Source organism: Triticum aestivum, chromosome 3B (assembly GCF_018294505.1).
Source record: "Triticum aestivum cultivar Chinese Spring chromosome 3B, IWGSC CS RefSeq v2.1, whole genome shotgun sequence".
Classification (NCBI taxonomy): Eukaryota; Viridiplantae; Streptophyta; class Magnoliopsida; order Poales; family Poaceae; genus Triticum; species Triticum aestivum.
In genome coordinates, this window is record NC_057801.1 from 139401141 (window position 1) to 139473229 (window position 72089).

Genomic DNA, 72089 nt, shown 5'->3' on the forward strand with positions numbered 1-72089 from the left:
GCTGAAAAGTGAACAATTATTTGGGCCTCTAATGCAATTTTGACGCACATTTTTTCCTAATTCAAATAAAATTGCAATAAAACTCCAAATAAAATACCTATTTGATTTTAACATTTTTCCTCCAATATTTCTTTTATTTTGGAGAAGTCATTTTATCTCCTCTCTTTTATTTTAACATAGGAAATATTCAGAGATAAACATGATTAAAACCAAATGATCCTCTTTTCAAAATTTGAGAAAACTCAATTATGAAAATAACGAAATCCCCAACTCTCTCCGTGGGTCCTTGAGTTGCTTAGAATTTCTAGGATCCAACCAATGTGCAATAAAATATGATATGCATATGATGATCTATGTATAACATTCCAAATTGAAAATTTGGGATGTTACAAACCTACCCCCCTTAAGACGAATCTCGCCCTCGAGATTCGGGTTGGCTAGAAAATAGGTGCGGGTCCTCCTTTCGTAGGTCTTCCTCTCGTTCCCAGGTGGCTTCCTCCTTGGTATGGTGGCTCCACTGAACTTTGCAAAAATTGATAACTCTGCTGCGTGTGACTAGGCTGGCAAACTTGAGAATCTTCACTAGTTTCTCCTTATAGGTCAAATCACTATCCAACTGTATTGCTTCTAGTTGCACGGTATCTCTCAAAGGAGTATCGGCCATCTCTGTGTGGTACTTCTTTAATTGGGAAACGTGAAACACATCGTGAACTCCTGACAATCCTACAGGCAATTCCAGCTTGTAAGCAACTTCTCCCATATGTTCCAAAACTTTGTATGGTCCCACAAAACCTGGTGCTAACTTTCCCTTAACTCTGAAATTCTTAACTCCTCGAAGTGGGGACAAACAAAGATATACTCTGTCTCCGACTTCGTAAACAGTCTCCTTGCATTTAGAATCTGCATAACTCTTCTCCCTGGACTGGGCTACTTTGAGTCTGTCACGAATCAGTTTAACCTTCTCTTCCAAATCCTTAATCAAACCTGGTCCAAACAATTGACGGTCTCCAACTTCGTCCCACAATAATGGTGTCCCGCATCTCCTTCTGTACAAGGCTTCGAAAGGGGCCATCTTCAAACTCGCTTGATAACTGTTGTTTTAAGAGAATTCTGCATATGGCAAATTGTTGTCCCAACTAGATCCATAATCTAGCGCACAAGTTCTCAACATGTCCTCTAGAATAGTCTCTTAGTCTGTCCATCTATCCGTGGATTAAAGGTTGTACTGAACTCTAGCCTAGTACCCAAAGTTTCATGCAACTGATTCCAGAACTTTGAGGTAAACTGGGTTCCTCTATCTGATACAATGGTCCTCAGAACTCCATGCAGACATACGATCCTGGTCATGTATATCTTTGCCAACTTCGCACTTGTATAGGTGGTCTTCACTGGGATGAAATGGGCTACCTTCGTCAAGCGATCGACTACAACCCATATCGAGTCATAGCCTGAACGAGTCCTGGGAAATCCTGTGATAAAATCCATGCCAAGCTTGTCCCACTTCCATTCGGGTATCGGCAATGGCTGTAGCAATCCTGCTGGCTTCTGATGCTCTGCCTTCACTCTCTGACATACATCACATACTGCTACATACTCCGCAATATCCTTCTTCATTCTAGTCCACTAGAAACTTTCCTTCAAATCTAGATACATCTTGGTGTTTCCTGGGTGAATCGAATACGGTGAATCATGGGCCTCCTATAGAATCAACTTCCTGATCTTGGGGTCATTAGGCACGTATACGCGATCCTCAAACCATAAAGTATCATGCTCATCCTCACAAAAACCTTTGGCCTTTCCATTGCTCATCCTTTCCTTTATCTCGGCAATCTCCTTGTCAGTCTTATGAGCTTCTCTGATCTTATCCATCAGAGTGGATTGAATTTCCAATGCTGCTACATAACCTATCAGAACTATTTCCAAACATAGCTCACAAAGATCCTCTGCTAACTCCTTGGGTAAATCTTCGATTATGAGCGTGTTGACATAACTCTTGCGACTCAACGCATCGGCTACTACGTTAGCCTTTCTAGGATGATAATGCGACTTCATATCATAATCCTTAATAAGATCCAACCATCTCCTCTGCCTGAGATTCAACTCCTCTTGTGTGAAGATATACTTCAAACTCTTGTGATCCGTGTACACCTCACAATGGTTTCCGATTAGAAAATGTCTCCCTGTCTTCCACGCATGCACTACGGCTGCTAACTCCAAATCGTGTGTAGCGTAATTTTGCTCATGAGGTTTAATTTGTCGGGAGGCATATGAAACAACTCTTCCCTCCTGCATAAGCACTACTCCAAGTCCTCGACGTGAAGTGTCGCAATACACTTGATAATCCTTATGTTGGTCTGGAAGAATCAGCACTGGAGCTGTAACCAAATGCTTCTTCAACTCCTGACAACTAGCCTCACACTCCTCACTCCATTTGAACTTGGTGTCCTTCTTCAACAACTCTGTCATGGGTTTTGCATTCTTGGAGACATTCTCTATGAACCTCCAGTAATATCCAACGAGTCCAAGAAAACTCCTGATCTCTCCAACTGATGTGGGTGCTACCCATTTGGTCACATAAACGACCTTGGTGGGGTCTACTGCTATTCCTTCTCCGGATATAACATGTCCGAGGAATCCAACTTCTTTCAACCAAAACTCACACTTGCTGAACTTGGCATACAACTGATGTTCCCTAAGCTTCTCGAGAACCAAAGGAAAATGCTCCTTATGCTCCTCTTCATTCTTTGAGTGGACCAATATATCGTCAATGAACACCACAACGAACTTTTCCAAAAACTCCATAAACACTTTGTTCATCATGTTCATGAAATAGGTAGGCGCATTTGTTAGACAAAATGACATAACGGTATACTCATATTGCCCGTACCTTGTGGTAAAAGCTGGCTTAGGTATATCCTACTCTCGAATCTTCAGCTGATGGTATCCTGATCGTAAATCGGTCTTGGAAAACACTTTAGCTCTTTGCAACTTGTCAAACAAATCATTGATCATCGACAGCGGGTACTTATTTTCTTGATCATCACTTCATTCAATGCACGATAATCAACAACCATCCTTAACGATCCATCTTTCTTCTCCACTAGAAGTACTGGACATCCCCAAGGTGATGAACTTGGTTGAATGAAACCTTTATCAAGTAACTCCTTAATCAGCTTCTTAATCTCCCCCAAATCCTGCGCGAGCATCTGATAAGGTCTCTTTGATATTGGCCCGGTGCCTGGCAAAAGCTAAATAAAAAACTCAATGTCTCTATCCGGTGGCATGCCTGGCAACTCCTCTGGAAATACGTCTGGGAAATCCTTCACAAGTGGTACTTCATCCTGGACAACTCCTAATAAGGAATTCACTTGAGTCCTCTTCGGCACATGCCGGGATACATACTTAATCCTTCTTCCTTCTGGGGTGGTGAGCATAATCAACTTACTGGCGTAGTCAATGTTCCCTCCATACTTCGATAACCAATCCATGCCTAATATTACATACAGTCCTTGTGACTCCAATATTATTAGGTCTGAGGGGAACACATAGTTACCAATCCTTAAGCATAACCGATCACACCATAGGCTGGCCATATACTCTACTCCTGGAGAGGTAACTAACATGGGTGACCTAAGGGCTTGGGTTGGCAACTTATACTTATCCACAAATCCCCTTGATATGTATGAACGCAATGCACCAGTATCAAAAAGAATGATTGTAGTAAATGACTTAACCAAAAACTTACCTATAACTGCATCTGGCTGCGCTTCAACCTCCTCCACGCTAATGTGGTTCACTTGTCCCCTGTTTAAAGGGTTGGGCTTCTTCCCAAAGCTTCCATTGCCATTTCCATTCTTTGCTCCAGAACACTCGGTGGCGTAGTGTCCATTCTTCTCGCACTTGAAACAAGTAATGTGACTTAGATCCTTCTTGGCGGGCGTTGCTGGGATGAAACGGTTCTGGCCGTTGCTTCCTCCATTCCCATTCCCATTCTTGGTGCCACTATGGTTATGTGTACTTCCTCCATTGGAATTATGACCACCATGATTATGGTGAATGTGTCCTCCCGAGTTTGGGGTAAAACGAGGTCTCTGCTGAGCTCCAGAATTGTACTTCCCTTGTCCATACTTCCTCTTGCGGCTGTCTATCTGTTGTTGCTTCCCTTCAATCATAAGAGCTCTATCTACCAACTCCTGGTAGTTATTGAAGGCTGCCACCATGAACTGCATGCTCAGCTCATCATTCAATCCTTCCAGAAACTTCTCCTGCTTAGCAGCATCTGTAGCAACGTTGTCAGGGGCATAATGGGCTAACTTACTAAAATCATCCACATACTGGCCCACTGTGCATCCTCCTTGACGCAAGTTGTGAAACTCGTGCTTCTTCATGTTCATAGCACATGCTGAAACATGGGCAGTGCGGAAAGCCTGCTGAAACTGGTCCCATGTAACATTGCCAATGGGGTAAGTGGCTGTGAAATTCTCCCACCATGATGATGCGGGTCCATCAAGCTGGTGTGCGGGAAAATGCACTCTCTCCACATCTATGCATCCTGCAGTGGTCAGCTCCCTTCCAATCTTGCGGAGACAATCATCTGCAACAATCAGCTTGGTGCTACTAGAGAACACGGCGGATTCAGCCCTAGGAAACGGGCTAAGTGATCAACAGGTAGTGGTGGTGGTGGGTTGTTGTTGTTGGCTTGGTTCTGATTCTAAACTAAAAGCTACATCAAGGTATTCTGGTGCTAGATCAACTGAGTGAGCTCCGGTGGGAAGGCAAATCCATTGTCACGTCTCGAAGGCATCTGATAGGTTTAGAAAAGGTGAGAAAACAGAATAGAATGAGATCTAGGGGGAAAACTCTACCCATATACACATGAGACAAACACAATCATATCACTTCAATCAATTCAAACAAGGGCATACAATCGGTCTAACTATCATTACAAAAGTGATTGGACTATACTATATACATGGGGAATACTACTACTGATATGGTGGTCAACTAGAAAGTTTGATCAGTGGAAGACTCCATGATATCTGCTCCAGCTTCATCAACATAGTCATCATTGCTATTGTCGGGGTCTGAGTCAGTGTCGTCGATGATGATGTAGTCCTTGGAATTGTCGCCATCTCCTCCTGGCGCGGGGTCTCCCATGAACGCTCCTAGCTTCCTTGTCAGGTCATCATTCTTCTCCACTAGTATCGTCATTTCCTCCTTGTTGGTGTCAAAACCGGCGGATCTCGGGTAGGCGGTCCCGAACTGTGCGTCTAGGCGGATGGTAACAGGAGACAAGGGACACGATGTTTTTACCCAGGTTCGAGCCCTCTCGGTGGAGGTAAAACCCTACTCCTGCTTGATTAATATTGATGATATGGGTAGTACAAGAGTTGATCTACCACGAGATCAGAGAGTCTAAACCCTAGAAGCTAGCCTATGGTATGATTGTTGTTCTTCCTACGGACTAAAACTCTCCGGTTTATATAGACACTGGAGAGGGCTAGGGTTACACAGAGTCGGTTACAATGGGAGGAGATCTTCATATCGTATCGCCAAGCTTGCCTTCCACGCCAAGGAAAGTCCCATCCGGACACGGGACGGAGTCTTGAATCTTGTATCTTCCTAGTCCGGGAGTCCGGCCAAAGGTCATAGTCCGGCCATCCGGACACCCCCTAATCCAGGACTCCCTCAGTAGCCCCTGAACCAGGCTTCAATGACGACGAGTCCGGCGCGCAAATTGTCTTCGGCATTGCAAGGCGGGTTCCTCCTCCGAATACTTCATAGAAGATGTTGAACACAAGGATAGTGTCCGGCTCTGCAAAAATAAGTTCCACATACCACCGTAGAGAGAATAATATCCGCACAAATCTAATCTGCTGACGTATTCCGCAGCGTGACATCACGCCACGGCCAAGCCTTTATTCGAATCATTTTACTGTTCCACCTCAGCGCGTTTAGTGAGGCGGTTTCCTTGGCACGTCTTGTCAAAGCAGAGATCGTGTCCCCTTATTCCGGGATTCTCATCAATACGGGCGTGGGTAACCCAACCGCGCCATTAACCGCGGCGCTTGGGAGATAAGCGAGTTTTATTAGGCCGGTGGGGGCTCGTAGTTTCGGCCGCCCATATAAGGGGATAAGAATCTACCCTTTCCATTTACGCCTTCTTCCTCCTTTGCTTATTCGTCCCTGCGCACTCGAGCTCCAACGCCCAAGCCAGCACTTCCCACCTCAACCTTCTCCAATCATGTCCGGAGCGGGAGGTAGATGGATGGCCTCCTCCGTCACGGAGGGGCAAATCAAAAAGCTGAGGAAGGCCGGATACCTGTCTGACGACATCGCGCACCGGCTTCCAGATGTGGGGCAACTCATCCCCACCCCCAGGCCCCATGAGAGGGTTGTTTTTCTTCCCCATTTCCTCCGCGGACTAGGTTTTCCTCTTCACCCGTTCTTCCAGGGGCTCATGTTCTACTATGGCCTGAACTTCCACGATCTGGCCCCGAACTTCATCCTCAACATCTCGGCGTTTATCATCGTGTGCGAGGCCTTCCTCTGCATCCAGCCCCACTTCGGCTTATGGCTGAAGACTTTTAATGTCAAGCCGAAAGTAGTGGGCGGCCGCCAAGCGGAGTGCGGAGGTGCCATGGTGGGCCGGATGGCCAACGTCCTATGGCTCGAGAGCTCCTTTGTGGAGACAATAAAAGGGTGGCAATCGGGGTGGTTCTACATCACCGAGCCGCGCGACCCCAAATGGGAAGCGGCCCCCGAATTCCGATCTGCCTTTCCCACACGGCTCACCTCCTGGAAAGTGACGGGCCTAACGTGGGGAGATTCGGAAGAGCTGACCGTACTCCAAACCTGCGTCAAAAAGCTGGTGAACAAGAATCTCAAGCTTGTCAACGTAGTCCAGGTCATGCTTATCCGCCGGGTCCTCCCATGCCAACAACGGGCCTTCAAATTGTGGGAGTTTGATCCGGCACAGCACCAAACCTTGAGTGGGCTCTTCGACACCACGTACGAAGATGCCTGGAAGGTGCTGTTCAAGGGCGCCGAGGCCCCCAAATCCGCTACCGAAGATCACAGATTCAGCTCGCGGCGCCAGGCCAACGAGGTAAGCTATTCTACCCTTTACGGGACTCTTGTCTTTCATAGTCTGACTCTATGCGGGACTAAACTCCCCTACCTTTGACAGGACTGGTTGAAGAAGTCCGGGCAGGTTATCTGTCCGGCTCCCCTACCAGAAGACCCAGCGGACGCCCGATTGATGGGGCTGCTGGTTCCGGCACCTCACATGGTGCCGGAGAAGAAGGCCAAGAAGAAGGCCACAAAGACTCGAAAGAGCTCCCGGTGCCTGGTGGTGTCGGATTCATCGCCCGACAACCCCGAAGCACCCTCCGCCTCTGAAGACGAGGAGGAGGAGGAGGAAGAAGAAGCCTCTCCCCCTCCAACGGGGGGAGGAAAGAAAAGAAAGGCCGCCCCAACTGGGGAGGCCGGAGGGTCCAAGAAGGGGAAGACCCTTCTGCCGGACTACGCCTCCGATGCCGAAGACGGCAGGGAGGAATGGCCATCCAGAGTCAAGCCCCTAGCAAAACTGTAAGTGTCCGGTTACCCGAATGACTTATGGCGCTCCTCTATTATTCGGTAGCTTCTGACACCGAATTTAATTATGCAGTCCGCCCAGAGCTCAGCTCGGCGATTCGTCGAGTAGCTCCTTGAATTCGTCGGATGTGAACATCGCTTCACTTCCGACGGCCTCCTCCCCTCTCCCTACGGACGACGCCGAGGTGGAGTCCCAAAAGGGACTGAACCAGGAGGAGGTGGTCCTGGAGGCGCCTCAAGGCGACCTCCCGGACTCCAGGCCCAAAGGGGGTAAAGCCCCCGAGGGATCTAAGTCCGGCCCCGGGCCGGACACTGCTCCGGAACCATCAACGGTTCCAGAGTCCGATAGGCGGCGCCTTCATAAGAAGGGCAAGCCTACGACGCCGGCGACCTCCATCCATCCGGAGGCGCCGGACAATTTGCTGGAGGTGCTTAACGGCGCCTCCATCGACGAGGAACACCGCACTGTTATGAGTGTGGTGATTCAGAAGGTTCAGTCCGCCAAGAGTGGGCTGACAGAAGCCTGTACAAGTCTGTTAACCGGCTTTGAGGTATGTGTTCAAAAACATATAAAAATGTTACCGCATAGACAGTAGCCCCTGATGCTCAGTTCAGTGTTCGGAAAGAAAAGCCGAGCTGAGAATCTAAAAAGATATATGCAGGAGTCTAACAAAAATATGTCAATATGGGAATGCAGGCTGCGCTGCTGACCTCTGCCGCACTGACTGCGGAGGTCAATGCATTGAAGGAGAGCCTTGAGCGGTCCGAGAGCGAGCTTGGCCGTGCCAAAAAGCAGCTCGAGGACAAGGAGGGTATGTAGTACCACATGTAAATGTATATAGAAATACTTGGTTGCAAATAATGACAGGACCAACGTAAATGTTGCAGGGGCCACGGCCGAGGTGGCGACCCTGAAGGAGGTGGTCTCCAAGGCCGAAAACAGTGTGGCCTTGGAGCACACCGAGCGAGAGAAGCAGGAGGCGCGTGTGGTGGAGGTGCGGCAAGAGCTCCAGGCTCTCGTGGAAAAACACGAGAGTTTGGAACGTGACTCGAAGACTCAAGAGTCCGAGCTCGCCTTGGCTCTTGAGAGTGACAAGACCGCTAAGGCTGAAGCCCAGAAGACCCTCCAGGAGATCGAGGCGATGAAGAAGATAGCGGCGGGTAAGGCATTCTTTATGCAAAGCAAGAATATAAAAGTAAATTATCTGTTACTTACCCGAATCCGGAGCTCTCCAGGAGCGTTCGCCGATTTGCCCCGTAGTGTGTCTGATGCTGCCGCATTCTACCGAGTCGAGGAGGGGAGTTCGACAGAAAAGGTGTTCTGGTCTCAGTATGCTGAGGCCGAACATCCGGTGCCCCTAAGCGACCAGCTGAAGCAGCTGGTCGAGCTCCACAAGGTGGCCGAACAGGCCATGAAGGGCCTCATAGTTCGGCTGTGGCCTAGGGAAGCCATGCCTGGGAGCTACTTCGGTCTGGTGCGATGGCTGGTGGACGCGTGTCCGTGGATTGAGGTCATCAAGCACTCCGTCTGTATTGAAGGTGCCCGTCGGGCCCTCGCTCGTGCTAAAGTGCACTGGGGCAAGCTGGACGTGGAGAAGCTTTTGACGGACGCGCCACCGCCGGGCAAGGAGTATCGCACGCCCGAGATGTATTATAAGGGCGTCCTGAAGGGTGCCCGCCTTATAGCGGGTGAATGCTCCAAAGATGTAATTTTTTAGTAGACTCACATCTGTTATCCTGTATGCTGAAAACTTTGTTCATATGCGTTAAGCAACGCTTTGTTAATTTAAAATATTACCTTCTGTGCGGCCGTTTATCAAATCTGAGAGATGCAAGTCGTCGGCTTCTACCCCCATGCCACGAGTGCTGGGGTGTTCGGGATAAACCTGAGCGCTCTTGTTCCCATTCTTGGGTCCATCTAGGGAGGCGCTCAGCACAACGAACCAGGCCATCGGACTTATAATGCTTTATCACTCTCACTTAGCCATAGAATTCTATAATTTTAAATTTCGGCGAAGCCCCTAGTATTCGGAAGACCGAGTTCGGGGCGCTATCCACGCCTAGGCCGGATAAGTCCGGCTCCTCGCTCTAAGCGGCATAAGTCTTTAAGGACTCGAAAAACCTCGCGAACAGCGACCGGTCTCTCGCACTATCATGACGGTCAGTTTTAGCTTTCTCTACTGAGGTGTTAACCCAGCTCAACTGGGACACAATCGCAGTAGTTCTCCCAGCGCTACCTTAGCCAACATTGCGGAACGTAAGGTACCAAAACATGGGAGCCGGGCAAACCCAACTATTGACCCAAGACATGATTCGGAGCCGATGCATATAGTGCTATAAGTTCGGGGTGCCGCACTCGTGAGAGTGTTCGGTCTTCTCACACCATGTTATGGGGTGCTTAAGCCCCTGGTGTATTGGCCGTACCAAAGTGTACGGTTGCATAATGTCATGACTGAACATATTTGTATAAAAAATAGATGAGTACAATAATAGATAAGAGCTATGTATTGTTTATTAAAAAAGGGCTGCTATGAAAGCAGAACGATACAAATAGTGCGATAAGCAAGAGATGGGATTATTTGACATGTCCCCCTCCAGGGGCAAGCTGCGGGACTTTAAGTAAAACAGGTATTAAGCTCGTTATAGAGACCACCTGGACATTTGACGCGGCTTGTTCTCTCCCTGGCTGTTGCATCGTGTGTTCGGCGAGTGTATTGCCGGACAGGCCTTCCGAATAGTTGGGTCCTGAAAGTATATAAAAAAGAAACGGCGGAATAGGGAGCCCCTTAGTGCGGTTGAGCCGCATTCTGGGCGTGCCGTAGTTGTGCCCCTCCCCTTATGCCCATGGTATTTCTAAAGCGTAATTATGTACGCGTGGTACCGATATCACCATCTGGCGAGGGCTGGGGTTGGGGCCGCACTGCTATGCTTGCTCGGAACGTGCCAGCCGGCTTTGTTGTAGGTTACTTCGGGCTCGCTTGACGTTGTCCGGACGTTTAACACCTGGATTGGAGAATTGCCTTGAGAGGCTACTCTGTACTTCCGCCGCCAGGGCCGCCGTGTGCTCCTCCGTTCGGAGAGAGCGTTCGGTGTTTCCATTTACCGTGATGACTCCGCGAGGGCCTGGCATCTTGAGCTTGAGATATGCGTAGTGCGGCACCGCATTGAATTTTGCAAATGCGGTTCGTCCGAGCAGGGCGTGATAGCCACTGCGGAATGGGACTATGTCGAAGATTAACTCTTCGCTTCGGAAATTATCCGGGGATCCGAAGACCACTTCGAGTGTAACCGAGCCTGTACAGCTGGCTTCTACACCTGGTATGACGCCTTTAAAGGTTGTCTTTGTGGGTTTAATCCTTGAGGGATCGATACCCATTTTTCGCACTGTATCCTGATAAAGCAGGTTCAGGCTGCTGCCGCCGTCCATGAGGACTCTGGTGAGGTGAAATCCGTCGATAATTGGGTCTAGGACCAATGCGGCGAATCCGCCGTGACGGATGCTAGTGGGGTGGTCCCTTCGATCAAAAGTGATCGGGCAGGAGGACCATGGGCTGAACTTTGGGGCGACTGGCTCCAACGCATAGACGTCCTTGAGAGCACGCTTCCGCTCCCTTTTGGGGATGTGTGTTGCGTATATCATGTTCACCGTCCGCACTTGCGGGGGGAATCCCTTCTGTCCTCTGTTGTTCGGCGGCCGGGGCTCCTCCTCGTCATCGCTACGCAGCCCCTTGTCTCTGGTTTCGGCACTTAACTTGCCTGCCTGCTTGAACACCCAACAGTCCCTGTTGGTGTGGTTGGCTGGTTGTTCAGGGGTGCCGTGTATCTGGCACGAGCGATCGAGTATCCGGTCTAAGCTGGATGGGCCCGGAGGGTTTCTTTTGAATGACCGGGTTTAGAGCCTCTGAATCCGGCATTGACTGCTGTATCCTCAGTATTGTCGCCGTTAATGCGGCGCTTGTGCTTGTTGCGACGTGACCTGCCATTGTTGTCCTTGGTATCCGAATTGCCAGGGCTCTTGGTTATGTTATTGCTACGAGCTAGCCAGCTGTCTTCGCCCGCGCAAAAGCGGGTCATGAGTGTCGTGAGGGCTGCCATAGATTTCGGCTTTTCCTGTCCTAGGTGCCGGGCAAGCCATTCGTCTCGGATGTTGTGCCTGAAGGCTGCAAGGGCCTCGGCGTCCGGACAGTCGACTATTTGATTTTTCTTGGTTAGGAACCGTGTCCAGAATTGTCTGGCCGATTCCTCTGGCTGCTGGATTATGTGGCTTAGGTCATCGGCGTCTGGTGGTCGCACATAAGTGCCCTGGAAGTTGTCAAGGAATGCGGATTCCAGGTCCTCCCAGCAACTAATTGACTCTGCTGGCAGGCTGTTAAGCCAATGTCGAGCTGGTCCTTTAAGCTTGAGCGGGAGGTATTTGATGGCGTGTAGATCATCACCACGGGCCATGTGGATATGAAGGAGATAATCCTCGATCCATACCGCGGGATCAGTTGTGCCATCGTATGATTCGATGTTTACGGGTTTAAAACCCTCGGGGATTTGATGATCCATTACTTCGTCTGTGAAGCATAGTGGGTGTGCGGCGCCCCTGTACTGGGCTATATCGCGACGCAGCTCGGATGAGCTTGGTCTGTTGTATTCGGCCTGGCCGTATTTATCATATCCGGTGTGACGGTTATCGTCACGTGATGTGGGGCGCCCACGCGATCCGTAGATCGATCTTGTTTGCCTTGCCTTATCCTCCAATATGTCTCGCAGGTCTGTTGCGTTTCCCCGTGCTCTGGTATTCTTAGAGCGGCGCCGGGGTGCGGCTTGGATTGAGGGCCGAAGGGCCTCTCTGTCGCGGCCACGGGGTGGCCGATCGGGCGCATCGTACGCTGGTGATGTAGGTTTAGTTGCTTCCTCCTCTAGTTGGGGTAGCAGCCTGCGCTTTGGGTAACTCTTGGAGGGGCGTTCGAGTTTATACTCTTCGGCCGCCAGGACTTCAGTCCATCTGTCGGCTAGCAGGTCTTGGTCAGCTCTAAGCTGCTGCTGTTTTTTCTTGAGGCTGCTTGCCGTGGCCATAAGCCTGCGTTTGAAACGCTCTTGTTCGACGGGATCCTCTGGCACGACGAATTTGTCGTCGTCGAGGCTTGCCTCGTCTTCGGAGGGAGGCATATAATTGTCGTCCTCGACCTCTCTGTCGGCCGCTCTCTCATGAGGGCTGGCTCCTTCGTCCTCCTGCGCTGAATCCTGCTGGAGGGGGATGTCTTCGGCACTGTCCGGGGTGTTGACGTCTCCGGTGCCGGATTCGCCGTTCTTGCTTTGGCGGGATTTAGAGCGGCGCCGCTGACGTCGGCGCTTGGGTTGCTTCTTGGAGGGGTCGTCCTCCGCTTTTTCATCGCCATCCCCTGCTTTGGGGGTGTCCACCATGTATATGTCATATGACGAGGTGGCCTTCCAGTGCCCTATAGGTGTTGGTTCTTGGTCGTCTCCTTCATCGGCGTCCATACCATCGATGTCTTCGGAGTCGAAGTCGAGCATGTCGGTTAGATCGTCGACAGTGGCTACAAAGTGGGTGGTGGGTGGGTTTTGAATTTCTTCGTCGTCCGCATCCCAACCCTGCTGACCATAGTCCGGCCAGGGCTCTCCTGACAAAGAGAGAGACTTTAGGGAGTTCAGGATATCGCCAAAGGGCGAGTGCTGAAAGACGTCCGCGGCGGTGAACTCCATGATCGGAGCCCAATCGGGTTCGATCGGAAGGGGTGCAGAAGATTCGGAGTCCGGAACAGAGTCCGGCACCTTGGAGTCACGGGCCTTGCAAAGGACTAGGCTGGTATTCGGCTCTATCACCATAGAGATTGCGGCTCCTGGGGCGGCGTCCAACCGTCCATCCCCGACTAGCGCAGTCAGCTCCGAGCTAATGGTCGGAGCGGACACCTAAGCGGCACTCTGGGCACTATCCGGCGGCAGAGTTAGATCATGCCCATCGGGACAGTGCGGCACGCTCGGCCGTGGCTCGAATCCGTCGAAGATCAAGTCCCCGCGGATGTCGGCCGTGTAGTTTAAACTTCCAAACCTGACCTGATGGCCAGGGGCGTAGCTTTCGATCTGCTCCAGATGGCCAAGCGAGTTGGCCCGCAGTGCGAAGCCGCCGAATACGAAGATCTGTCCGGGGAGAAAAGTCTCACCCTGGACCGCGTCGTGGTTGACGATCGAAGAAGCCATCGGGCCTAAAGGTGACGACACAGAGGAACTCTCAATGAAAGCACCAATGTCGGTGTCAAAACCGGCGGATCTCGGGTAGGGGGTCCCGAACTGTGCGTCTAGGCGGATGGTAACAGGAGACAAGGGACACGATGTTTTTACCCAGGTTCGGGCCCTCTCGATGGAGGTAAAACCCTACTCCTGCTTGATTAATATTGATGATATGGGTAGTACAAGAGTTGATCTACCACGAGATCAGAGAGGCTAAACCCTAGAAGCTAGCCTATGGTATGATTGTTGTTCGTCCTACGGACTAAAACTCTCCGGTTTATATAGACACCGGAGAGGGCTAGGGTTACACAGAGTCGGTTACAATGGGAGGAGATTTTCATATCGTATCGCCAAGCTTGCCTTCCATGCCAAGGAAAGTCACATCCAGACACGGGACGGAGTCTTCAATCTTGTATCTTCATAGTCCGGGAGTCCGGCCAAAGGTCATAGTCCGGCCATCCGGACACCCCCTAATCCAGGACTCCCTCACTTCCCATATCTGTCGCGTGTAGACTTGAGTTCCTCTTCTAGCTCTGAAATCTTGATCATTGCTTTCTTCAGATCTATCATGCATGCAAACATCTGGTTCTCCTGGTGGCGAATATGTTGGTTTAACTCCTGGATGAAAGCTGCAATGGACATATCCCTCCTGGTGTTGATCATCTCCCATTGCTCATCTCGGCGCCCACATATCTGGTAGATAGTGTCCTTAAGATCGTTATGATAAACTTCACCAATGCATCCCATGACGATGTGGGCTGCCATGCTCTTTCCTAGACTCCAGGTTGGTGCATTGAAGGAAAACTCTATGGGCTTAGTGACTGGCATGAATGTCCTTCCTGGAACTTGAACTTGAATCATCCAACGCTCATCTTCTAGTAAATTGGCGATGTAGGTCCCGGTGAAGCTTGGTATTCCAATGTTCAGGTACCTAGTGACTTCCTTCAAGTGTCGTCAAAAAGGTGTATCTTCATCCAGTTGTGCACACTTGTTCCTTGAATCCTCCATCCTATAGAGTAGAAAAGGGAGAGGGGTCAGAAATGAGTAGAGAAGAGTGGCCTATGGTTTATATTAGTGGTCGTGTCCTAGAGTCAGCGTGTGCTCTAATACCATCTTGTAGCGACGAGACCTCAAACAGTCCAGTCTCTCTACATCAGTGTCATCCCTAGATCGATAATGCTAACACACACAATACTTGAGGATTTATAACAGAGTGGAAATCACACACTTATTACATCAAATGTCTCGAAAGAGAACTTATTACAATAATATGGCTTAAGGCCATCTAAAAACGATAACAGCGGAAGGCTTGGAAGGTAAAGTGAGTCCATCAACTCCAACAGCATAGCTGAGTGAACGACAATGACCTATGGCACCTTAAACGTCGTCTGAAAAGTCTGCAACATGATATGTTGCAGCCCGAAACGGGTCAGCACATGGAATATGCTGGCAATGTAACACAAAGGAGTAATGAACAGAATAAATGCTATCACTACATGCATATATGGCTGGTGGAAAGCTCTATGGTTACAGTTTTCCATAAAGCCAATTTTCCCTACAACAAAGGAATAAATTTTATTTAACAATCATGGTGGTTGTTAAACATTGAGAAGGTTCCTCCAACTCAATCCCAATTAAGCATCATGAATTACCCAACAAAATTAATTTAGAGTGATGAGATCAACATGATAATCCAAGAACCAGATACTCAAGATGTCCATAACCAGGGACACGGCTAACCATGATTAGTTTGTACACTCTGTAGAGGTTTGCACACTTTTCCCCACAAGACTCGATCTCCTCCGTTGAATTTCTCGCACTACGTGGTGTTTGAGAAATGGATGACCGAGACACAGTCTTTCAGAAGCATTAACTCTTTACTCTGGGTAGACAGTACCACCTACATCCCCTACATCGGCTACTCTACCACTGAAAGAGGTTAAACAACATACTCAATTATGCTAGAGCCCATAATAGATTGTGGCTGCACACAAAAGTTTCAGGCATGAATAATCTTATGATCCCTTTGAGCCTGGGTGGCGAACCGTAGGATGATCACACGGGTACTCCGGGGTATCCTAGGACAACACTGGTTTCTCCAGGTGCCCGCAACTAATCCACCTAGATGTGTATTGAAGTAGCCACCTTAAGTTAACCACTAATTAACAATACTCACATCTGTCATGGATACACTCACCCAAACCACGTCTACGAGCATAGCATAACAATCCTAAGAATAACGTAGAAGTAACTCCCAAATGTTTTGATAATAAACAAGGCAATAGGTTCTACCTCATCATCTACTTCCCAAAACCACATGTTAATCAGATCCTAACCATGCAATGATTGAGGGTTGAAACTAATGCATAAAAACTGGGTAATAAAGGGGTATGATCAAAGTGTTACTTGCCTTGCCGATGATCTGCAAAACCTAGAGACTCGTAGTAGCACACTTCACACTCCGAGAATTCTATCACAAACAAACAATAACGTACATAAGCACTCAACTAAAATCACAGGTAAAACTCAAATAAGAAGATCTAACCAAAAATTTCAACTGAAGAACTCCGGCTTGCAAAAAGAATCACATCGAACGGAGAAACAAAACTCAAACTACGAAAGAAACAAGATTCGATAATTAATCTGGACTAAAGTCAATATTTACAGTACCAAAATCTTGTTCAAGTTGGTTAAACAGAAAGAGGGCTTCAAAAAGAAGATCTAGGCGCTTGTTTCATCTAATTGGGATAAACGAGCAAAAAGTTATACTAGATTGAATATTAGGGCAAAAATCGGGTTCGAAAATAATCGCGGAAAAACCCTGGAAAAACAAAACGAGACGAACAGGCTAACGATTGAACGTTTGCTGTCTATGCTTAACTGACGAACAACGTTCATTAAAACAAACGTACGGTCAAACGTCCGCTAATTAACTAAACTAAAAAAACCGAACCGATCTGAAAAAACCCCAGATCTAGGGTTCTGAAAAAAACCGATCAGTTTTTCTAGGAAAACTGACGGCGGCGGCGGTTACCTCAGCAGCGCGGAGATCGGCGGCGGCGGGGTGGTCGGCGGTGGCGGGGGCGACGGCAGGCGGCGGCGCGGGCGGCGGCGAGACGGGGCGGCGGCGGCTAGGGTTTGCGGGGGCGAGCGGCTGGGCTGGCGGGGCGGGGTGGCTTATAAGGGCCGACCGGGCTAAGTGTCCGGGTCGGACACGGCCCAGTAGGTCGGTTGACTTTTTTTTAAAATAATCCTAACGCGGAAAACCAAATAAAAGAAATACTAAACGGAGTCTGAAATCCTGAAATAAATTTTCACGGTCCTCTAATAATATTGTGGACAAAGTGAACATTTATTTGGGCCTCTAATGCAATTTTGAAAAACACATTTTTTTCCTAATTCAAATAAAATAGCAATAAAAGTCCAAATAAAATACTTATTTGATTTTAACATTTTTACTCCAATATTTCTTTTATTTTGGAGAAGTCATTTAATCTCCTCTCTTTTATTTTAACGTAGGAAATATTCGGAGAGAAAAATGATTAGAACCAAGTGATCCTCTTTTCAAAATTTGAGAAAACTCAAATATGAAAATAACGAAATCCCCAACTCTCTCCGTGGGTCCTTGAGTTGCCTAGAATTTCTAGGATCCAACCAAAGTGCAATAAAATATGATATGCATATGATGATCTATGTATAACATTCCTAATTGAAAATTTGGGATGTTACATGATTTATCGGCCATTTGCAGAGATTTCAGTAGGTGTTAACTTATTCAAATCAAGTCTACAATACAAAGAGAAAGGCATAACACTAACACCAGCTCCAAGATCACATAAAGCAGTTTTAACATAGTTTCTTTAAATGGAGCATGGTATAGTTGGTACTCCTGGATCTTTAAGTTTCTTTGGTATTCCACCCTTAAAGGTGTAATTAGCAAGCATGGTGGAAATTTCAGCTTCCGGTATCTTTCTTTTATTTGTAACAATATATTTCATATACTTAGCATAAGGATTCATTTTAAGCATATCAGTCAAACGCATACGCAAAAAGATAGGTCTAATCATTTCAGCAAAGCGCTCAAAATCCTCATCATCCTTTTTCTTGGATGGCTTTGGAGGAAATAGCATGGGTTTCTAAACCCATGGTTCTCTTTCTTTACCGTGTTTCCTAGCAACAAAGTCTCTCTTATCATAACATTGATTCTTTGATTGTGGGTTATCAAGATCAACAGCAGGTTCAATCTCTACATCATTGTTATTACTAGGTTGAGCATCAACATGAACATCATCATTAACATTATCACTAGGTTCATGTTCATTACCAGATTGTGTTTCAGCATCATAAATAGAAATATCATTGGCATTCTCAAGTGTGTCTATAACAGGTTCACTAGAAGCACGCAAAGTCCTATCATTTTTCTTTTTCTTTTTATTAGAAGGACTAGGTGTATCAGTATTAGTTTTATGAGAATCTTGCTCCACTCTCTTAGGATGGACCTCAGGATACAAAGGTTCCTGGGTCATTTTACCACCTCTAGTTATAACTCTAACAACATAGTAATTGTTCTTATTATTTAATTCATTGAGCAAATCATCTTGTAACTTGAGCACTTGTTCTACTTGAGTGGTAACCATGGATGCATGTTTACTAATAAGCTTAAGATCACCTTTAACTCTAGACATATAATCACTCAAGTGTTCAACCATATAAGCATTACATTTCAATTGTCTACCAACATAAGCATTGAAGTCTTCTTGTTTAACCATAAAATTAGCAAACTCATGCAAGCACTAACTAGAAAACTTAGTAGATGGGATTTCACCCTTATCAAATCTATAGAGAGAATTTACCTTTACTACCTATGTCGGGTTATCAAGACCATGTATCTCTTTAATAGGTGGTAAATTCTTAACATCTTCAGCTTTAATACCTTTTTCTTTCATAGATTTCTTTGCCTCTTACATGTCTTCAGGACTGAGAAATAGAATACCCCTTTTCTTCGGAGTTGGCTCAGGAAGTATCCAATCATTATCATTACTCAATATATTATTCAATAGCAATTCAGCTTGCCCAACAGTTCTTTCCCTAAAAACACAACCAACACAACTATCTAGGTGGTCTCTGGAAGCATCAGTTTAGTCCAATATAAAAGATATCAAGTGTTTCATTTTTCTTGAGAGGATGATCAGGAAAAGCATTAAGTAATCAAAGAAGCCTCCCCCAATCTTGTGGGAGACTCTCTTCTTCAATTTGCACAAAATTAAATATTTCCCTTAAGGCAGCTTGTTTCTTATGAGCGGGGAAATATTTGTAGAGAAGTAATAAATCATATCCTGGGGACTACGCACACAACCAGGAGCAAGAGAATTAAACCATATCTTAGCATCACCCTTTAATGAGAAAGGAAACAATTTAAGAATATAGTAATAGCAATTTTTTTCCTCATGAGTGAACATGGTGGCTATATTATTCAATTTAGTGAGATGTGCCACAACAGTTTCAGATTCATAGCCATAGAAAGGATCAGATTCATCTAAAGTAATTTACTCAGGATCGACAGAGAATTCATAATCCTTATCAGTAACACATATAGGTGAAATAGAAAAGGCAGTGTCATATTGCATTCTAGCATTCGAAGACTTTTCTTTCAGCTTAGCTATCAATTTCTTAAGATCATATCTATCATTGCAAGCAAGAAAGTCTCTAGCAGTTTCTTCATCCATAACATAACCCTCAGGAACAACAGGCAATTCATATCTAGGGGGAGAATCTTCATCATCACTTTCATTAATATCATCAGTTTCAATAATTTCATTCTCTCTAACCCTAGCAAGTTGTTCATCAAGAAATTCACCTAATGGCACATTATTATCAAGCAGAGAAGTAGTATCATCATAGCATCATGCATAGCAGAAGTGGCATCATCAATAACATGGAACATATCAGAATCAATAGCAAGTGTAGTTGCCGCAAGTTTACTCAAAACAGAAGGCAAATCAAGTGCAGAGCTAGATGGCAGTTCCTTACCTCTCCTCGTAGTTGAGAAAAAAAATCTTGGTTCTTTCATCTTTCAAATTCCTCAGAGTGATCAACAGATATAAATCCCAAATGACTCAAAGAATAGAGCTATGCTCCCCGGCAATAGCGCCCGAAAAAGGTCTTGATAACCCACAAGTATAGGGAACGCAATAGTTTTAAAGGGTAGAGTATTCAACCCAAATTTATTGATTCGACACAAGTGGGGCCAAAGAATATTCTCAAGTATTAGCAGCTGAGTTGTCAATTCAACCACACCTGAATGACTTAATATCTGCAGCAAAGTATTTAATAGCAAAGTAGTGTGGAAGTAACAGTAACAGTGGCAAAGGTAACAGTAGCAGTTTTGTAGCAATCGTAACAGTGGCAACGGAGAAGTAACTAAGAAAGGATCAATATGTGAAAAGCTCGTAGGAAATGTATCAATGATGGATAATTATGTCTGATGTAATTCATCATGCAACAGTTATAACATAAGGTGACACAGAACTAGCTCCAGTTCATCAATGTAATGTAGGCATGTATTCCGAATATAGTCATACCTGCTTATGGAAAAGAACTTGCATGACATCTTTTGTCCCACCCTCCCGTGGCAGCGGGGTCCTATTGCAAACTAAGGGATATTAAGGCATCCTTTTAATAGAGTACCGAACCAAAGCATTAGCACTTAGTGAATACATGAACTCCTCAAACTACGGTCATCAACGGGAAGTGTCCCAACTATTGTCACTCCGGGGTTTGCCGGATCATAACACTTAGTAGGTGACTATAACTTGCAAGATAGGATCAAGAACTCACATATATTCATGAAAACATAATAGGTTCAGATCTGAAATCATGGCACTCGGGCCCTAGTGACAAGCATTAAGCATGGAAAAGTCATAGCAACATCAATCTTAGAACATAATGGATACTAGGGATCAAACCCTAACAAAACTAACTCGATTACATGGGATTACTCACGCACAGCGGTGAGCATCATGAAATTGGTGATGGAGGATGGTTGATGACAATGATGGCGACGGATTCCCCTCCCGGGAGCCCCGAACGGACTCCAGATCAGCCCTCCCGAGGAAGAATAGGGCTTGGCAGCGGCTCCATATCGTAAAACGTGATGAATCCTTCTCTCTGATTTTTTTCTCCCCGAACGTGAATATATAGAGAGGGAGTTGAGGTCGCTGGAGGTCCTGGGGACCCATGAGGCAGGGGGCACGCCACAGGGGGGTGGCCGCGCCCTGCACCCTCACGGAAAGGGTGTGGGTCGCCCTCTGTTGATTCTTTCGCCAATATTTTTCATTAATTCCAAAACATGACTCCGGGGAGTTTCAGGTTATTTCGAGAACTTCTATTTTTGCCCAAAAATAACACCATGGCAAATCTACTGAAAACAACATCAGTCCGGGTTAGTTCCATTCAAATCATGCAAGTTAGAGTCCAAAACAAGCGCAAAATTGTTTGGAAAAGTAGATACGTTGGAGACGTATCAAGCCTCATTTAAAATTATCAATGCTTAGCTAAAAGGCTTTAAAGAAAAGCGCTTGTTGGGAGAAAACCCATTATTTTTCATTTCTGTTTTTATGAGTTTATGAAATTATACTTCTGTTATAATTGATTTTTAGTGTTTTAATTAGTGTTTGAGCCAAGTAAGACCTTTGGGATGATCTATGGTGATAGTTGATTTGATTTTGCTGAAAAACAGAAACTTTTGCGCCCAGTTCTGGAATTTTGAAAATTCACAGAAACATGCTTTTGATCTTAACCTTTGCACAAGATTGATGTACAAATTGCCTATGTTGTCCTAATTTGTCAGAATTCTTGGGGTGACAGAAGTTTGGCTAAACTCCATATTACTACAGACTATTCTGTTTTTGACGGATTCTGTTTTCATTATGTTGTTTGCTTAATTTGATGAATCTATGGGTAGTATTGAGGGGTATGAACCATGTATAAGTTAGAATATAGTAGATATGATACAAATATAAAATTGGAATGAGCTTACAACAATACCTAAAAGTGGTTATTTGCTTTGTTTCACTAATGGATCTCACGAGTTTTCTGTTGAGTTTTGTGTTGTGAAGTTTTCAAGTTTTGGATGAAGTTTTTTTGGACTACAGAATAAAGAGTGGCAAGAGCCTAAGATTGGTGATTCCTGAGGCACCCCAAGGTAATATTCAAGGACAACCAAGCATCTAAGCTTGGGGATGCCTCGGATGGCATCCTCTCTTTCGTCTTGAATCCATCGGTAAATTACTTGAGGCTATATTTTTATTCCCGCATGATATGTGTTTTGCTTGGCACCTCTTGTATTATATGAGTCTTTTCTTTTTAGTTTACCATAATCATCCTTGCTGTACACACCTTTTGAGAGGGACACACATTAATCGTGAATTTATTAGAATACTCTATGTGCTTCACTTATATCTTTTGAGCTAGGCAGTTGCTCTAGTGCTTCACTTATTTATTTTTAGAGCACGGCGGTGGTTATATTTTGAAGAAATTGATGAACTCTCATGCTTCACTTATACTATTTTGAGGGTCTTAATAATAGTATGGCAATTTGCTTATGTTATGAATTTAGTCCTAATATGGTGGGTATTCAAGTGGGATACAATAAAAACTTTCATGAAGATCATTGAATATATGAGAAGTTTGATTCGTTGAGATATAAAGATGGTAATATTAGAGTCATGCTAGTGAGTAATTGTGGATTGGTAAGAATATTTGTGTTAAAGTTTATGATTCCCGAAGCATGCACGTATGGTCTCTCGTTATGCGATGAAGTTGGAGCATGATTTATTTTTTATTGTCATCCTTTGTGTGGAGGTCGGGAGCATGCGATGGTTAACTCCTACCAACCTCTCCCTAGGGGCATGTATATTAGAACTTTTCTTCCAGGGCCAATAAACTTTTTCAATAAGTATGTGACTTCTTTATGACTAATGTTGAGTCCATGAATTATACACACTCTCACCATTGCATCATGGCTAGCCTCTTCGGTACCGTGCATTGCCCTTTCTCATCTTGAGAGTTGGCGCAAACTTCGCTGGTGCATCCAAACCCCGTGATATGATACACTCATTCACACATAAGCCACCTTATATCTTCCTCAAAACAGCCACCATACCTACCTATTATGGCATTTCCGTAGCCATTTCGAGATATATTGCCATGCAACTTCCACTCTTCTGTTTTATTATGACACACACCATAATTGTCATAATTCTTTGCATGATCCTATAGTTGACATAGTATTTGTGGCTTGGCCACCGTTCATATTTTTCATACATGTCATGCTAGATCATTTCACATCCCGGTAACCGACGAAGGCATTCATATAGATTCATATCTTTGTTCTAGTATCGAGTTGTAAGTAAATAAAAGTGTGATGATCATCATTATTAGAGCATTGTCCCATGTGAGGAAAGGATGATGGAGACTATGATTCCCCCACAAGTCGGGATGAGACTCTATACTTAAATAAAAAAAGGCCAAAGATCCCAAAATAAAAAAAAGAGAAAAAAGAAAAGAAAAGAAAAATGAGAGAAAAAGAGAGAAGGGACAATGTTACTATCCTTTTCCACACTTGTGCTTCAAAGTAGCACCATGTTCTTCATGATAGAGAGTCTCCTATTTTGTCACTTTCATATATTACTAGTGGGAATTTTTCATTATAGAACTTGACTTGTATACTCCAGTGATGAGCTTCCTCAAATTGCCCTAGGTCTTCGTGAGCAAGCGAGTTGGATGCACACCCACTTAGTTTTCTTTTGAGCTTTCATACACTTATAGATCTAGTGCATTTGTTGCATGGCAATCCCTACTCCTTGCATTGACATCAATTGATGGGCATCTCCATAGCCTATTGATTAGCCTCGTCAATGTGAGACTTTCTCCTTTTTTGTCTTCTCCACACAACCTCCACCATCATATTCTATTCCACCTATAGTGCTATATCCATGGCTCACACTCATGTATTGCATGGGAGTTCAAAAAGGCTGAGAACATTAAAAGTATGAACCAATTGCTTAGATTGTCGTCGGGGTTGTGCATGATAAAAACTTTTTGTGATGAAGATATAACATGACAAGATTATATTATTTTGTAAGGATAACTTTCTTTAGCCATAATATTTTGAAAAGACATGATTGCTTTATTAGTATGCTTGAAGTATTATTGTTTTTATGTCAATATTAAACTTTTCTTTTGAATCTTACGGATCTGAATATCCATGCCACATAAAGAAAGATTACATGATAAACATGTTAGGTAGGATTCCACATCAAAAATTTTGTTTTTATCATTTACCTACTCGAGGACGAGCAAGAATTAAGCTTGGGGATGCTTGATACTTCTCCAATGGATCTACAATTTTTGATTGTTCCCTGCTATTATATTATCCATCTTGGATGCTTTATATGCATTACTATGCTATTTTGTATCATTTTCTGGGACTAACCTATTAACCTAGTGCCCAATGTTAGTTGTTGTTTTTCCTTGTTTTTGTCTTTTATAGAAAATCAATACCAAACAGAGACCAAACAAAACGAAACTTTTTGATGATTTTTCTTGGAACAGAGGACACCTAGGAAGCTTCGGGAGGAGGCCATAAGGCCCATGAGTGAGCCACAAGCTCACTAGGCATGCCCTAAGGGGGTGCCCTATGAGCTTGTGGACCCCCCGTGGCTCTTCTAACCCTAATCTCAGCTCTATAAATACCAAAATATTCCTTGTATACCAGAGGGCACACCAAAAATACCTTTTCACCACTGCAAGCTTCTATCCTCGTGAGATGCCATCCTGAGACCTTTTCCGGTACTCTGCCAGAGGGGGATTCGATAATGGAGGGCTTCTACATCAACCTTGCTGCCCTCTTGATGATGTGTCGGTCGTTTTCCACGGACCTACGGGTCTATAGCTAGTAGCTAGATGGCTTCTTCTCTCTCTTTGGTCTTCAATATAATGTTCTCCTCGGTGTTCTTGGAGATCTATTCAATGTAATTTCCTTTTGTGGTGCTTTTGTTGTGATCCGATGAATTGTTGATTTATGATTGGATTATCTATGAATAGTATTTGAGTCTTCTCTAAACTCTTTGATGCATGATTAAGATAGCTTTGTATTTCTTCTGATCTATTGATTTGGTTTGGCCAACTAGATTAATTTTTCTTGCAATGGGAGAGGTGCTTTGTTTTGGGTTCAATCTTACGGCATCCTCACCTAGTGACAGAATGGGTAGCGAGGCACGTATTTGTATTGTTGCCATTAAGGATAAAAAGATGGGGTTTATACCATATTGATTGGGTCTATCCCTCTACATCATGTCATCTTGCTTAAGGCGTTACTCCATTCTTGTTAACTTAATACACTAGATGCATGCTGGATAGCGGTTGATGTGTGGAGTAATAGTAGTAGATGCATGCAGGAGTCGGTCTACTTGTCATAGACGTGATGCCTATATTCATGATCACTACCTTAGATATCGTGATAACTGTTGGAAATATGCCTTAGAGGTAATAATAAGGTGGCTATTATTCTAATAAAGGTCTATTATTCATGCTATAATTGTATTGATCGGAAACTTAAATACATGTGTGAATACATAAGAAAATACCAAGTCCGTAGTAAGCCTCTAATAGACTAGATCGTTGATTAAAAGATGGTTAAGGTTTCCTGACCATAGACATGAGTTGTTACTTGATAACGAGATCACATCATTAGGAGAATGATGTGATGGACAAGACCCATCCGTTAGCTTAGCATATGATCATTCAGTTTATTGCTACTGCTTTCTTAATGTCGAATACATATTCCTTCGACCATGAGATCATGCAATTCCCAGATGCCGGGGGAATACCTTGTGTCCTATCAAATGCCACTTCGTAACTGGGTGATCATAAAGGTGCTCTATAGGGATCTCTGGAGGTATCTGTTGAGTTGGCGTGAATCAAGATTGGGATTTATCACTTCATATGATGGAGAGGTATCTCTGGGCCCTCTCGGTAATACATCCTCACAAGAAGCTTGCAAGCAAGGTGACTAAGGAGTTGGATACAAGATGACGTATTATGGAACGAGTGAATAGACTTGCCGGTAATGAGATTGAACTAGGTATGGAGATACCGACGATCGAATCTTGGGAAAGTAACGTACCATCAGATAAAGGGAACTACGTATGTTTTCATAAAGGTTTGACCGATAAAGATCTTCGTAGAATATGTAGGAACCAATATGGGCATCCAGGTCCCGCTATTGGTTATTGACCGGAGAAGCGTCTTGATCATGTCTATGTTATTCTCGAACCCGTTGGGTCCGCACGCTTAACGTTTGTTGACGATAGTATTATATGAGTTATGTATGTTGGTGGCCAAATGTTTTTCGGAGTCCGGGATGTGATCACGGACATGAGGAGGAGCTCCGGAATGGTCCGGAGGTAAACACTGATATATAGGCTGATAGTACTTGGTCTCTAGAAAGGTTTCGGAACACACCAGATATTTATCGAATCACCAGAAGGGGTTCCGGAAGGCCACGGGAAGTTATTGGGCCTAACGGGCCAAGAGAAGGGGGGCACACCAGCCCACACGAGGCTGGCGCGCCCCATCCCGACCGCCGGCCCTATAAAGGAAAGAGAAGGGGATGTCCCTTTCTGCCTTTCTCCACGCAAGGGAGAAAGGGAGGGGGAGGTGCCCTAGGGCAGTCGGCTCCCCTTTCCTTCCACCCCACGTGCCTAAGAAGGAAGGGGGGCTAGGGCAGGCACTGACCCCCTTGGGGCACGCCCTAGGCAGCCTCCCCTCCACCCTCCACTTATATATATGAGAGGAGGGGAGGAGGAAACACACACCTTGAATCCCCAAGCCATGTGTGGCGCCCCCTCTCCCTCTAGATCATCCTCCGAACAAAAACCGTCGTGCTTGGAGAAGCCCTGCGGAATAGTTTCACCACCACTGTCATCATGCCGTCATGCTGATGGAATTCATCTACTACTTCGCCTCTCTTGCTGGATCAAGAAGGCGAGGACATCATCGAGCTGAATGTGTGCTGAACGCGGAGGTGTCGTGTGTTCGGTGCTTGATCTGAATGGATCGTGAAGGTGTACGACCACATCAACCACGTTGATAAACGCTTTCACTTAATGCGGTCTACGAGGGTATGTAGACACACTCTCCCCTCTTGTAGCTATGCATCTCCATGGATAGACCTTGCGTGTGCATAGATTTTTTGTTTTCCATGCAATGTTCCCAAACAATAAATTTGCACTTTTCTATCAATTGCTCAACAGTAATTTGTCTACCCACCATATGCGTTCTTTCAAGAGAGAAAACTCTAGTGAAAACTATGCCCCCCAGGTCTATTCTCATCATATTATTTTCATACCTATAAAACAAAAAAAATCCAAAAATACCTTGCTGCAATTTATTTACCTTTACTTTATTTTGCACTTTTATTTATCTTTTATACCTATCTCTATCAGATCGCATCCTTGCAAGTAACCATGAAGGGATTGACAACCCCTTTATCGCGTTGGGTGCAAGTATTTGTTTGTTTGTGTAGGTGCTATCATTGGAGACTTGTGTGTTCCTCCTACTGGATTGATACCTTGGTTCTTAACCGAGAGAAATAATTATCTCTACTTTGCTGCATCACCCTTTCCCCTTTAGGGAAAAAACTAACGCAAGCTTGATACGTCTCCAACGCATCTATAATTTATGAAGTATCCATACTGTTATATTATCATTCTTAGATGTTTTACAATCATTTTAAAGCAACTTTATATCATTTTTGGGACTAATCTATTGACATAGTGCCCAGTGCCAGTTGTTGTTTTTGCTTATTTTTTACTTCGTAGGAAATCAATATCAAACGGAGCCCAATGCAGCAAAACTTTTTGGAGAATTTGTATGGACCAGAAGACCCGGGATGGGCCAAAGAAGTACCAGAGGGGAGGCCCAAGGTGGGCACAACCCACCTTGGCGCACCCAGGGGGTTGTGCCCCCCTCGGTGACCTTCTGCACTGCCTCTTCGCCCTATAAATTGCCAAATATTCCAAAACCCCTAGAGGAGTCGATAGATCGGAACTTCCATTGCCGCAAGCCTCTGTGTCCATGAAAAACCAATCTAGACCTGTTTCGGCACCCTGCCGGAGGATGAAATCATCATCGGTGGCCATCTTCATCATCCCAGCAGCCACCATGATGAGGAGGGAGTAGTCCACCCTCGGGGCTGATGGTTTGTACTAGTTTCCATGTGTTTAATATCTCTCTCCCTTTCTCTCGTGTTCTTGAGATGTCATGATCTTGATGTATCACGAGCTTTGTTAATATAGTCGAATCATATGGTGTTTTCCCCTCTCTATCTTGTTGTGATGAATTGAATTTTCCCTTTGAGATTTCTTATCAGATTGAATACCTTTATGGATTTGAGAACACTTGATGTATGTCTTGCTATGAATACCCGTGGTGACAATGGGGTATCATATTGATTCACTTGATGTGCATTTTGGCACTCAATTCGCGGATTCCTAAGGTGACATTGGGGTAATCTATGCATAGGGGTGGATGCAGGTTCTTGTCTTTGTTTCTCTGGTAGAAATCTTGGGGTACTCTTGGAGGTTCTTTGTGTTGGATATAGTATTATGAATCTGAACTTGTTTTAGTGTTATGATTAGTACAAACTCTTGATAGATTGATTGGAAAGGACAACATGGTGTTATTTTAGTACAAACTCTTGAATAGATCGATCGGAAAAATAGCTTTGAGGTGGTTTTGTACCCTACAAACAATTTCTTCTTATGTTCTCTTCTAGATAAGAACTTTGGAATGATTCTTTATCGCATGTTGAGGGATTGCCATATGATCTAACTATGTTAGCATTGTTGAGAGATTGCACTAGTGAAAGTATGAACCCTAGGCCTTGTTTTCAAGCATTGCAATACCGTTTTGCTCCATTTTATCACTTGCTACCTTGCTGTTTTTATTTATTTAGATTATTAAAATATATTTCGACCATCATTATTACACTTTTATCACCATCTCTTCGCTGAACTAGTGCACCTATACAATTTGCCATTGTATTGGGTGTGTTGGGGACACAAGAGATTCTTTGTTACTTGGTTGCAGGGTTATTTGACAGAGACCATCTTCATCCTATGCCTCCCACGGATTGATAAACCTTAGGTCATCCACTTGAGGGAAATTTTCTACTGTCCTACAAAACTCTGCACTTGGTGGCCCAACACGAGTCTACAATAAAAAGTTGTGTAGTAGACATCAAGCTTTTTTCTGGCGTCGTTAACGGGGAGGTGAGTGCTTAAATATATATTTTTAGAACTTGCAATCGAATATTTTAGTTTCTTGTTTTATCACTAGTTTGGCTTATAAAAAGAAAACAATAAAAAAAGGAGTTGATGTGGTCTCATATTGTTCATCTTTATAATGTCTTTCTTGAAAATGATGCATCAAAAAATTGTGCTCAATTGATAGAAGAAGAATTCAATAAAATGTTTGGCATAAATGATGAGCATGATTGCAATGTTGCTAGTATGAATTCTTTGAATATCCATGATGCTAGTGATATGCAAAGCCATAAGCTTGGGGATGCTACGTTTGATGAAGATGATATTTTTAGTCCCCCAAGTTTTGATGAGAAAAATTATTATAACGATAGCATGCCTCCTATTTATGATGATAATAATTATGAAAATGTATTTGGAGAGGTCATGATTTTATTTAGTGATGAATCCACTATTTTGGAAGAGGTTTCAATTGATGATGAGAACAAAGTTACTATCTATGATGATTATTGTGATGACATGTATGCTACAAAGAATAATGATAACCATGAAACTTGTCGTCATGATTTTTATTTGGATTATACCAATCAAGTATCACACGATAGTTATTTTGTTGAGTTTACTTGACAGATTCTATTTTCAATGCATAGTTTCCTTGTTTCCTAGCTTCTTTGGCTTATATTCCTCAATATAAATTGTGGAAATGATAAGGTATAATAGGCATTGTGTGAGAACAATTATGAATCTTGTCTTTGATAGTACTAAAGTGGATGATTTGTCTTTATCATACTAACCTATCTCATGAAGTTCTGTTAAGTTTTGTGTGATTGCAATTTTCATGTATTGGGTGAGACATCGATACCAGGAGAATAAGGAGTGACAATACCCTAAGCTTGGGGATGCCCAAGGAACCCCAAGGTAATATTAAAGGAAGATCCAAGCAACTAAGCTTGGGGATGCTCGCGAAGGCATCCCCTCTTTCGTCTCCAACATTATTGGTAACATCACTAGGAGATATATTTTCATTCATCACATGATATGGATTTTGATTGGAGAGTCATTTTATTTTGTTAGGATTTGCTTTCTGTTAATGGTAATAATGTTTTGCATCTTTATTTTCAATAAAAATGTCAAGTATAGCCTTTGCCATGCTTATTTTGCAAGTCTAAATGTTGTTGTTTAAAAATAGAAAGTTTATCGCTGTTGCAAAAATTCCCGAGAAAAGTCAGAATGTGATAAAATGTTGAAATTTTTTGCACAATAAGCTATAATAAATTTTCTACAGTTCAGTAATGTTTCATATTTTTGGGGGTCAGAGAAGTATGGATCTTCTAGCATTCTTTATAGACTGTCCTGTTTAGACAGATTGCTGTTATATTTGCATTGTTTGCATATGTTTGCTTGTTTAATGATTCTATTTGAGGATAGGAGTATTAAATGTGTAGAGGCATTTAGTATGCAATGTTAAATTATAATTTTTAGTGATTTGTTGAAGTAGAGAATGATAAGGCTTTACATTTATTTATACTAACTTATATAACGAGTTCTTGTTGAGTTTTGTGTGGATGAATTTTTGAGATTTAGGGAAACCGGGATATGAGAGGAATTTTTTTGCGGGTGCCCCGTATACGAGAGGAATTAAGGAGGCACAAAAGCTCAAGCTTGGATATGCCCGAGGCATCCCAAGATAATATTTCAAGAAGTCTCAAGCATCTAAGCTTGGGGATGCCTCGGTAGGCATCCCACCTTTCTTCACCAATAATTATCGGTTAGTCTCGGTTGAGCCTAAGTTTTTGCTTCTTCACAGATTGTCCGCTATCCTTGGTGTGACCTTTTATCTTGTTTTGCTTGCTGTTTTAATAAAATACTTAGATCTGAAAATTTTCAAATGATAAAGAGTCCTCAAATAGCTACCCATATACTAAACTACTCATTTGATCTCCACTTATACCTTTTGGAGTAGTTTGTCATTTACTCTTGTGCTTCACTTATATCCTATGAGTAAATTATTAAATAAATTGAATATAATGAAGTTGAAATTATATGTTCATATAATGCCTAGTAGTAGCTTCACATTGGGTTTAGAAAATGAAATATTTTGAAGCTTGACAATCACAATATTAATTGGTCATACAAGCAATTCATGAATAATATAAGGAAGAGAACTTTCACGTGCGAATATATTATCTTGGAAATCTTCTATGATTGTGAATACCCATTAATTATTTTCAAACTTGAGCAAATTAGTTGAAGTTGGACAAGGAAGACAATGTAATGAGTTGTGGTTGTGTATATTTGTATAGAAGTTATATTGTCATGGATCCTCCAACATGTGGTGTTTGCCTAGGATCTTTTGCTAGCCAATAATTCGTACTGAGTAGAGATACTACTTGTGCATCCAAAAACACTTAAACCTAGTTTCTTGTCATGAGTGTCCACCATACCTACTTATGGATTGAGTAAGATCCTTCAAGTAAATTGTCATCGGTGCAATAAAGCAATAAAAATTGCTCCTAAATATATTTGATCTTTTATTGTAAGGGAAAATTGAGCATCGTCCGAACTTTTGATGGCAAAGTAATAAATGCGACGGACTTCATAATAAAGGTTGCTATCATAAGTGGCAATATAACATGACGTTCCTTTGCATTAAGAGTTTGTGCATCCAAAAACAAAAAGCGCATGACAACCTCTGCTCCCCTCTGCGAGGGGCCTATCTTATACTTTTCAGTATTTACTTTTATGCAAAGAGTCAATAGTATGAATTCTAATTTCAACCTCAACTATTCCCTAGTTGGCAAGCATCATGTGTTGGGGAAAGATCTAGGCACATATGACCAGTCAAATATATTTCATCATGAATTATTATTGTTGACAATTATCTCTATGATAAATGAGTTGGGAGGCAAAATGTTAGGCCCCTGTCTTTCTTTGTGTTCGATGGATACCATTTGTTCTAAGAATATGCTTTGAGTACTAGAAATCATAGAAGACTATATGATGATTGAGTATGTGGAGCTCTTACTTAGACTTTGTTGAATAAGTTGAATTGCAATTGTTTTGTGACTGAGAATATAGGTTGCTGAGTTTCAAGAGAATTCATTGTTCGAACCATAACATGTGAATTGGTAGCTACTTTAAGATGATGAATTCTATGAGAAAGAGCTGATGTTATGATGCTAGGAAAAGTGACTGAAATTATCATTGATCAAACTTACGCACTTTGCTAGCATTCACACTTCATAAATTAATTCTTTTATCATTTACCTACTCGAGGACGAGTAGGAATTAAGCTTGGGACTGCTGATACGTCTCCAACATATCTATAATTTATGAAGTATTCATGCCGTTATATTATCATTCTTGGGTGTTTTATAATCATTTTATAGCTACTTTATATCATTTTTGGGACTAACCTATTGACATAGTGCCCAGTGCCAGTTGATGTTTTTTGCTAGTTTTTTACTTCATGGGAAATCAATATCAAATGGAGTCTGAAAGTGCTAGTATTCGACTAGAGGGGGTGAATAGGCGACTTTTATGGAAGTCTTCAAAGCAGGGGTGTTTTGAAGACAAACAATAGAATTGAACCTATTGATATGCAGGGGAAGGTAGACTACACTAGACTAGCCATAGTCAAGTAAGCAATGTAATGAAAGCACGAAGACTATGAACAGCTAGGTAGTATGAATAAGGATGGAAGATAGTATGAAGCCAAATAGACAATAGTCTTCACACAGTGAAGTCAAACAGATCAGCAAGCAGGCAAGGACTTCACGAAGACAAACTATAAGTAAGGTGAGAGAGATAGGATAGAACCATTTGCTCGGAGAGGACAAGGGATTTTTTGGACCAGTTCCAGTTGCTGTGACAACTGTACGTCTGGTTAGGGAGGCTGAGATTCAACTCAGAAGACCATGTATTCACCTTATTCCCCTTGAGCTAAGAACACTTAGTCCTCGCCCAATCACTCTGGTAAGTCTTCAAGGGAGACTTCCAAACCTTCACAGACTTTGTTCACCGGCAATCCACAATGACCCTTGGATGCTCCGAACACGATGCCTAACCGGCTGGAGGATTCACAGTCCTCAAGTGTAATAAGTCTTTAGATCATGCGACAGAAATACTTCAGTGATGCCTCACACTCTTTGGCTCTGGGTGTTTTGGGCTTTGTCCTCGCAAGGATTCTCTCTCCAAAGCTTCAAAGGTGGGTTGCTCTCAAACGACAAAAGCTGTGCACAAACTCTGAGTAGCCACCAATTTATGGTGTAGGGGGTGGGCTATTTATAGCCTGGAGGCAACCCAACCTGATTTGTCTGAAATGATCCTAGGTCACTAAGGAACTGACACGTGTCCAACGGTCAGATTTCAAACACACGCGGCAGCATAGCTTGGGTACAAGCCATGCTGACTCATTCAGCTCTGGATAAGATTTGCTCTCATTGTCTTCGCTCGAAGACATAGGATTTGGTAGAGCATCACTTCAGTCACTCTGACTTTGTTCACTTGGACCCCACTTAACAGTATGGTGGTTCCTATGACTCAACAAAGAAGAAAAGGAAACTACGAAACAACTATGTCTTTGTACTCCATAGTCCTCACGCGATGTCTTCTCCTGTCATAGTCTTCAATGTGAATGTCTTCACATACCACCATTGTCTTCAATGTCTTCACACATTTTTAGGGGTCACCTCTGGTAGATAAACCGAATCAATATGGGACTACTACCTGTGTTATCCTGCAATTCTCACAAACACATTAGTCCCTCAACCAAGTTTGTCGTCAGTACTCGAAAACCAACTAGGGGTGGCACTAGATGCACTTACAATCTCCCCCTTTTTGGTGATTGATGACAAACTGATTGAAGTTTTCAATGGGGATAAAAGTATGTGAAAGTTTTAGTGTTGTGAGTATTGTCTTCATACATAAGACGAGGCTCCCCCTAAAGATGTGCATATAGATGACTTGCGTTAGAATGCAAATGCACATGGCAGGTTTTGCTTTGTGGAGGCCATCAATATAAGTAAGTAAAGAAGACAACAATATGCATAATGGAAAATGGACATCTGCAAAATGGCTTCATGCAGGATTTATCATCGCATCATAGAATAGAAGATAAAGTAACAGACAACCATCAAGTTTAAATGTTACAACTCAAAGAACCAAATGTATCAAAAGATGAGAGTTGTAAAACTTGGCAAAAATAATGCCGCCACCCATAAGGACCCTCTTGGAGACTATCAACTCATATGCTTCTCCCCCTTCTGTCAGTAATGACCAAAAAGGTTAGAAGAAATAGAGCATCTACTCGTTCCTAGAAGGAGCAGATGGTGGAGCAGGGTCGTTGTTGGAGTTTGGTGGTGCAGAGGGGCCTGGTGCAGTGTCGATACGCGCCGAGGTGGTAGTAGGTGAAGTAGCATCATCTTCGTCATCGATGACTCTGGCATTGACAGTTGCCGCTGAGGAGGAGTACTCAGAGTCCTTGAGTGAAGGAGTCCGACGCAAGAGAGTGTTCCTAGGAGGAGTGGAATCAAATTTGAATCTCTCTGTGAAGCCATCTTGCAGAAGATCATCTTCAGAACTGAGTAGAGTCAGACACTTCCATGACCGCCGACAGGTTTCATGAGTGACAAATGCATTATTGGTGGCCAGATAACGAATGCAATTAAGATCCACCAAGAGACTCTGCATCTAACATTTGAGCCAGAAATGATGCTTATCTTGTTTCTGATGCAAGGCCACGAGAAGCTCTCGGTCATTGAGTACACGTGATCTCTTCCGAGGCCTTTGAGAAATTGTGCTTTCAGTGGCTTCAGTATGGGCATGATGAGGTGCACGGGTATTTCCAGCCAAAGGATAAACACGAGTTGCAGCATGAACTCCTTCAATAAGTTGAGTGAAACTTTGACGATCGATGTTGTGAAGATAAATTGGCTCCTTGGCAGGCTCTGGGTATATGGCTTCGACAGACATATCCAACTCTCGCAGGAATATGAGATGGTTGCGCGCAGAGGGCTGATAGTTGATAGAAGAGTGAAGCTTGATAAGATGCATTACCCATGGAGCATAAAACTTCAGACCAAATATATCAGAGCTAGATGCAGCAAGTTATCGGATGAAGAAATCCCGAGCATTAAAGTTGATGCCATTGAGGATATAGAAAACCAATGTCTTCATTGAGCCTTCAAGCTTTGTTGCAGAAGAATGTCCTTTGATGGGCCATAGAGTTCGCCTTATAATATGATCGATGGTGCGGGGCAGATACTCTAGGTCATTAACAAAGAATTCCTTAGAGCATCTCTAGCCGAACCCCCAACAGGCCCTCCCTAGGCATTTTTGCCGCGCTGGCGCCAAAAAAATAGCCCATTCGCCCCCCAGAAGCCCTTTTTCACCGGCTCGGGCCGAAACTGGTGTCGGCAGACCCAGGCAGAACCTGGCACCCTGGGGGGCGCCTGGGGCGCCGGCACAAGCGAAAAGGGCACGTGGGTCCGCATTGTCGGCGAGTCGAGCACATCTTCTCGCCGTTTCTTCCCGCTTTTCCCCACTTCCCTCCCATTTCCTCCTTTCCTCCCGCCAAGCTACCTCCCACTCGCCTCCTAGCCGGTCTCCATGGCACCAAAGAAGTACGTTGTTCCCCACATCATGGCAACCGCGACTGCCTCCGTCGCCCAGACGAAACAGAGGAAGCCGAGGGCGTCGCCATCCAAGCCGCCGGGCATGACAAACGCCGGTTGGAGGGTAGAAGTGCAGCGACGGGAGGTCGTCACCGCCGACCGGCGGAACAGGGCCCTTGCCAAGAAGGCCCACGACAACGCGGCACGCGCGGCTGCGGCTGCGGCTGCCGCTGCCGCTTCGGCGGACCAGGCCGAGGCCGAGGCGACTCGCGCGGGGATGATGAATCCACCCAGCAACCACGCGCAGTACGCGCCCTGGGGCCAGCAAGGCATCGGGTCTCCGTCGCCGCAGCCATGGGGATCGCCGGGCTACACCGACGGGGACGCGCACGGTGGGTTCAACCCAAATGTCACTTTCCTCCATGGACACCCGGCCCAGCGCACGCCCTCGCCCGCCTTCACCGGCGTGCGGTACCCTCCATATAACTACTCGCCGCCTGCATAAGCGTCCTCCCTGACACCCCTCTCCGCCGATGTGCACTGCCCTTCTCGCACCTCGGTGATGCCGACGAGACCGAGGCCGACATGGATGACATCATCGCGGAAGGTTTGGCCGCGGCCGCCGCGTCTCCCGACTTCACCGCGGATGAGATGGTGGATCTCAGTGGCGGCATGGACGGCGAGCTCGGCTATGTCTACACCGACAAGGAACAGGAGGAGCAGGAGGAGGAGGACGAGGAGGAGGAGGAGCCGACGAGGAGGCGCAAGAAGGAGAAGCGGACGGCCAGGTGAGGCGAGCCGCGCATCAAATGGGCGTCCAAGGAGGAGGAATGCCTCACCGAAGCATGGAAAGTCGTCTGCCTCGACCCGACCATCAGCGCGAACCAGAGCATCGAGACGTACTGGGCGCGCATCAAGGCCGAGTTCGACAAGCGCAAGCTCGTCGAACCCAACTTCAAAGGCGTCTACATGCAGCGTGGGTCGAAGGCGATGGTGAACCATTGGGGGCGTATCCAGGGGCGTGCAACAAATGGCATGGGGTTGTCGAGGAGGTCGCCGCGTGCCCGGAGAGTGGTGCCAGCATTGAGGATCAGGTATGCCATGCCGGTCTCCCACCTCTCTTCACCGTGTGCGCCCACCAACTGTTTGTTTGTCCCTGCGCAGTTGCTGTGCATGTTCGGCCTGTACCGGCAGAGCAACAGCGACACCGAGTTCAAGTACCTCCATGTTTACAAGCGCATTGACAAGTGCGACAAGTGGGCGGAAGTCTGGAGAACCCTCGAGAAGGCCAAGAAGACCTACAAGTCGGATGCGCCGACTCTGGGCGCATCAGATGGGAGGCCGGACGGCAACAAAGGTGCCAAGAAGGGGAAACACGCCGACGCGGCCACCTAGTGCGTGCAGGAGTCCATACAACACTGCCTCGCTGACGCACAGGTTCGGGCCGCTCTTCGTGAAGAGAAGACCAAGGCGCGGTGGTTGGTGTTGATGTCGACCAGCACTGTCAAGCTCGACCTACTCCGAACTAACGTCGCCGCGAAGAAGAGGAACACCAACCTGGTGTTCCTGCTGGGCGGGGCAGACATGCTCTAGAGTACCGACGAGGCGGTCAAGGCATGGTACAGGGCGCATGTTGGCCTCATCTTGAACCAGCTTCCCTCGACGACGACGCCCACACCCACGCCCACGCCCATGCCCACGCCGCCCACGCCCACGCACACGCCGAAGCCGCTGGCAAGCCCAACCGATGATGCCGCCGGTAGCACAGAAGCCATGCCGCCACGCACAGAGACCCCGTCAAGCCCGCGCACGCCGACTCCCCCGACGCCGGAGACCGACCTCGTCGCCTGATGCTTTGCCATCCGTCCTTTCTGCTTTTTGTACACCGAACTTTTCATCTGATTGCCAATCTACAGGCCGCTTGATCACCTGATTGTGGCATTTATTTTGGGTGCGGGAATGAACTACGTTTGAATTCTTCGTGGCTGGGGGGCGGCGCCTGGGGGCATGGCTGGGAGCTAGGCCGCCCCCAGGGGGTTAACTAGCGCCGGCGAGCCCCCAGCCCGCAGTTTTTCAGCACCCTGAGGGGCCGAACGGCTGGAGATGCTCTTAGGATATTCAACATCTTGTGGTAGTGGCTTCATCATGCTCAGCATTTGGCTCATATTGGGCTCAGGTTTCTGGAATATGCTCTCTAAAGCATTGTGATGAAGCTGACAACCAGGTTCATAAAGTTCACCTGGAGTGGGCAGGGCAGTAAGATCAATGATATCAAGAGCTTTGGCTTCATGGTGTACATTGCTAGTCATCCACTCAAGGACCAAAGTTTTCGTATCCCTGTTGTAGCCGCAAATGTGAAGAGTAGCATAGAATTGTAACAGAAGCTCTTCATTCCAATTTTCTTTGCCAGTCACAAACTGCAGAAGGCCAGCATCTCTGAAGCAGTCTAGGGCTTCTTCCAAGCAGGGCAGTCCAGCAATGGCTTCGCAGTCTAGACACATATGAGGAAAAATGCGCCCTTGATTGTATAATACAAACGAATAATAATTGCGCTGCTGATAGCTCCAGAACCGATCAGATGAAATTCTTGGCCTTGAATATGGGTTCTTGTCACTATCAAAGAAGGTGTTGTGTTCAATGAAGCCATTTACATTGAATGATCCTGGTGCAGATGCAGTCCCTGGAAACATTGGTAGCCTTGGTTTTGGCTTCTGGAACTGAGGCCTGTGCTCCACATGATAATCAAATTGAGGTCCGGAAGCAGGCGAAGGAACCAAAATAGGCCATCAAATAGTGACAAGCTCGCCTTGATAAAATGCTTGCTCAATGGTGTGAGGCCTTGGAGGCGGTACAGGAGCAGTGGAATTGACATGGGCTTCAGAATGCACATTGGTTACAGGTGCATCATTGGCTTCAGACACGATATTCACTGTAGGCGCCACATTAGCTTCAGCCATGACAATGTCATAGGCTTCAGTAGTGTTGTTGGTGGCCGCCTCAGTATTTTCAACCTCCACTTGAGGAGCTGGAGGGTCGGGCATAGACTTGTTCTCCTCGAGAACAGTTTCTTGATTGGCGGGGGGTGTGAAAATTTGCTATTCTCTTCTTTCTTCTTCATTAGCTGATGCAGCTGGAATGTCTTCAACAGCTTTGGCTTCAGACACAAGAACCGTCGCAGAAGGATTCTCTTCAGGGAACACTTGACGTGCCACTAAGGCCTTTGCGAAGCCGTTGGAACACGGGTGACGCCTTTGGAGATGGTGTGGTCTCCATGTAATTGTCATCATTCACCATTGGGCTGGTAACTTGCGCTGGTCGAGTACGGGGTGTTGCATCTCGAACTGGGGTTTCTTCTCGCGGGCACTCAACCCATTAATCATCCTAAGCACTTGGCGTCAATGGACGACCAGTGCTGATGTATTCGCTGCTCGTTGGACCAATGATACCAACTGATGTTGTAGCTGAGGAAGGACTTCATCATCTTCTACATTGTCTTGGGGACCAATGTCTTTAGCTGCGGTGGGGTCAACAGCTGGTACTTGCTCTTCTTTGTGAGCCTCTGTGGAAATAGGCTGGTGGAGTACAACTCGACGTTCTTGGTTTGTGGTAGCGGGGGGAGCAACAGATATGGGTTCAACAAAGAGTGGCTGAGAGGCTGCAGCACGCTCTTTCTTTGAAGACTTAGTCTTCAGCTTCTTCTTGTAAGGATCATCATCAGATGCATTCTTGTGCTTGCGCTTCTTGGCTTCAGCTTCAGCCGCTCTTGTTTTCTTCAGTTCTGAAGCTACTGAGGGGACCTTAGGCTTCGAGCCTATCATACTGGCAGGGAAGACAATGCGACGTTCTTTGCGCCTTGGTGCAGTGTGGGTGAGGGAGTCCTGGATTAGGGGGTGTCCGGATGGCCGTACTAAGACCTTTGGCCGGACTCCCGGACTATGAAGATACAAGATTGAAGACTCCGTCCCATGTCCGGATGGGACTTTCCTTGGCGTGGAAGGCAAGCTTGGCGATATGATATGAAGATCTCCTCCCATTGTAACCGACTCTGTGTAACCCTAGCCCTCTCCGGTGTCTATATAGACCGGAGAGTTTTAGTCCGTAGGACGAACAACAATCATACCATAGGCTACTTCTAGGGTTTAGCCACTCCGATCTCGTGGTAGATCTACTCTTATACTACCCATATCATCAATATTAATCAAGCAGGAGTAGGGTTTTACCTCCATCGAGAGGGCCTGAACCTGGGTAAAAACATCGTGTCCCTTGTCTCCTGTTACCATCCGCCTAGACACACAGTTCGGGACCCCCTACCCGAGATCCGCCGGTTTTGACACCGACATTGGTGCTTTCATTGAGAGTTCCTCTGTGTCGTCGCCTTTAGGCCTGATGGCTTCTTCGCTCGTCAATCGCGATGTGGTCCGGGATGAGACTTTTCTCCCCGGACAGATCTTCGTATTCGGTGGCTTCGCACTGCGGGCCGACTCGTTCGGCCTTCTGGAGCAGATCGAAAGCTACGCCCCTGGCCATCAGGTCAGGTTTGGAAGCTTAAACTACACGACCGACATCCGCGGGGACTTCATCTTCGACGGATTCGAGCCACGACCGGGCGCGCCGCACTATCACGATGGGCATGATTTAGCTCTGTCATCGGACAACACCCAGAGCGTCTCTCAGGTGTCCGCTCTGACCATTAGCTCAGAGCCCACTGTGCCAGTCGGGGACGGACGGTTGGACACCGCCCCGGAAGCTACAACCTCTACGGCGATAGAGCCGGATACCAGCCTAGTCCCTCGCAAGGCCTGTGACTCCAAGGTGCCGGACTCCGATCCGGACTCCGTAAATCCAGTCATGGAGTTCACCGCCGCGGATGTCTTTCAGTACTCGCTTTTCGGCAATATCCTGAATTCATTGAAGTCTCTCTTTGTCAGGAGAGCCCTGGGCGAACTACAACCAACACGGTTGGGATGCGGACGACGAAGAAATTCGAAGCCCACCCACCACCCACTTCGTAGCCACTGTCAACGATTTAACCGACATGCTCGACTTTGACTCCGAAGACATTGACGGCATGGACGCCGATGAAGGAGACGATCAAGAACCAGCACCTATAGGGAACTGGAAAGCCACCTCGTCATATGACATATACATGGTGGACACCCCTAAAGTGGGGGATGGAGAGGAGAAAACGGAGGATGACCCCTCCAAGAAGCAACCCAAGCGCCGACGTCAGCGGCACCGCTCTAAGTCCCGCCAAAGCAAAAACGGCGATTCCGGCACCGGAGATAACAACAGGCCGGACAGTGCCGAAGACAACCCCCTCCAGCAAGATTCAGTGCAGGAGGACGAAGGAGCCAGCCCTCATGAGAGAGCGGCCGACAAAGAGGATGAGGACGACAATTACATGCCTCCCTCCGAAGACGAGGCAAGCCTCGACGACGATGAATTCGTCGTGCCAGAGGATCCTGTCGAACAAGAGTGTTTCAAACGCAGGCTCGTAGCCACGGCAAGCAGCCTCAAGAAGAAACAGCAGCAGCTTAGAGCTGACCAAGACTTGCTAGCCGACAGGTGGACCAAAGTCCTGGCGGCCGAAGAGTATAAACTAGAACGCCCATCCAAGAGCTACCCAAAGCGCAGGCTGCTACCCCAACTTGAGGAGGAAGGAACTAAACCTACATCACCAGCGTACGATGCGCCCGATCGGCCACCCCGTGGCCGCGATAGAGAGGCCTTCAGGCCCTCAACACAAACCGCACCCCGACACCGCTCAAAACATACTAGAGTACGGGGAGACGCAACAGACCTGCAAGACATCTTGGAGAATAAGGTAAGGCAAACAAGATCGATCTACGGATCGCATGGACGCCCCGCTTCACATGACGCTAGCCGTCACGCTGGACACAATAAGTATGGCCCGGCCGAATACAACAGACCAAGCTCATCCGAGCTGCGTCATGATATAGCCCAGTACAGGGGCTTCGCACACCCACTATGCTTCACAGAAGAAGTAATGGATCATCAAATCCCCGAGGGCTTCAAACCTGTAAACATCGAATCATACAATGGCACAACAGATCCTGCGGTATGGATCAAGGATTATCTCCTTCATATCCACATGGCCCGTGGTGATGATCTACACGCCATCAAATACCTCCCGCTCAAGCTTAAAGGACCAGCTCGACATTGGCTTAACAGCCTGCCAGCAGAGTCAATTAGTTGTTGGGAGGACCTGAATCCGCATTCCTTGACAACTTCCAGGGCACGTATGTGCGACCACCAGACGCCAATGACCTAAGACATATAATCCAGCAGCCAGAGGAATCGGCCAGACAATTCTGGACATGGTTCCTAACCAAGAAAAACCAAATAGTCGATTGTCTGGACGCCGAGGCCCTTGCAGCCTTCAGGCACAACATCCGAGACGAATGGCTTGCCTGGCACCCACGACAGAAAAAACCGTAATCTATGGCAGCCCTCACGACACTCATGACCCGCTTCTGTGCGGGAGAAGACAGCTGGCTAGCTCGTAGCAATAACATATCCAAGAGCCCCGGCAATTTGGATACCAAGGATAACAATGGCAGGTCACGTCGCTACAAGCATAAGCGCCGCATTAATGGTGACAATACTGAAGATACGGCAGTCAATGCCGGATTCAGAGGCTCTAAACCGGGTCAGCAGAAGAAGCCATTCAAAAGAAACCCTCAGGGCCCATCCAGCTTAGACCGGATACTCGATCGCTCGTGCCAGATACACGGCACCCCCGAACAGCCAGCCAATCACACCAACAGGGATTGTTGGGTGTTCAAGCAGGCAGGCAAGTTAAGTGCCAAGACCAGAGACAAGGGGCTACATAGCGATGACGAGGAGGGGCCCCGACCGCCGAACAACAAAGGACAGAAGGGATTTCCCCCGCAAGTTCAGACGGTGAACATGATATACGCAACCCACATCCCCAAAAGGGAGCGGAAGCGTGCTCTCAAGGACGTCTATGCACTGGAGCCAGTCGCCCCAAAGTTCAACCCACGGTCCTCCTGCCCGATCACCTTCGATCGAAGGGACCATCCCACCAGCATCCGTCACGGCGGATTCGCCGCACTGGTCCTAGACCCAATTATCGACGGATTTCACCTTACCAGAGTCCTAATGGACAGCGGCAGTAGCCTAAACCTGCTTTACCAGGACACAGTGCGAAAAATGGGCATCGATCCTTCAAGGATTAAACCCACAAAGACAACCTTCAAAGGTGTCATACCAGGGGTAGAAGCCAGCTGTACAGGCTCGGTTACACTCGAGGTGGTCTTCGGATCCCCGGATAACTTCCGGAGCGAGGAGTTAATCTTCGACATAGTCCAATTCCGTAGCGGCTATCACGCCCTGCTCGAACGAACCACATTTGCAAAATTCAATGTGGTGCCGCACTACGCATATCTCAATCCCAAGATGCCAGGACCTCGCGGAGTCATCACGGTAAACGGAAACACCGAACGCTCTCTCCGAATGGAGGAGCACACGGCGGCCCTGGCGGCGGAAGTACAGAGTAGCCTCTCAAGGCAGTTCTCCAATCCAGGCGTCAAACGTCCGGACAACGTCAAGCGAGCCCGAAGTAACCTACAACAAATCCGGCTGGCACGTTCCTAGCAAGCATAGCAGTGCGGCCCCAACCCCAGCCCCCGCCAAACGGTGATACTGGTACCACGCGTACATAATTACGCCTTAGAGATACTATGGGCATAAGGGGAGGGGCACAACAACGGCACGCCCAGAATGCGGCTCAACCGCACTAAGGGGCTCCCTATTTCGCCATTTTCCTTTTCATACACTTTCGGGACCCAACTATTCAGAAGGCCTGTCCGGCAATACACTCGCCGAACCCACGATGCAACAGCCAGGGAGGAAGCAAGCCACGCCAAAAGTCCAGGTGGTCTCTATAACGAGTTTAATACCTGTTTTACTTACAATCCCGCAGTTTTCCCCTGGAGGGGAATATGTCAAATACTCCCATCTCTTGCTTACCGCACTTCTTGTATCGTTCTACTTTCGCAGCAGCCCCTTTTTTAATAAACAATATATAGCTCTTACCTATTATTGTACTTATCTATTTTTATATACAAATATGTTCAGTCATGACATTCTGCAACCGTACACTTTGGTGCGGACAATACACCAGGGGCTTACAACACCCCATAACATGGTGTGAGAAGACCGAACACTCTCACAAGTGCGGCACCCCGAACTTATAGCACTATATGCATCGGCTCCGAATCATGTCTTTGGTCAATAGTTGGGTTTGCCCGGCTCCCATGTTTTGGTACCTTATGTTCCGCATTGTTGGCTAAGGTAGCGCTGGGAGAACTACTGCGATTGTGCCCCAGTTGAGCTGGGTTAACACCTCAGTAGAGAAAGCTAAACTGACTGTCATGATAGTGCGAGAGACCGGTCGCTGTTCTCGAGGTTTCTTCGAGTCCTTAAAGACTTATGCCGCTTCGAGCGAGGAACCGGACTTATCCGGCCTAGGCGTGGATAGCGCCTCGAACTCGGTCTTCCGAACACTAGGGGCTTCGCCGAAATTTAAAATTATAGAATTCTATGGCTAAGTAAGAGTGATAAAGCATTACAAGTCCGACGGCCTGGTTCGTTGCGCGGAACACCTCCCTAGATGGACCCAAGAATGGGAACAAGAGCGCTCAGGTTTATCCTGAACACCCCAGCACTCGTGGCATGGGGGTCGAAGCCGACGACTTGCATCTCTCAGATTTGATAAACAGCCGCATAGAAGGTAATATTTTAAATTAACAAGCGTTGCTTAACGCATATGAACAAAGCTTCAGCATACAGGATAACAAATGCGAGTATACTCAAAAATTACATCTTTGGAGCACTCATCCGCTATACGGCGGGCACCCTTCAGAACACCATTATAATACATCTCGGGCGTATGATACTCCTTGCCCGGCGGTGGCGCGGCCGTCAACAGCTTCTCTGCATCTAGCTTGCCCCAGTGCACCTTAGCACGGGCAAGGGCCCGACGGGCACCTTCAATACAAACGGAGCGCTTGATGACCTCAATCCACGGACACACGTCCACCAGCCGCCGCACCAGACCGAAGTAGCTCCCAGGCATGACTTCTCCATGCCACAGCCGAGCTATGAGGCCCTTCATGGCCTGTTCGGCCACCTTGTGGATCTCGACCAGCTGCTTCAGCTGGCCGCTCAGGGGCACCGGATGTTCGGCCTCAGCATACTGAGACCAGAACACTTTTTCCGCCGAGCTCCCCTCTTCGGCTCGGTAGTATGCGGCGGCATCAGACACACTACGGGGCAGATCGGCGAACGCTCCTGGAGAGCTCCGGATTCGGGTAAGTAGCAGATAATTAACTTTTATATTTTTGCTTTGCATAAAGAATGCCTTACCCGCCGCTATCTTCTTCATCGCCTCGATCTCCTGAAGGGCCTTCTGGGCTTCAGCCTTAGCGGTCTTGGCACTCTCAAGAGCCAAGGCAAGCTTGGACTCTCGAGTCTTCGAGTCACGCTCCAAACTCTTGTGTTTTTCCACGAGAGTCTGGAGCTCTTGCCGCACCTCCGCCACCCGCGCCTCCTGCTTCTCTCGCTCGGTGCGCTCCAAGGCCGCACTCTTTTCGGCCTCGGAGACCGCCTCTTTCAGGGTCGCCACCTCGGTCGTGGCTCCTGCAACATTAACGTTGGTCCTGTTCTTATTTTGCAACCAAGTATTTCTATATACATTTATAGGAGGTACTATGTACCCTCTTTATCCTCGAGCTGCTTCTTGGCACGGCCGAGCTCGCTCTCGGACCGCTCGAGGCTTTCCTTTAATGCATTGACCTCCGCAGTCAGTGCGGCAGAGGTCAGTAGCGCAGCCTGCATTCCCATATTGACATATTTCTATTAAACTCCTGCTTATATCTTTTTAGATCCTCAGCTCGGCTTTTCTTTCTGAACACCGAACTGAGCATCAGGGGCTACTGTCTATGCGGTAATATTTTTTTATATGTTTTTGAACACATACCTCAAAGCCCGTTAACAGGCTTGTGCAGGCTTCCGTCAGCCCGCTCTTGGCGGACTGAACCTTCTGAATCACCGCACTCATAACAGTGCGGTGTTCCTCATCGATGGAGGCGCCATTAAGCTCCTCCAGCAAGTTGTCCGGCGCTTCCGGGTGGACGGAAGTCACCGGCGTCACAGGCTTGCCCTTCTTATGAAGGTGCCGCCTGTCGGACTCTGGAACCGCTGATGGTTCCGGAGCAGTGTTCGGCCCGGGGCCAGACTTAGATCCCTCTGGAGCTTTACCCCCTTTGGGCTTGGAGTCCGGACGGTCACCTTGTGGCGCCTCCAGGACCACCTCCTCCTGGTTTTGTCCCCTACGGGACTCCACCTCAGTGTCGTCTGTAGGGAGAGGGGAGGAGACCGTCGGAAGTGAAGCGCTATTCACGTCCGATGAATTCAGAGAGCCGCTCGAAGAATCGCCAAGCTGAGCTCTGGGCGGACTGCATGATTAAATTCGGCGTTAGAAGCTACCGTATAATAAAGGAGTGCAATAAGACATTCGGGTAGCCGGACACTTACGATTTTGCCAGGGGCTTGACCCTGGATGGCCATTCCCCCCCGCCGTCTTCGGCGTCGGGGGCGTAGTTCGGCAGAAGGGTCTTCCCCTTCTTGGACCCTCCGGCTTCCCCAGTTGGGGCGGCCTTTCTTTTCTTTCCTCCCCCCGTTGGAGGGGGAGAGGCATCTTCTTCTTCCTCCTCCTCCTCGTCTTTGGAGGCGGAGAGTGTGTTGGGGTTGTCGAGCAAATCCGACGCCACCGGGCGCCGGGAACTCTTTCGGATCCCTGCGGCCTTCTCCTTGGCCTTCTTTTCCGGCACCACGTGAGGTGCTGGAACCAGTAGCTTTGCTAATTGCGCGTCTGCTGGGCCTTCGGGCAAAGGAGCCAGACAGTCAAACTGTCCGGATGTCCTCTTCCAGTCCTGTCAAAGGAACGGGAGTTTAGATCCCACATAAAGTCACACTATGAAATTCGGGTATCCCGTAAGGGACTAAATGTGAGCTTACTTCGGAGGCTTGACGTTTGGCGCAGAATCCGCGATCCTCGGTGACGGGAGGGGAGACCTCGGAACTCTTGAAAAGCACCTTCCAGGCATCCTCGTGCTTTGTTTCGAAGAGCCGGGATAGAGTCTGGTGCTGGGCCGGGTCGAACTCCCACAAATTGAAGTCCCGTCGTTGACACGGGAGGATCCGGTGGAAGAGCATGACCTGGACCACGTTGACAAGCTTGACCATCTTGGTCACCAAGTCTCGGACGCAGGTTTGGAGTCCAGTTACCTCTTCCGGATTGCCCCACGACAGGCCCATCTCTTTCCAAGATGTGAGCCGGGTGGGGATGCCGGATCGAAATTTTGGGGCCGGTGCCCACTTAGGGTCACGCGGCTCGGTGATATAAAACCACCCCGATTGCCACCCTTTGATGGTTTCCACGAAGGCACCCTCGAGCCAGGTGACGTTGGCTATCTTGCCCACCATGGCACCTCCGCATTCCGCTTGTCGGCCTTTCACAACCTTCGGCTTGACTCTGAAGATCTTCAGCCATAGGCCAAAGTGGGGATGGATGCGGAAGAAGGCCTCGCACACGATGATAAACACCGAGATATTGAGGATGGAGTTCGGGGCTAGATCGTGGAAGTCCAGGCCGTAGTAGAACATGAGCCCCCGGACGAACGGGTGAAGAGGAAACCCACTCCGCGGAGGAAATGGGGAAGAAAAACAACACTCTCATGGGGCCTGGGGGTGGGGATGAGTTGCCCCACATCTGGAAGCCGATGCGCGATGTCGTTAGACAAGTATCCGGCCTTCCTCAGGTTTTTGATTTGCCCCTGCGTGACGGAGAGGCCATCCATCTACCTCCCGCTCCGGACATGGTTGGAGAAGGTTGAGGTGGGAAGTACGGGCTTGGGCACTGGAGCTCGAGCGCGCAGGGACGGATAAGCGGAGGAGGAAGAAGGCGTGAATGGAAAGGGTGGATTCTTATCCCCTTATATGGGCGGCCAAAACTACGAGCCCCCCACTGGCCTAATAAAACTCGCTTATCTCCGAAGCGCCGCGGTTAATGGCGTGGTTGGGTTACCCACACCCGTATTGATGAGAATCCCGGTATAAGGGGACACGATCTCTGCTTTGACAAGACGTGCCAAGGAAACCGCCTCGCTAAACGCGCTGAGGTGGAACAATAAAATGAATAAAAGCCTGGCCGTGGCATGATGTCACGCCGTGGAATACGTCAGCAGATCCGATTAACGCAAATATTATTCTCTCTATGGTGGAATGTGGAACTTATTTTGCAGAGCCGAACACTACCTTGGTGTTCAACATCTTCTATGAAATATTCGGAGGAGGAACCCGCTTTGCAATGCCGAAGACAACTTGCGCGCCAGACTCGTCGTCATTGAAGCCTAGTTCAGGGGCTACTGAGGGAGTCCTGGATTAAGGGGTGTCCGGATGGCCGGACTAAGACCTTTGGCCGGACTCCCGGACTATGAAGATACAAAATTGAAGACTCCGTCCCGTGTCCGGATGGGACTTTCCTTGGCGTGGAAGGCAAGCTTGGCGATACGATATGAAGATCTCCTCCCATTGTAACCGACTCTGTGTAACCCTAGCCCTCTCCGGTGTCTATATAAACCGGAGAGTTTTAGTCCGTAGGACGAACAACAATCATACCATAGGCTACTTCTAGGGTTTCGCCACTCCGATCTCGTGGTAGATCTACTCTTGTAATACCCATATCATCAATATTAATCAAGCAGGAGTAGGGTTTTACCTCCATCGAGAGGGCCCGAACCTGGGTAAAAACATCGTGTCCCTTGTCTCCTGTTACCATCCGCCTAGACGCACAGTTCGGGACCCCCTACCCGAGATCCACCGGTTTTGACACCGACAGTGGGTCTCAGCAAACTTCTTCTTGGCAGCCATCCTGGGGTCAATGCCAGGCCACCCAAGAGCCTTGCGCTTTTCAGCTTCATTGTGAGCCTGAACACATTTTGCAGCGAGTTGTTTCATCCATTCTCTTGAACCTTTTGCTTCTTCACGTTTCTTGTGAAACGCTTCCTTGAGGTCATGCGGCAGCTGCTTGAAGTTCTGAACATCAGTGACACTGAGCTTGGCCATGTGCTTCTTGAATTGAGCCTTTTCATAGTCAATCTTGTTCTTCAGCTCAACTATTTTCTGAGACAGTGCTAGCTCATTTGGAATGGCACTATGGAAGGAAACACTGATGCCAATGGGAAGTTGAAGATCATCAATACTAAGGTCCGGATTGGCAAACCATTCATCAATGAAGTTAATTAGGATGTCCACATCAAAGAGGGGTAGATCGTTGAAGATTTCTGCCTCTTGTTTGCTCTTTATCAGCAGCTCAAGAGCATCCTCACCAAGATCATCGTCACTGGACAGATCAATGGCTTCATTCTCGTTCCTCAGAACAGCAGCTGGGGTCAGTGCTTGACCAGAACTAAGGATAGGCTTCTTCTTATGTGTAGACCTCTCAGTCTTCTTGGAGATGCGAGAGAGATCTTCAGATTGCATACTGGATGTAGGAGGAGCAATTGCCAATGACTTCACGCGTGAAGCTTTTGGTGAGACAGAGGGTTTTGAAGCCTTTGACTTCTTCTGCTTCTGTGGTTTAGGAGGAGCTGGCGCTTCATCAGAATCTGCATCATCAGCTGAGTGATCCACGACAGCCCCTTGAACTGCAATGTGAGTGATGAGGCCTTCGAGGTTATAGAAGGGGCCGATGACGTTGGGATTGGGATCACGGGTGCCATCAGCCCGAGGAGCAGATGGACCGGGGTTGAAGTCGAGTCCAAATACTTTCTTGTTCTTCACAGCAGAATCCTTGGCAAACTTGAAGTTGCACTTGAATAGATTGTCTTCATGACACCATAGGAGAGAAGATGGGTTGGCATTCTTGGGCTGTGGGCCACGAACCATGCAAGGGTAGAAGCCTTGATCAATGGCTTCGGACTGGGACTTGGGTTGAAGATTTTTGTATAAGATATCTCCCCAAGGTCGTTTGATGGCATTCTTCTCAGCATACTCAGCAGTGATGAATCTGTACATAAACCATTCCTCTGTCCAATATCTTCGAATCCATTGGATTCGAGTTTTGCGTTCACCATAGGTTTCTTCAGGGTCTGTCTTGTGCATTTCATACAGATCTGGTGGCAAATCTTTGGATGTATTCCCACGGTGCTGTCTGCCGCCCTTTCTAGCTGACTTTTCTGTGGCCATGAAGTTCAAACCGAATGGCTTCTGAACTTGCAAAGGCTTCCGACAGCTGGTCAGACAGGAACTGGCTTCAGGAGAATTGATGTGACACTATAAGAACTTTGCAAATGAATGCAGACTATGAGAACCAAGGGATTCTCCCACGGACATGTACCTGTGACAGCATTAGAGGTGCGAGGGACGGGGAAGAGGTCATATGCATTCTTAGAAGATTTTGAAGATAAATCAGTTTGAAGATATTGACCTCATAACGCGAAGACATTCACTTATTTGTTGAGAGTTTGTTCCAGACTTGTACGAATCCAAGAATAGGTACAAGTGAGGAATCTAACTTGATGCTGATGCATAAGTGAATATGCTAGGCATTGATATGAGATGCAGAACAGGATAGATTCAACAGTGTAAGCATAGAAACCACTATTGGTAGAGAGGGATGAATCTATCATATCAAAAAGATAGTCAAAAGTAAGTTTTAATTACCACATGAAGAACTGCTAGACAGAACGGAGTAGGAGGCCGAGAAGTTCAATCTCCCATGCCCTAACTTGGCAACGGAAGACACCTACGGCGGCGGCGGAGAAGACGAGATCCGCGACCGGCGTGAGGACAGCGTCGGTGAGGTCGCGGCAGCTAAGCGCTTCGTCATCGGCGTCATCACGAGCTAGCGGTGGAGCTAGGGTTTGAGTGAGGTGTAGATGTGGAAGAAAGATTTTGACCGTGATGTGATGTGTATTTATAAGGAAAGGGACAGCACATCGCAATTACACAGGTGCCCCTGGCGGTTCACATCAGAGGGATAGTGGCAAACATGCAATGCATTGGAAGTTGTTCCATGTTCCCACGCACGCCTGGATTGTCGAGTGGTCGTTCCGGCTTCTCCGGTTTCCAGGCATTAAGGATGCAACATTAAAAATAGATTAAATGTTTGTCAGATTGTCATTTGTTAACAAGGAGTCAGAGAAGACAATTGACAGGCTTCAGTAGAATGCATATGATTTGGACAGATAGAGTTGAGGTAGAAGCAGAAAACAAGTTAGGGTCCAATCACATTCACTTAGATCAAAAGATTCAAGAGTGAAGAAACAGCCATAAGTGAATGATGTAGAGGACAAAACACAAACATATATATATATACACACACATATATATATATGTGTGTGTACGTATGTATATGAACCAAATCAATATTGTGAAGATAAATCATGAAGACAAAATAATGTTGAAGACAATCCAAATGCGAAGACTTTGCAATTGTAACACTAAGAGAAACACTTCAATAAGAATTTGGTGGTGGCTTTACCCACCGTATAGGAAGTATTAGACCCAGACACGGCGCACAATTATCGTGGCGCTCCGAAGTCAAATTTCACATTATTGTATTCACACTTAGAGGGTAAGTCTTCATTGATTGAAGATATACGTTACTTTGTGTGTTGCACATCTAAGTCGTCAACATGCATAAGCGTTAGGATGTGTGTCCATTCACAGGAGATTCGAGGATTCTAAGATATTTAGCTCACACCTCAACTTGCAAAACCTTTTCTCATCCAAGGGCTTAGTGAAGATATTTGCCAATTGCTCTTCAGTGTTGACGTGAATGATACCAATGTCTTCCTTGTTTGACATGATCTCTGAGAAAGTGATGACGGATCTCAATGTGCTTTGTCTTTGAGTGCTGAACTGGATTCTTGGAAAGCTTGATGGCGCTTCCATTGTCATAGAAGAGTGGCACATTTTTCGTGTTGATGCCATAGTCCTGCAGAGTTTGCTTCATCCATAGAAGCTGAGCACAGCACGATCCAACATCAATGTATTCAGATTCAGCAGTGGAGAGTGACACACAGTTCTGCTTCTTTGAAGACCAACAAACAAGTGATCGACCGAGAAAATGACATGCTCCAGAAGTGGACTTGCGATCAACCTTGTCACCAGCATAATCAGCATCATAATAGCCCATCAGATCAAATTTTCAGCCCTTTGGATACCATAGTCCTATTGTTGGGGTGTAAGCCAAATATTGAAGAATTCGCTTCATAGCAAGGTGATTCGATTCCTTGGTGTCGCTTGGAATCAGGCACCCATGCAAACGCTAAGCATGATATCTGGCCTAGATGCACATAAGTAAAGTAAGGAACCAATCATGGAGCGATATACCTTTTGATTGAACACTTTACCATTGACGTCAGGACCCAAATGAGTTTTGGATGGCATGGGCATCGTGTATCCTTTGCAATCTTGCATCCCAAACTTCTTCAGGCAATCTTTGAGGTATTTTTCTTGTGATATGAAGATGCCATTCCTTTGCTGATGGATTTGAAGACCAAGGAAGAACTTCAGCTCACCCATCATGAACTTCTTATATTGCTCTTGCATTATGTGCCCAAACTCATCGTTGTATCCCTTGCCGGTGCAGCCGAAGATAATGTCATCCACATAGATTTGGCACACAAACAGTTCTCCATCGTATGACTTCGTGAAGAGTGTTGGATCTAGAGAGCCGCGTTTGAAGCCTTTGCTCTTCAAGAAGTCTTTGAGTGTATCATACCAAGCGCGAGGAGCTTGTTTGAGGCCATACAGTGCCTTATTGAGCTTGTACACCATATCAGGATGTTTTGGATCTTCAAAGCCAGGTGGTTGTGCAACATACACTTCTTCTTCAATTTTGCCATTGAGAAAGGCACTCTTCACATCCATTTGGTACAGAAGGATGTTGTGATGGTTGGCATATGCAAGCAGTATGTGAATGGATTAAGGTCTAGCCACAGGAGCAAATGTTTCATCGAAGTCAATTCCTTCTATTTGAGTGTAGCCTTGAGCAACCAGACGAGCCTTGTTTCTGACAACTTGACCATGTTCATCTTGTTTGTTGCAGTAGATCAATTTGGTTCCAATGATGTTATGCTAGCGAGGATCAGTATGCTTGAAAAGTTCCCAGATGTTATTCAGCTCGGACTGATGAAGCTCTTCTTGCATGGCTTCAATCCATTCAGGTTCCATGAAAGCTTCATCAACTTTCTTGGGTTCAGATATAGAGACAAATGCAAAGTGCCCACAGAAGTTTGCAAGTTGTGTTGCTCTTGAACGAGTGAGTGGACCAGGTGCATTGATACTGCCAATTATCTTCTGAATTTGTACTTCATTAGCAACACGAGGATGTACTGGACGGAGATTTTGCCCTTGCAAATCATTGTCTTCAGCTTCATCATTGACTTCAGGCTGAGCATTGTCTTCTGGTTGACTTGGTGCAATGATGGGTTCATCTTCAGCCTGAGCTTCAGACGATATAATTTCTCCAGTACCCATGAGCTTGATAGATTCACTAGGAGGGACTTCATCTAGCACATTTGGCATGTGCTCTCTTTGCGAGCCGTTAGTCTCATCGAACCGCACATCCATAGTTTCAACCACTTTATAGTGAAAGAGGTTGAAGACTCTGTAGGAGTGTGAATCCTTTCTGTATCCAAGCATAAAACCTTCATGTGCTTTCGGTGCAAATTTTATAGTGATGTGGATCTTTGATCCAACACCTAGCACCAAATACTCTAAAGTAACTAACGTTTGGCTTCTTACCAGTAAGCAACTCATACGATGTCTTCTTTAGAAGCTTGTGAAGATAAACTCGGTTGTTGACGTGGCATGCAATGGCAATGGCTTCAGGCCAGAACTTCCTTGGAGTCTTGTACTCATCTAGCATCATGCAGGCCATCTCGATGATGGTTCTGTTCTAGCGCTCCATGATGCCATTCTGCTGAGGTGTGTAGGGAGCAGAAAACTCATGAGTTATCCGCAGTGTGTCAAGGTAAGTGGCGAGGCCTGTGTTCTTGAATTCTGTGTCGTTATCACTTCGGATATGCTTGATCTTGACACCATAGTTCGTCATGGCACGATTGGCGAATCGTCTGAAGACATCCTGCACTTCAGTCTTATAGAGAATTATATGCACCCAGGTATATCTTGAGTAATCATCAACAATAACAAATCCGTAAAGGCAAGCAGTGGTAGTAAGAGTAGAGTAATGAGTAGGGCCGAATAAGTCCATGTGAAGCAGCTCAAAGGGTTGAGATGTCGTCAAGATTGTCTTCGAGGGATGCTTGGCCCTAGTCATCTTCCCAGCTTCACAGGCACCACACAGATGGCCTTTCTTGAACTTGACGCCTTCGATGCCCACGACATGCTTCTTCTTCGCGAGAGTGTACAAGTTCCTCATGCCCACATGTCCTAGCCTCCAATGCCAGAGCCAGCACTCTGAAGCTTTTGCTAGAAGACATACGACAAGCTGTGGTCCTGCTGAGAAATCTACCATATACAGATCATCTTCTCGATACCCTTCAAAGACTAGAGATTTGTCAGATTCCATAAGAACAAGGCAACGATATTTTCCAAATATCACAATCATGTTCAAATCACATAGCATTGATACAGACATTAAGTTGAAACGAAGGGATTCAACAAGCATCACTTAATCCATGTGCTGATCATTTGAGATTGCAACTCTATCAAGACCCAATACCTTACTTTTACCAGTGTGAGCAAATGTGATATGAATCTTATCTGACGGCCGAAGAGTTGAATCCATCAGAACACTTCGATCACTAGTCATGTGGTTGGTGCAGCCACTATCCACAATCCATTCTGAAGCTTGAGGTGTCATAGCCTACAGTACAGTTTGGGGGATAGGCTTCACCAAGAGAGTTGTGAAGCATAAACATTTGGCGAACGAGCGGAACATAGAAGTTCAGATATTGGTTAGGATAGATAGGATGAGTGTCAAGGAATCCCAGGACGAAATACATAGTCCATTTGGGCATTTTATCTTGCGCCCCACAAGATGTTTAAGGTCCCCAGCATAAGCATCAGACGCCTTTGATTTCTGGCTGGAGACCTTTCCCGGCAAAAGAGAGTTAACTTTTCTTAAGCACCCACATTTTCAGGGGTGGCTTAGAAGCAATGAGTCTAAGTGCAGGATCTGAGAACTTTGGCTTTGAATCCCTAGCAAATAGCCTAGCAGGAGGATAATAATACTCACAAGAATATGCAGAAAAGTTCTTAGACTTATGAACATAGCAGTTTGATGAAACACGCTCATATTCAAAGGTCTGAGTATGATTTCCCTGCAAGACATTGGCGTTAGGGTGACTCAGGTGAGTCCTCTGTCTGTATGAAGCCTTTGGACCATATGAAGCTTTTGGTCTGGGGTTTGTCTTCTTCCCAGGTGGTGTCATGATGACATTAACTGGAAGACTTTCTAGACAACGCTTGGGAATCCAGATCTTCTTGAGAGGTGGTCCATTCCTGCAGTTAGTACCAATATACCTGGCAGACACCTCACCATTCTGATTCCTGAACAATTTATAGTCTGCATCAAAGGATTCATCAATGATAATTGGGTTAGCACTAGTGAAGCCAGATAAGGTCGATGGATCCACTGAAGGTCCCTTAGCAGCAACCCATGTGGTTTTGGGGTACTGCTCAGGCATCAAGTAAGAACCATCAACATCCATTTTCCTCTAGAACCCAACACCCTCTTTCCTAGGGTTTCGGTTCAGAATCTGCTTTTTAAGGACATCACATAGTGTCTGATGCCCTTTGAGACTTTTGTACATTCCTGTCTCAAGTAATGACTTCAACCTGGCATTCTCATCAGCAATAGTAGTGGTATCCTCAGATGAGGAGTTAGTTACAACATCAGCAGTTGAAGATATTGCAACAGTAGTAGCAGTTGAACATTCAGCAACAGAGACAGCATTATCATGCTCAATACATTTTAGACATGGTGGTTCAAAACCTTCCTGAGCGGAACTGATCTGCTGAGCACGGAGTGACTCGTTTTCCTTTTGAAGATCTTCATGAATCGATCTCAATTTCTCAAGTTTCTGCTTCCTTTGAAGATAATCATAGGAAAGCTTTTCATGAGAAGTTGAGAGCGATTCATGTCGACCTTCAAGTTCCTGGTACTTACCATGAAGATTTTAATGTCTTCAATTAAGGACTGGGATCGGGTCATTTCCGCGTCCAACAGGTCATCGATTTTGTCTATTTTTTTTTAATATGTCCCATGGCATTCTGTTGTTCAGTTGCAATTTTAGCAAGTGTTTTGTAGCTAGCTTTAGAATCAACAGAGGTTACCTTGTCACTACGTGCCATGAGGAAGTAATTTTGACCTGATGGATCGGGTTCAAAAGACATCGTTTTAAGTGATTCTTTGAACTCGTAGAACCACGTGTCTTGACGGGTTCGATGACCCTCATAAACATCAGAAATCCGGTCCCAGATAAGCTTCACATTACCAAGATGCATGACGCGCCTGAACTTGTCATTGGATAGGCATGAGCATATAACATCCTCAGTTGTGATATCCAGACGAGTGTACTTTCGAATGTCGACAACTTTCACCATCTTGCATAAGTCGGTGAGACCAATCTCTGTGACGGTTCACAACTCACTGTTCATGGCAAGGAGGCGCTTCTTCATCATTACTTTCCATTTGGGATAATCTTGACCATCAAAGATAGGGCACACAGCGGAGACTTTGATTATCCCTGCAGTCGACATAGCTAAAACTCCAGGTGGTTAAACCGAATCACACAGAACAAGGGAGCACCTTGCTCTAAGACCAATTGAAGTGCTAGTATTCTACTAGAGGGGGGTGAATAGGAGATTTTTATGGAAGTCTTCAACGCAGGGGTGTTTTGAAGACAAACAATAGAATTGAACCTATTGATATGCAGCGGAAGGTAGACTACACTAGACTAGCCATAGTCAAGTAAGCAATGTAATGAAAGCATGAAGACTATGAGCAGCTAGGTAGTATGAATCAGGATGGAAGATAGTCTGAAGCCAAACAGACAATAGTCTTCACACAGTGAAATCAAACAGATTAGGCAAGCAGTCAAGGACTTCATGAAGACAAACTGTAAGTAAGGTGAGAGAGATAGGATAGAACCAGTTGCTCGGAGAGGACAAGGGATTCGTTGGATCAGTTCCAGTTGCTATGACAACTGTACGTCTGGTTAGGGAGGCTGAGATTCAACTCAGAAGACCACGTCTTCACCTTATTCCCCTTCAGCTAAGAACACTTAGTCCTCACCCAATCACTCTGGTAAGTCTTCAAGGGAGACTTCCAAACCTTCACAGACTTTGTTCACCGGCAATCCACGATGACTCTTTGATGCTCAGAACGCGATGCCTAACCGGCTGGAGGATTCATAGTCCTCAAGTGTAATAAGTCTTCAGATCACGCGGACAGAAAGACTTCGTGATGCCTAACACTCTTTGGCTCTAGGTGTTTTGGGCTTTGTCCTCGCAAGGATTCTCTCTCAAAAGCTTCAAAGGTGGGTTGCTCTCAAACGACAAAAGCTGTGCACAAACTCTGAGCAGCCACCAATTTATGGTGTAGGGGGTGGGCTATTTATAGCCAGGAGGCAACCCGACCTGATTTGTCCGAAATGACCCTGGGTCACTAAGGAACTGACACGTGTCCAACAGTCAGATTTCAAACACACGCGGCTGCATAGCTTGGGCTACAAGCCACGCCGACTCATCCAGCTCTGGATAAGTTTTTCTCTCATTGTCTTCACTCGAAGACATAGGATTTGGTAGAGCATCACTTCAGTCACTCTGACTTTGTTCACTTGGACCCCACTTAACAGTACGGTGGTTCCTATGACTCAACAAAGAAGAAAAGGAAACTACGAAACAACTATGTCTTCGTACTCCATAGTCTTCAAACGATGTCTTCTCCTGTCATAGTCTTCAGTGTGAATGTCTTCACAGACCACCATTGTCTTCAATGTCTTCACACATTTTTAGGGGTCATCTCTTGTAGATAAACTGAATCAATATGGGACTACTACCTGTGTTATCCTACAATTCTCACAAACACATTAGTCCCTCAACTAGGTTTGTCGTCAATACTCCAAAACCAACTACGGGTGGCACTAGATGCACTTACAGAGTCCAAACGCAGCAAATTTTTTTGGAGAATTTCTATGGACTAGAAGACCCAGGATGGGCCAAAGAAGTACCACAGGGGAGGCCCGAGGTGGGTACAACCCACCTGGGCGTGCCCAGGGGGTAGTGCCCCCTCGATGACCTCCAACACCACCTCTTCACCCTATAAATTGCCAAATATTCCAAAAACCCTATAGGAGTCGATAGATCAACGTTCCGTCGCCGCAAGCCTTTATGTTCATGAAAAACCAATCTAGACCCATTTCGGCACCCTGCCGCAGGAGGAACCACTACAAAAAAATACACTTCCATGATGATACGTGTTTGTCACAGTAGGTCACGTTTTTTGTCATGCATGTACATCCATGACGATTTTATGACAGAATCAAGATAGTCATACATGTGCTATCATAGAAGTGTTCCACGACATTACCAAAATTATCATCACGGAAGTGTCCACTTCCATGACGATTCGCGTGTCATAGAAGTGCTTTCGTCAAGGGTGACCGACACGTGGCATACACCATAACGGAACGCCGTTAAGCTATCAAGTCTGGTTTTGGATCTGATAACCCGTTAACAGGCCGGACCAATGGGGATTTTCCACGTGTAAAATCATCATTGGCCGGAGGAAACACGTGTTGCCTCACCGTTGGGAAAGATGTCATCCACTTATTGGACAGGAGGCGCCTATGATAGGTCGACACATGGCACGACCCAACAGTGGCCAATTCCGGTAAAAAAGGCTGGCCCAGTAAAAATTAGCAGGCCGGCCCATATAAGGCCTACTTGTGCCAGGTCCATTTAAGCCCACGACCCATATGAGATGTGCCAACTCGGCCCGTCAACGGCCCGTTAAAGATTTGACAGCATTGCAGCCCATCGTCAGTTCGAGCCCGTTAAGAGCCCGCTATATATTTGGGCTCAATATCGGCTTGATGAGATTTCGGCCTGTTAACGGCCCATTCAATGGATGGGCCAATTTTCAAGATGTACATCTTTCGGCCTTTTAGCGACCCATTTAAATGTTGGGGTAATTTCCGGCCTCATGTGTCTTTCAGCCTGTTGACGGCCCATAAATCAGTTGGGCCATTTGTAGTCGGACCTGAGTTTTGGCCTTTTAGCGACCCTTTTAAGTGTTGGGACAATTTCTGGCCCGGTGTGTCTTTCAGCCTGTTGACGGCCCATAAACCAGTTGGGCCATTTGTCGTCGGACCTGAGTTTTGGCCTTTTAACGACCCATTTAAGTGTTGGGCCAATTCCCGACCATGTGTGCCTTTCAGCCTATTAACGGACCATAAATGAGTTGGGCCATTTGTAGTTGCCTGAGTTTTGGCCTTTTAACGGCCCATGCCTTTCGTGGTCCAATACCAGCCTAGTTTCTCTTTCGGCCTGCTAAAGGCCCAAAACACAGTTGGGCCATTTACAATATGACCTGACTTTCGGCGTCTTAGCGGCCCATGCTCTTCATGGTCCAGTATAAGCCCACTGTCTCTTTCGGCCTGCTAAAGGCCGATAGTATGGTTGGGCCATATGTAGGCCGAACTTAGTAATGGCATGTTAACGGTCCGTGAAATCAAATGGTTCCACCTGTTGCTCGCTTCGATGTCGTCCTGTTAACGACCCGGGAGGTAAGAGGGCCGACCATTAAATTTCGACCTGGTTTGTCTCAAAAAAATTTGCCTGGTAATGGCCCAATAACTTAATGGGCCCACTAAAGTTCCTACATGTCTTTAGGCCAAATTAGATAATTTGAACCCATTACGACGAGAAATTATGCACAGGACCAAAACCGATCAAGCAAAGGTACGGCATATAGGGAAAAACGTTGCACATCCAGCATATATTACAGGAAATTACATCCACCGGGCAATCAAAGATTGATGCCAGTGCAAATAAATGAATAGAACCGAACGATCTACAATGTCACAATCTGCAACCTCAGCACGGATGACACCCATAAGGATGTGGGCAAGTTCTTGCTGCTTTGCTACACTGTCTCTGAAAACGTTGATCAGTTGTTGTGTCACATGACTCTGCACCTCTGATTCGTCCACCATTTCCATCATTGCTTTAGCCATTAATTGGTTCACAAAAATACTTTTTTTCCGTTGCATTCGAGATAGAGGATACTGAACAGATTCAGATGGCGATTTTGGCAGGCTTGTATTATTGATCGCGGAGAGTGTCTCGACCACTGCATCATAACATAAATTAGGAGGGGAACTAAACAGACTAATCATGAGTTATTGCCATATTGCCTAGCCTAGATTTATTGGAAAGAAACAATGGGGTTTCCTTGCTGTTTTCAGAGTTTGTTTTCTTATCTTTAGCAGCCTGCACCAAATTAACACACTAGCATTGCTATCATTGGCCAAGTCAGATAATAGGAAAGCAACATTGACACAACGAACGTTTGGCCAACTAGCCTACACCAAATTAACATAATATGGCACAACTATCATCAGCCAGGTAAGGTAATACGAAAGCAACATTGACACAATGAATGAATGGGCAACCAAAGCAGCACTACAATTCAGTAATGTGCATGATATGAGATAGTACACTCATGCAGCTCAGTATGCAAAACTACCAGGCAGTTTTCTTTACAAAAATCAACATTGGTGCCTTTAACATTTTGCTACAACTAATTTTAGATCAGATAAAGGTTGGATTCACGCCGATTGACAAAATACATGCTGATGTAAAAATATAGTGATATACAACAGGTACTTACATCAGCATTGGAGCACAGAGAATTCCCGCAAGATATTTTCCTCGAATACAATCCCAATGAAGGAAGTCTTCTATCATTTAACCTTATTTTCTAAAAGAGAGATGGGTAAGAAACATGTAGAAAATATGATCAGAATGCTATAAAATTTCATGATGCGAGGATACGCACACGCTTCTTAGAATGGAGTTGACATTCTTTTGCTGGACTGGAGCGGACTAGTTCTTTGGCCACTGGAATCTGCTTATTATCAGTGGGAGTTGGGTTTCTCTGTGCTGGAGCAGTATCTATGAAAAATGGAGTTGGTTTATTATCTCCTGGCATTTGGATCTTTTGCAAAGACCTGGTTTGTAACCCTTCAGATTCTAACATAGCCGTCTTCCCCTTGCATGCCTTATATAGAAGAATGGTGCTTCAATTATAAAACATGCTACAACAGAGATGGAATAGGTACTGAAGAATAGAAAGGCATGACATATTGACATGTATTCCCTCCATCCGGAAATAAATGGATGGGTCTAGGCGTATTTCAGTTCTAGATACATCCAGTTTTATCCATTTCTGCGACATGTAATCCAGACGGAGGGAGTATGATGTAAGAGCTAGGGATACGACAGGACAACACAGTAAAAAAACACTGAAAACCCACTGCAGAACCAAAGTATTCAAACCCACTGATATGAGATAGTACACTCATGCAGCTCAGGATGCAAAACTACCAGGCAGTTTTCCTTACAAAAATCAACATTGTGGCCTTTAATCATACATTTTGCTACAACTAAATTTAGATCAGATAAAGGTTGGATTCACGCTGATTAACAAAATACATGCTGATGTAAAAATATAGTGATATACAACAGGTACTTACATCTGCATTGGAGCATAGAGAATTCCTGCAAGAATCTTTCCTCACAGACGATACCAGTGCAGAAATTCTTCTATCTGTTAAGCTTATTTTCTAAAAGAGAGATGGGTAAGAAACATGTAGAAAATATGATCAGCATGCTATAAAATTTCATGATGCAAGGATACGCACACGCTTCTTAGAATGGAGTTGACATATTTTTGCTGGACTGGAGCGGACTAGTTCTTTGGCCACTGGAATCTGCTTATTATCAGTAGGAGTTGGGTTTCTCTGTGCTGGAGCAGTATCTATAAAAACTGGAGTTGGTTTATTATCTCCTGGCGTTTGGATCTTTTGCAAAGACCTGGTTTGTAACCCTTCAGATTCTAACATAGTCGTCTTCCCCTTGCATGCCTTGTATAGAAGAATGGTGCTTCAATTATAAAACATGCTACAGCAGAGAGATGGAATAGGTACTGAAGAATAGAAAGGCATGACATATTGACATGTATTCCCTCCATCAGGAAAAAAGGGATGGGTCTAGGCGTATTTCAGTTCTAGATACATCATTTTTATCCATTTCGGCAACATGTAATCCGAACGGAGGGAGTATGGTGTAAGAGCTAGGGATACGACAGGACAACACAGTAAAAAAACACTAGTTGAATGTAAAACTGTATGCTAGCGGAATACGTACAGAAAAAACTAAGGCAACATACACGTGTATGATTGGGAAACTAAGATGGCATTGCAACAGAGCACTAGAACATCACTTCAATGTAAAAAAACATGGTATGGTAGACAGATGAAGTACATACTGATGAATAACAATGCATAAGATATTCAGAAGCATGATGTCCAAATTAAGCAGATGGCATTGCGATAGAGTAGAATGACAGTACTTGAATTTGAAAACATGTTATCATGAATGGAATAGGTACTGAAAAACAGGAAGGCATGACATATTTACATGCATGATCAGCATGCTAAGCACATGGCATTGCAACAGAGTAGATACACTCCAGGACATTATATGCATGTTGTACCCATATCACGGGCCAAGTTAGAGCAAGGACCTTGTGGGGTGAAGAGGATTCAACATCTTTCTGCAAGTCTTCTGAAGAACTGCCTTTACATGTTCCATCATATTGGGTATCATTGACATCAAGTTTATTGGCCTTTACATTGCTCCGTGAGGTTCTTGTGGATATATCAGTGTGTGCAATTATATCTGACATGCATGGAAGACAACTAGTAGTTAGATTTATGTAATGAGTGCCTGTAGGAGACGACATAAATAGTAGGACTGGGGTTAACTAGCAGCAACAGGTCTCAAAAACTAAAGGGAGAACACAGATGAAAGCTACAGAATATGTATCGTTTGTACTCGAGATTAACTAGATGGCACACAAAAGTATTAAAGAACAACATAGGTAATACTAGAAGTGGTATAATACTATAATCACCAGCCTGTGGGATAGCATTGGCCGATGGATGATAACTATGGAACATCGTTACCTAAAAAGCAAGTATCTTAGCTGAACTATGGAATAGCGTGAACTCCTGAACAAGACCCATAAGAGATCAGCATGAATATACAATGAAATGTGATAATATATTTTCCATGCTTAGATGAATAACAAAGCCATAAATGTTGCACACAAGTAAGATGAGGGTACAACCTATCTGGTCGCCATCCATAGGAGTGAGCATCATGTGCTGACTTGTCGATGGCCTTGCAGTTGTTGTGGCTGTCCATGTTGGGCACGCGCATTCGATGCAGGGACCTGTTGAGTGGGGACTATAGCTCCCTTCTGGTGTATGCTTCCCTTGTTGGAGTAGCTGCGGTGAGTCGGAAGACGGTGTGGCTAAAGATGCAGATAACGCATAATGTTAAGAACGAAGCATCTCTTAGAAATACACTAAAAGATCAACAACAAGGTACGAGAGTGGTCACACGTCTGTTGACTGAAGACTAAATTGGGGTCACACGATTTTATTTTATTTTGGTACTGTCCGATCTATGCCGGATGGCTTGATGGCCGTCTTGTGCCTCCCGGCTGACACTGTTCAGAATCTTCCACGAAGAGCCAGCGACCAACGACAAAGCAGCCTGCCTCCACCGTCCGTGGCCCCGACCAAAACCCTGCTCGACACCCCACCGCACTGTCGTGGTTGCGCCGCCCCCGGGCCAATCCACAAAGACTCCCCGTCATCCAGATCCGGCGGCAACAGTACCTTCAACCCACACAACTCTAAGATAGACATCTAAGCGCTGCTTTCATGGCGAACTTGCGGCCTCGCACCCTTACGTTAGACACCAGCCAACCGGCAGCCTAGGAGCTCCGCCGCCTCGAGGGGTGATGCTTCCCATTGGGAATCGATTGGCCCAGAATAAAAATTCAGACAACTGACGCCTAAATAAAGTGATTTGAGATGAGGGTGCGACCTATCTGACGACATGGTGAAGTAGGCAGGTCCAGCTGCCGAGTCGGTGAGGCCGGCGCGGTTGCGGTGGCGACCGGCGGCAGGGAAACAGCGATGTTCCGACGGTCGACAGCTACGGGGAAGCAGCGCCGGGACTCTGGACGGATCCGAAGTTGGAGCCGCTTCGGCACCATGAACAACGATGGGGGTGAATCGGCTCCGGCACGTTTCACGCGGCCATCGTCGAGGTAGCTCCAGCAGCACGGAGTAAGAGGCACACGGCCCAGTGCACGACGACAAATGGACCGCGTCTCCGGCATTAGGGAGGAGGGTGGCTGTGGAATTGGTGCGGTGGGGGCGCCAGGGAGGAAGGGCTGAGGTTTCGCGGGTCGAGAGAAGGGAGCTTCCGGGGAGAAGGTGATTTGGCATCCACGAGGTATGAATGGGGGGGAAATGGGAGGGGAGTGGAACCATGTCTTACGGACGCATTTGTCAGAAATGTGACGGGGAGTTACAGTTCTACCCCTGCCTTTAGGCTTCTCGTCTTGGGTCTGTGTACTGAGGGTCGGTGATAGTAGAGTAACTTTGCTTCTCCCCAAATAGTGGGCGGGAGCGATTTCGGGAGAGGAGGGCGTGTTTTGAAATATACTGGGCGCGAGCGATTTTGGGCGAGGAGAGTGTGTTTTGCAAATAGTGGGCATGAGCTATTTCGGTCGAGGAGAGCTTGTTTTGCCGACCATGGTTTATGAATTATTCGGCACATGTCATTTCGTCCGAGGAGAAGGCACGCTTGGGTGAAGTTACGAACCTACCCTCGATGTACAACGGGACAATTGATGTGTGTCCCACATAGGACGGTAATTTCGCGTCTCCCATTTATTTGCTCGGGCGAATTCCACCGAGCAGAAGATGTTTATCGGTTCGTTCAAATTTTGGGAGAATGAGCATCCACGTCTACCTTACCAAGTTGATTCGAATCAAATTTTGAAATATTAGCTTGCCACTTCTTGTTTAGATGGAGAGATGATGCTCGGGAGTAATGTGTTTTTACATCCTCGTTGCTAGAGATTTACTATATGACAAATAGTTGACCCACTCAAAAACGGGAATCAAACCCAAAATGAAATATCTCGATTCAATGAAATAGCTCGTTCACCAGGTCAAAATAGTGAACTAAATCCAAAATTCAACACCTCAATAGAGTAGCATGTTGTATAGTATTATAGTAATCCATGAACATGTTGAAAGTCAAATTAATGAACTTGTTTGATATACGCATATATCTGTTCATGTGTGGATTGTAGACAACATGTTCTCAAGTTGAAATATTTGAATGCAAGTTTATATCGAAACATGGTTTATGTCAGTCTTTCATGCATAAAACGAGACCTCCCCCTCCCCCGGACTCCTGCTCTCTCTCTCTCTCTCTCTCTCTCCGACAATCTTCAATTCTGTCGCACGCATCCGACACACAAACCTTTTTGGTCCCTCGCCCTTTCTATCCATCTCTCTCTCTCTTCGTTTGTGTGTGTGGGGGGGGGGGTCTTTCTAGTTCGCATGCATATATACTCCATCTATAGGTCTCTCTCGCACACTATGTATGATACTCTAGTCCAAGCTAGATATCTTGGGTGCACTCATCGTACACACACAAATTCCTTGGCTCATTGCCTGTAACTCTCTCACTGCATCACTCTGTCGTCTCGGAGCTCTTCCCCCTCTCTCTCAAACTCTCCATCTACCTGGATCACACATACACATGCATATCTCACTCGCACTCGATAGGCCCATCTAAAAATCTATCTCTCTCCCTCGTTCTCTCTCCATATCACACGCACACACACAATCTCATGCCTAGCTAGCCAAGTATGATGGTCTCTCACTGAATTGTAGGCACACGCAGTCCCCCTATATGTATATGACTAGCTAATCTTAGTCTCCATCACAAACATGTGCATGGTCTATCTCAATTTCTCTTAGGGCATCTTCCTATCGCGCACCTACCCCCCTCGATCTCCCACCCATATAGTCCCCTCACGATCTTGAGGATATCTCTCTATCACAAACACACCCTCTCTCCCTCCCCATGTGTCCATGTTCTCCATGTGTCCCTCTCGACCTTTGTTCCTTGTTGGCCAGACCTCTATTGGACATGTGCTATAGGGTTGTCTCTCTCCGTTGCAAACAATCACACATTAGCTATCTTCGTGTATCTCCTCACCTCGCTTTTCTTTCTCGGAGATGCATGCGTGAGATGTTCGCATAAGAAACGAAAAAAAAACACACTCTCTCTCTAACTTATAGTTTGTTGTCACTTTCTCTTTAAAACACATACTCTTTTTGCACACTTACTCATTCTCCTTCACACGCACTTGATCTCTCTCGACTTAGGCACTCTCCTCGGTCCATAGCATATAGATTTATTGACCATGTACATGGAGAAAAACAATTACATCTAGAACGGCAAACATATACCATTCGATTCACCATGAGATGTAGTTTCGTATGTTGTATCTTTGGTATTGTAGATATAAATAACATTTCTGTAAACCTGTTCAAAGTTTCCAAAGTTTGACTTCTAAAAAATTACATGGATTGCATTATCGAGCGGATGGAATATCTCTTTCCCCCTCTCAGCTATCTTACGCACCACTCAGCCTTACCGGGGCTCCTCAATCTCTCTCAAACTTTATATCTCCATGGTTCACACAGACACATGTCTCGCTCGTGCTATACATATAGACCCATCCAACACTCTCTGCCCTTGTTCTCTCTCTATGTGACACCCCCCCTAAGTACCATAATCCCTCACCCCATCATAGGCAGAAGCACTCCCCCCCTAAGTATGATTATCTCTCACTAGACATCAGGAGCACACGTATTGTCTCCTTACATCCATATGTCTATCTCGATATCTCCAGGGGTATCTTCTATCGCGCACACACCTTGTCACTCGATCTCACACCCATGTAAGACTACCACGATCTCCAGGGGATCTCTCTATGATAAACATACACTCTCTCCTCCCCATGTCTGCATTTTCTCCATGCGTCTCTCTCGACCTCTCTCCCTTGTTTGTCAGACCCCTCTTGGCCAGGTGCTAGGGGTCTTGCTCTCTCGGCTGCAAACAACCACACACTATCTCCTCACCTTGCATCTGTTGTCAAAGATGCATGTGTGATATGTTTGCATAAGACACGCACGCTTTTTCTCTACTTTTATCGTGTGTTGTCCATGTCTCTTTCACACACGCACACACACTTTTTTCACTCACTCTTTCTATTTCTCTCTCTCTCTCTCTCTCTCGTTAGAGACTCTCTCACGTCCATAAGCATATGGATGTTTTGAAAAGTGAAACCTCAGAAAAGTTTGACCAGGTATATGTGGAGAAAAACATTTACATCTAGAACGATCATTAGATTAATCACAACATGTACTTACTTCATACTATCATTTATCTTTGGTATTGTAGATATAAGTAATTTCTTTATAAACTTGGTCAAAATTTCAAAAGTTTGACTTTAAAAAAAATGTTGGAACTACATTATCGAACGGAGGGAGTAGCTCCTTCTCTCTCTCTCTGCTATCTCTCACGGGCCTCCCTTCTCACTCGAACTCTCTATACCGACGGATTATACGCTCACTCTGTCAGCGTATAGCTCTGAATATTATTTAGTTGACCGATCAACCAGTCAACATGCTTCCTTGTCAGCTCATGTTCTGTATCTTCATGTGTTGGCTCATGTGGCAGTGGGTGAAAATAAGTAAACTAGAGGCCCATTTGACACGCAGTGAAGTAAACAAAGTTGATACCACTCGGGGTAGCACCCCGCACGCTAGTAAATTGAGGGTGCATTGAGGGAACATTTCTTCCGCGTGAAGGACGCACTCGCGCACAATTCACCACTGCGCGGCGGCATGCACAGAAGGACGCACTCGCGCACACCCAACACATAACACACACCAGCACACGTGTACACCGGTGTCGCTGCCGGTTGAGATGGACTGTGAGGGAGCCAACAAGCAGATGCTGCTCGAGCCAAAACCGCATCTAGCGAGCCTGGACTTCATCAGCAGCCTCCCTGACGACATGCTACTCATCATCATCGGCCTCCACCCCACCAAATCTGTCGTGCGGACCGCCCTGCTCTCCCGGTGGTGGCGCCCCCTCTGGCGCCGCGTCCCCCTCAACCTCACTATCGACAGCTGCCTCTGCGACGGGGATTGCAAACTCATGGCCGTAGTCTCCAAGATCCTTTCATCGCACCCTGGGCCAGCCAGACGCCTTGACATCCGCATGTTCAGTACCAACTGCAAGGTCCAACCCAAATTCGACAAGTGGTTCTTATCCCCCGCCCTAGATCAGCTCGAGGAGCTCATCTTTGAAGCCGGATGTTGTCGCTCTCTACCGCCGTCCGCGCTCCGCCTCATGCCAACGCTGCGCCGCACCAGCTTCAGCTCCTGCTATCTTCCCCAAATTAATGTCGCGCCCGACCTTCTTCTCCCTCAACTCAAGCAGCTCGACCTCTTCGATGTTGTCATCTCAAAGAAGGCTATGGAGCACCTGCTCTGCAGCTGTACTGTGCTTGAGCACCTTCGTCTTGAGCAGACCCACGGGTTCATTAGCCTCCACATCGCCTCGACGAATCTCCAATGGATTTATGTGTCTTGCTGGCCACGCAACAAGACATCAATTGGGAAGAGATCACTCCAGCTATTCCAAGTTATGGTCATTGAGAATGTGCCTTTCCTTGAGAGATTTCTTGTATCAGATCTAGAAGGTCCAACAAAAAGCAGGGTCATTGACGCGCCGAAATTGAGAATGTTGGTGTACTTGTCTGCCAAATTCTCCGAACTCTTTATTGGATCCGTAATCATTCAGGTACAACACTCATCTTCTTCTCCATCTTCTTGAAATTCACATTTTTAAATTTCTTCTTGATGTATTTACGACCGTCTTCCAGAAAATGATTCCCACAAGCTTGACCCAGCCTATGCACATAGTGAAGATCTTGGCACTAAAATCTACCGGCCTTAATCTGGATCAAGTTGTTGGATTCCTTACATGCTTTCCGTGCACAGAGAAGCTACTCATCGAGGTGAAACTTCTTTCCTATTGGTAAAGGGTAATCACAACATAGCTCAAGTTTTTCATAATTTTCCCAAATTACGATGACAAGTGTAGTGTTCAAAACTGCATCTACGCACTTCACTGAAAGAAATGTTTTTAGTATTTTTTTTCTCACGTGATCACCTACATCGTTTTTTTGTTGTACTACTATAGTAGCCTAGGCTAGTCATAGCGGAAAGTAACTTAGACTACTACAGTAACTCGTTACCCTAAGAACAAGTACTACCTCCGTCCTGGTTTACTCTTTCTATTTTGTAGTATCAAAATTTGACCATAGATTTAACTGACAAAATGTTAATGCATGTCACTAAGAACTATATCTTTGGATTCGTATTTGAACATAATTTGAAATGGTGTAATTTTTAGTGACATGCATTGGCATTTTCTTAGGTAAATCTACGGTCAAAATTTTATACTCCCTCCGTCCCAAAATAAGTGTCTTGAAGTTAGTAAAAAATTGTACTAGAGCTAGTACAAAGTTGAGACACTTATTTTGAGACGGAGGGAATACTAATATGAGGTAGTAAAAAAGTGGGCTATAACGGCCCTCCACTATGTAGGCCAAAACACATGCCAAATTCACTTGTGATGCATTTGGCATTGATGCCCCTCCATTGCTCCCCTGGTGCCCCAATCTGGGTCGCCTACTTTGCTCTGGTGCCTTATTAACTCACGCAATAAAAAACTGCTTATTTGGGGGAGAGAGAGAGAGGACTGAGGCAAAAAAAAATGCTTGTTTGGGAGAGTGAGAGGCTGGTGTAGTTTGTTTGATTGATTTGTTTATACATGTGGGTCTGTGTGCATAGCGGTGCCAACTATCTCACATTGCGAGAGCGGTGCCAAAATCTTTTGATTTGACATCGATGCATATTATGTGGCATACTTTTGCGAAATATGGCATTGGCCACATAGTGGAAGGCAACAAATGCCCAAGCTCTTCACGTGCTAATAGGTAAATGAGAGGAAACAGAGAGAGAGAGAGAGAGAGAGAGAGTGAGTGAAAAAATATCACTAGCCAGTCAACCCTATCATATGGGCGAATGATATTGGTACCTCATGATGACACGGCAATCTTATACAGCCAGCTGCTCTAATATGTTCTCTTCTTTTGCAGATAAAAAAAGACCCAAAAGTGAAAAATGTGCTACACTATAACAATCTCATCGAATGCCTTGATCTCCATCTTACAGAAATTGATTTGATGGACTACCGAGGCAGCACATCAGAGATTAAATTGGCCAGGTTCTTTGTTCTGGAGGCAAGTGTGCTCAAGGTAATGAGGTTTGGCGTTCTCTAGCGCAACAATGAATGACATGCTGATCACCGCAAGCGTCTAAGCTTAAATGAAAAAGTCTCCGCAGAAGCTGAATTTGTTTTTGAAACATTAATTGGCCAGAGACTCGAAAACTTATTTGCCCATTAGTGACTTGTCAGGGCGGTGGATTTTAGTTTGTATGATAATGATGCATCCACCTAAAGTAACGAAAGTTATTACGTAAACTTCCTAGTAATCCCTCCTCGCAGGTGCAGCATTACTCCTAACATTTGTAATATCAGTTTGGAACTTGTAATATTGTCTTGTCCTATTCCTGCGTTTTCAAAATCATGCGAATCAAACAGGTCCTGAGTTGGTGATGATGTTGTGCCTCCCATCTTTCACCAATAGTCGTCGGATCTAGATCTGACGCATACAAACCAAACCTCTCCATTTTTGCAAAAATATGCCCGCACTTGTTCCCTATTTACAAACAACTCATTGTATCTCACATTCAACCTTATCTCCTCCCCACAACATCTAGAAGGCCATGGAAAAATCTGGCATGATGGCTGCTGCCGGTGCCGTCCACCCCCAATCTTGGTGTTCTATGCAATGCACGGGCATCTACACACGGGAAATTATGTTGAACATGGCTAGTTGTAAGCAGGCTAGCTCTACAGCCATGATGATAGTGACTGTAGACGGTGAGGCTGACTATGGTATGCCGAACACGGTGCCTATACTCATGTGACATCTCCGGCGCAGGGTCTTGTCACTTCACTGTGAGGAGCAGCACGTAATAATTTGACCAACGAGTAGTACAATGCTACTATATTGGTAGTACTACTACTAGTACTACTAGCACCACCGCCTGGATTCAGGAGTACTACCACGTCCATCTGGATTTTAGTATTTGACTAGCAATATCTAGTAATGCATGTCACAAAAAATGTACTACTCCCTCTGTAAATAAATAAATGGTGTATTATTTTATTCCTATCGGCAAGAGAACTTAATGTCTTTTTGCTAATTAATAGGATTACATGCAATGAACTAAACACTGCATGTCATGTTTGGTAGTCTCAAGTCAATGAAAGCATGCACGGCCCACATCTCTCATTGGTTGATATGTCACGAAATAAGAAACGAGGAGGGAGTTAATGTACCATGCCTAAGTATTTTTGGATTATTTGGTTTTCGTAAGGTGACTTACACAACATTTTTTTACACGCATTAACATTTTATTAGTTAAATCAAAGGTCAAAACTTGGCGCAAAATGCAAAGGGGACCAATAAACCAGTAAACATCAAACTTCTCTTGTTTGGCCCCAACTAAGTCCGGTGAGATGACTATACTGCACCGGCACGGAGGGAGACGCAGGTTCATTGACTTACTGTAACTGCCTTTGGGTGAATGACACGTGGGCCCAACGGGTGGCTGGCCCACCTATCATACAACCAAAGGCAGGTGCAGTAGAGGGCCAAGGAGTAGATGGCCAACACACACGTGAATTCAACGCAGTCTGCACTTCTCATATAAAGGCTCCCCGCCAGTCCAATCTAGTACGAAATCGTACGCACCTACGCACGCTAACCAAGGGCAAGAGTGATCACTCGAATCGCAAGATCAGTTGACTAGAAGTCCCTCGGATCCAAGTACCCTCTAAGCTAGACCCATGG